The sequence below is a fragment of the Corythoichthys intestinalis genome, chromosome 14, assembly GCF_030265065.1.
Source record: "Corythoichthys intestinalis isolate RoL2023-P3 chromosome 14, ASM3026506v1, whole genome shotgun sequence".
Classification (NCBI taxonomy): Eukaryota; Metazoa; Chordata; class Actinopteri; order Syngnathiformes; family Syngnathidae; genus Corythoichthys; species Corythoichthys intestinalis.
In genome coordinates this window covers 40,430,456-40,491,403 of record NC_080408.1, presented here as the reverse complement: position 1 = coordinate 40,491,403, position 60,948 = coordinate 40,430,456, and the positions used below count along the sequence as shown (strand labels likewise).

The 60,948-nt window shown below is 40.5% G+C and overlaps 3 protein-coding genes across 4 annotated transcripts; 2 read left to right on the top strand and 1 right to left on the bottom strand.

The window, feature by feature from the left end:
• Positions 1-257: 257 nt before the first annotated feature.
• On the top strand, positions 258-4,914 carry iba57 (iron-sulfur cluster assembly factor IBA57). The gene is made up of 3 exons (XM_057857941.1): positions 258-700; positions 2,653-3,002; positions 3,222-4,914. Exons 1-3 carry the CDS (start codon positions 354-356, stop codon positions 3,626-3,628), a joined length of 1,104 nt encoding a protein of 367 aa, XP_057713924.1. The 5' UTR covers positions 258-353; the 3' UTR covers positions 3,629-4,914.
• jmjd4 (jumonji domain containing 4) lies at positions 2,977-14,176 on the bottom strand. 2 transcript variants are annotated; one of them, XR_009067006.1, is made up of 7 exons: positions 13,400-14,176; positions 13,158-13,323; positions 9,186-9,311; positions 8,792-9,059; positions 8,564-8,710; positions 4,364-4,752; positions 2,987-3,590 (listed from the first exon to the last, which is right to left on the bottom strand). XR_009067006.1 is itself a non-coding variant. In XM_057857936.1 (6 exons), the coding sequence occupies exons 1-6, from the start codon at positions 13,650-13,652 to the stop codon at positions 4,417-4,419; spliced, it is 1,296 nt and encodes a 431-aa protein (XP_057713919.1). In that variant the 5' UTR covers positions 13,653-14,176; the 3' UTR covers positions 2,977-4,416. The 2 variants fall into 2 exon arrangements, 1 of the variants encoding a protein (XP_057713919.1); XM_057857936.1 differs by having other exon boundaries at positions 2,977-4,752.
• A 248-nt stretch (positions 14,177-14,424) lies between these two features.
• Positions 14,425-25,068, top strand: snap47 (synaptosome associated protein 47). Its single transcript, XM_057858403.1, has 4 exons — positions 14,425-15,070; positions 15,577-16,064; positions 17,951-18,075; positions 19,606-25,068. The coding sequence occupies exons 1-4, from the start codon at positions 14,565-14,567 to the stop codon at positions 19,750-19,752; spliced, it is 1,266 nt and encodes a 421-aa protein (XP_057714386.1). The 5' UTR covers positions 14,425-14,564; the 3' UTR covers positions 19,753-25,068.
• Positions 25,069-60,948: the final 35,880 nt, after the last annotated feature.

Here is a 60,948-nt window from a genome sequence, read left to right as displayed (position 1 = left end):
ATTCAGCCGTGTTATTCAAATAATTATCACAATGATCGTAATCCACATATTGCATATTATTGCAACAATTGTAGAGCCAAATGAGAATGCACAATGAATTAAAAAAAAAAAAAAAAAAAAAAAAAAAGATGAGTAGTTTTATATTTGTAAAACAACTGAACTACGCCATGACTGTTATCTGAGCACTTTTTGACGTGCAAACGCAGCCCACCCACGTGTCACACTGTTATTATAGAGCAAGGCATTGTGGGCAAAAAACATGGCGGCCTGCATAGTGTCCTGTGTTACAAAGCTGTCATCGACTCTTATTTAAGCAGTGGACATTCGCCTGTTTTAGCACACAGTGAAATATCATGAAGCTGTCCTGTTTCTTGAAACGCGCGCTTACCTCCGGCAGCCACCTCGGTGTCTTTGCTGGCAAACACACCGGCTTCGGTGTCGATGTTTCGGCTCGAACGGGGCTACGGGTGATGCAGTACAGTCAGGCCGCACTTGACGAGTCGACCGCGCCAGGGGAGATGGCTTGTTACCGCCTGGTCCACAGAAAGTTGGTCCGGGTCCAAGGAGTCGAAACTTGCGCCTTCCTTCAGGGGCTAGTTACCAATGATGTACTGCAACTGGAGGAGGCTGCCCGCGGGGCAGCGTACGCGCATATGCTCAACATACAGGGAAGAACGCTTTTTGACGTCATTATGTACAGGTGAGTGGTCCATGCAACTCGGGAATCGTCGGGTTGTTGAAAACCCAGAAATGTTTTCTGTATTTTAGTATACTTTTATTATCATACGTTATTTTGGGGTTGAGGAACCAAACAATGTCATTTTTTGTAAGCAATTGTTATTCACAGTTTATTCTTGTTCAATAACTGGGATCGTTGGTAGTTCACAGATTAGTTGCTCAAGACTTAATCTCAAATGAACACCCCCAAATAACTTGAGTTTCCAAAGATTATTTCGAGACACACCGCAAATGCCAACAAGAAGCAAACTGTAAATAATTAGTTGGTGCATCATGATTGCGTGACAAAGGTGGAGTGTAATAACGCATGTGCAAACCTGCATTGAACATAACCATGAACACACAAAGAAAGCTGTTAGAACTGCACACTTGCACAGTAGGTAGGCTGTGCACAGGTGCCCTTTCATTCATTTTCAGTACCACTTATAATCGGATGGGTTGCAAGGGTGATTGAGTCTATCCCAGCTGACTATGGGTATGGCGCTCCTTGAACTTGGTTGCCAGCCAATTTCGGGGCCAAAAGGAACAAACAACTATGTGTTGCTTTATAAATATATTTTTTGCTTGAAGGGTTAAACTATCGTCTCTTGTCCCAAACCAGTTATGATAGATGTCAGCTTCGCACAACCTAGACATAGACTTCATAATGTATTGAAGGTACACGGGGCAGATAAGTAGGGGGCCTGCATTGTTGGCAATGCCGTCAAAACTGACCGAGTGGAATCATAGACAAAGAGCTTTTTTCGGTGAAAATTTTTGTGAATAAATGCTTTAATCTCTGAATTCTTTATAGATATGGATGTAAAACAGTCTTGAATCTTGGTTAAAAGCAAAAAAAAAAAAAAAAAAAAAAAAAAAAACATGCAGTTAGCAATTATTTTACGTACATATGTCGAAGTACAATGCTAACCTGGTAGTTTGGGTAAAGTTTTCAACGAGCAATAACTGCACCTCGGATAAACCTCATGAATGTAGATAGCGGCCACCTTATGTAAAGAGAGCTTTTCCGGTGAAAATTCTTGTGAATAAATGCTTAAATCCCCAAATTCTTCATAGATATTGATGTAAAACAGTCTCGATTCTTGGTTAAAAGCAAAAAATAAAAACGTGCAGTTAGCATTCTTTTACATAAATATGTCGAAGTACAATGCTTGTCTGTTAGTATAGCTAGCGGCCGCCTGATGTAAACAGAGCTTTTCCGGTGAAAATTCTTATGAATAAATGCTTAAATCTCTGAATTATTCATAGATATGGGCATAAAACAGTTTAGATTCTTGGTTAAAAGCAAAAAAATAAAAACATGCAGTTAGCATTCTTTTACATAAATATGTCGAAGTACAATGCGTGTCTGTTGGTATATGTAGCTAGCGGCCGCCTGATGTAAACAGAGCTTTTCCGTTGAAAATTCCTATGAATAAATGCTTAAATCCCGGAATTCTTCATAGATATGGACGTAAAACAGTTTAGCAAAAGGCAAAAAAAAAAAAAACCAAAACAAAAAATGTACAGTTGGCATTTATTTTACGTAAATATTGCCAACTATGATGCCAATGCAGTAGCAGCTAATTTCTCCCATTGTTTTTTTTCACGTTTCAAAATGCATGCATGATACGAAAAATATAATTACCTTGAATCTTCGAACAAATTACTCCTGAGACAATCCTTCCTGTTTGTATGCGGTACAGCTTTTGTACTTTTTCAACAGAAATCCAGCGTTAGATCGCTGCGTGGGTGTTTGTGAATAGTTCCTTTTGATGTGGGCAGCCCCCTACTTGAATGTGAGGCGCGTTGCATGACCGATCTGACCCGTCAATGCCATTATGAAGTCTATGACCTAGAGCAGTTTCAGCAGGATTGAAAAGAGATGGTGTAAATTGATAATGAATACTTTGCATATGTTGTATTCCTCTTCAGTCATAAAGAAGCGGCAACAGGAAGTGGTGTCCTCCTGGAATGTGACAGCACCATGACAGACTCCCTTGTGAGACACCTGAAAGTTTACAAGATCCGTCGGAAGATCGACATCTATCCATGTCCAGATCTCTTTGCGTGGGCTGTTCTTCCCCTGCAGCGAAAAAATGGCCAACGCTTCAGCAAGCCAAAGCTCCTTTCACCGGAAAAGGCCACGGTGTGGGTGACAGACCCGCGGACGCATTACATGGGCTGGAGGTTGGTTCTAGACAAGCAGGTGGACCCATTAGATGTTGTCGCATCTTGTCAAAAAGGTGAAACAGAGGATTACCACAGGCATCGCTATTCCATAGGTTAGTGTTTCGCAAGTCAGTCATTTTGTATTTGGAAAATCTTACAGCACACCAAACATTACAGAAATAATGATTAAATAATATCTAAATTTATTTGAAAATTTCCTGAATTTCAGGCCTGTTTAATTGAGCACAAAGCTGAATCGTTAATTTTCCCTGCAGAGTGTTGACAGCCGTTTTTTTTTTTTTTCTTTGTTGTCTGTTGTCATTGTTGTCCAGGACTTCCAGAGGGAGTGAAAGACCTTCCTCCAGGAGTGGCATTACCACTCGAGTCCAACCTAGTCTACATGCAAGGCATCAGTTTCAGCAAGGGCTGCTACATTGGCCAGGAGCTGACAGCCAGGACTCATCACACCGGCGTGATCCGCAAGCGCCTCATGCCAGTGCGCTCGTCAGCGTCAATTGAAAGCTTGGAGGAGGGCACCGCCCTACACACACTGTCAGGCAAGCCAGCTGGAAAGCACCTCGCCGGGCTGGGAAATCTGGGCCTGAGTCTGATCCGTCTGGCACACGCCCAGGAGGTGTTGACGGTCAAAGCTGCCAACGAAAGCCAAGTGACGCTGGAGGCCTCCGTGCCTGACTGGTGGCCTGCAAACGAGAAAACCGAGACCGGAGCTTTTATGTGATTTATGTGAATGTTGCTGACACTTTTGAAACACAAGCCTCAAGTGGTTTTTCAATGTCACAACTTGTGACGTGTTTATTTTTAAAGGGCAAACGATGAGATTGACACATGCACTTCACAGTGACAAATCAATCATGTCATGAAGGTCTTGGATTTTAGCAATGTAACAAATGCAATTGTGTATCAAAATAAATATTTAACAGGTTTTAAATTAAAAAAAAAAAAAAGTGCCTTTAGCATTATTTTTTAATCTGTATTCAAAATATTTCCTGAATGTCTACAGAAAATGTCACATGTTGCAGGATTACACAAGATTTTCTTAGAACCTTAAATTGGTTTTACACAAGCAATGCAGTGAGATGTTGGGGTGGGGGGCTTTTTTTTTTTTTTTTTTGCAAATTAACAGGCAAGGTGATGTTGAGGCCTTACTTGGCCATGTTTTTTCATATTGATTCCATTTTAACATTTTGTTTTGTGAGACTAATGGACGAAACCCAAGTAATATTGGACATAATAGCTTTCATACGTATACAGTATATTTCAAGTGTGAAATTAAACAACCTATTAAAGTTGCTGTACACTATTTCTGAAAATGTGAGCTAGTTCTGAATTTTGCCTTAATGTGATGTCAAAATTTAACATATTGAGATACCATCTATTTACTCAACTCGGGTGAAGATATGCAAATTTCAAGACATTTTCATCACCCTCGTGCCAATTTTTGAACTTTTATTACCTTCAGTTTAAGAAAATGCCTCTTTGCCAGCCCTTGTTCCTGACTCATTTAGTTTAGTCTTGATAAAGAAGATGTTGCCCTCTAGTGGTTTGTATGGTGTCCCGAATTTTCTGCAACAGCATTTCAGGCTGAACGGTAGATGCCGAGTGGTCTAGTCGCTTGAAGTCCTCGTCGCACAGCAAGAGCTCCAAAATGTGGGCCACCCTTTGCAAATCAAAGGCAGCGTGGTAGGGTCCCAGGGTGACGAGCGCCTCCGAAGGGTTGCGCGGGAAGTCGTCAGAATCCCCGGAGGGGCGAGCGTTCAAGAAAGTCATTCGGTTGTCCGCCACGATTTTGAGGAATGACGCAAACTCCCCGTAATCAATGCCAGAGCACGCCTTCATTATGACCTGGACATTCAAATAGAAAGCGTCACACCATATGGAAATTATAGTTATTAAATGTTATTGTGAAGTGACTCTCAGCAATGCTTCTCAAGTATTTTCTGTTACGCGCCCATGTAATTGTGTCATTTGTGTTTGAAATTATTATTATACAGTGAAGAAAATAAGCATTTGAACACCCTGCGATTTTGCAAGTTCTACCAACTTAGAGATGATGGGCAGGCTTGAAATTTTCATGGTAGGTGCTTGTACATTGTGAGAGAGAATCTAAAGAAAAATCCAGAAATCACAGTGTATGACTTCAAACAATTTATTTGTATTATTCTGCTGCATATGAGTATTTGAACACCTGTCTATTAGCTAGAATTGTGAGCCTGAAAGACCCGTTATCACCTTGAGGTGGACTTTTTGAGTCTGGCTTTTTGACCTGTTTGAGGCAGTCAGTTGCGTATAAACACCTGTCGACCCCATACAATAAGGAAGACTCCAATTCATAGCATGGTCAAGACCAAAGACCTGACCAAAGACACCAGAGACAGAATTGTAGACCTTTAAAAGGCTGGACACGGTTACGGGGCAATTGCCAAGCAGCTTGGTGATATAAGATTCACCGTTGGAGCAATTAGTAGAAAATGGAAGAAGCTAAACATGAATGTCAATCTCCCTCAGACTGGGGCTCCATGCAAGATCTACCTTGTAGGGTCTCAATGATCCTAGGAATGGATGAGGAATCAGCCAAGAACTACACAGGAGGAGCTGGTCAATGACCTGAAAGAAGCCGGGACCACCATTTCCAAGGTTGCTGTTGGTTTAAAATCATGCCTGGCACGCAAGGTTGCCCTGCTTAAACCAGCACATGTCCAGGCCCGTTTTAAGTTTGCCAATGACCATTTGGATGATCCAGGGGAGTCATGGGATAAAGTCATGTGGTCATATAAGATCAAAATGGAACTTTTTGGTCTTAATTCCACTCATAGTGTTTGGAGGAAGAAAAATGATGAGAACCATCCCAAGAACACCATCCCTAACATGAAGCATGGGATTGGGAGCATCATGCTTTGGGGGTATTTTTCTGCTCACGGGACTGGGCGACTGCACTGTATTCAGGAGAGGATGACCAGGGCCATATATTGTGAGATTTTGGGGAATAACCTCCTTCCCTCAGTTAGAGCATTGAGAATGGGTCGTGACTGGCTCTTCCAACATGAAAATGGCCCGAAGCAGACAGCCAGTATAACCAAGCAGTGGCTTCATGAAAAGCATATCAAGGTTCTGAAGGGGCCGAGCCAGTCTCCAGACCTAAACCCAATAGAAAATATTTGGAGGAAGCTCAAACTCTGTTTTTCTCAGTGACAGTCCAGAAACCTGATTGATCTAGAGAAGATCTGTGTGGAGCTGTGGCGCAAAATCCCCTGCTGCAGTCTGTGCAAACCTGGTGAAAAACTACAGGAAACGTTTGACCTTTGTAATGGTAATGAAAGGCTACCGTACCATATATTAACATTGATTTTTTTCAGGTATCCAAATACTTATTTACAGCAGTATAATACAAATAAATTGTTAAAAAAAATCATACACTGTGATTTCTGGATTTTTTTTCCCTTTAGGGCCCACAGAAAATACGTAAAGTGCATCAATTTGCCTGAATTAAAAAAAAATAACAACAATAAAGTCGCATCCAAACTAAAAATACACTCAAGATACATTTTTTGACCATTTGATGTTGAAAAATATAATTTAATCAAATCTATAAACACTAATAAATTCAGATTGATGGCAACATTACCTAGGAAGTCAATGTGCCAAACAATTTGACCGTAAAACCAAAAAAATAACAGATCAAAAACTACAGTGTCATTAGATGGGGACAGCTTTTATTTTTGCTGCAGGCAGTATCAGCTGCTTTGCTATGGTGTGGGGTGGGGTTATTTTGCACTGAGCAACTTAGTATGCCACCTTATACCAGGGGTCCCCAACCTTTTTTGCACCACGGACCGGTGTGATTTGGGTCTTTTTTTCACGGACCGGTGTTCTGTCAAATTTTGCACACTTATAAAATTTTGCTCCCAAAGCTTTTGTGGCAGTGAAAAAAGGCCTCTTTTATATTCAGTTGGACTCGCAATGTTATCCAATGGTGCTAAAAAACTATTTACATCATAAACATACATGCGCAACACGGAAATGGCGTAAATTAATGCTTAACGACACGGCAAAGTCGTTAAGTGAGAGGGCTACGTGCAGTTGTTGTGTGCACCTAACATGGCAAACGTAAGTTAATATTCCTTTAGTTAAAGAAAGTTTGTAGTGTGTACTTTGGAATAGCTGCATTCGCAGTCCTTTTTAACGTTACGCGCATGCCAACTTTGTCAGGACACCGGCAATGTGCGGCAGAAAAATACAGGAAATATAAAATAGTATTTGTTTTTAGCCCCGTCGTGTTAAGTGCAGGGAAAAAATACAACTCTCCGCTGAATCAGTGCGAAGTCTGAGTTTGTTTCGTTGAGACGAGATGGTCCCAAGATGGGAGAGTGAGAGAAGCTAGCATCACAAATACACGATGTTGGAAATTGTAGCACAGTTTTCAGCGCGCTCCTAGCGATGTCAGGTTATTCAGAAATGACTTTAATCCAGAACTACGGCAGAGTTGTTGTCTCAAATGTACGTTTAAGGTCGCCGTGATTTGCGATCTCTACAAGCTGATATTCCTGTTGTACAGACATGCACGAATCACTTGGTTTATTCACATAGGAGTCACAAATTCACTCCTTCGCAGTTCGTGGGTCTTTAGTGATTGGGAAGTAGCATAAATGTTGTTTTCTCCGAGGTTGTAGGCACATCTTCTGGCTCGTCAGGTTCCCTTTTCCCCGTAAAAAGTCTGTCCAAAGACGTCTGTTATTCAGTCATTTTAGTGTGGGGGCTAATTATTTCCGGGAAGAAATGTGATTGGCGACGACCTACGTCATACCTTATTATCGAGTCCAAGCGCGCATAGATATAAAAAAACGAGATTTAGTGCTAACAGTCCAATCAATGCATTTCTATGACGACCTCCTATCCTGTAGTTGTATATCTAGAGTAGACAGGGATATTGGTGTGTTAAGCGGCACAGGTCAAAGTCAATCGGCCAGAATGCAGTTGTTAATAAATTATTTATTATTTCTGCGCGGCCCGGTACCGGTCCGCGGCCCGGTCGTTGGGGACCCCTGCCTTATACGATGCAAACAGTGTTCACTGGTTTACTGATGTAACAATGACAAAGCGGGATGATTGTTGGCATTATTCGACACGTTTTCGAAAAAAAAAAAAAAAAAAATATATATATATATATATATATATATATATATATTAATGATAATCAAGCGGCTTATCAATGTGATTGGGGTCTAACTTCTTGACATCTAAATTAATTTGGCTTCCAGATGTCCGTTGCAAACATTTTTAGACACACTAAACAGACTGGTCTTTTATTGTCTCCTACTGTATTACAGTCAAAGCCAAACGCAACATATACTTCGTCATATTTCCTTGTCTTAGCTCTTCATATCGCCAGTACTCTTTGCTGTGTGCTCTTGTTTGGTTCAAAAATACTGTGCACACAGTGAAAATGAGAGTGCCACTGCCACCCACTAAATGGATGTGCAATTCCACTTTATTCTAGTACGGCAAAATAGTATGTTCCCCAAGGTCATATGCGCCACTCCCAGCATCGCTCTCCGACACCCCTTGGGGGGCGGGGCGCACCCCACTATTTGAGAAGTGCTGTATTACAGTAAAGAATGTTAAAATGTCTTGAAACATACTGAATTTCACTTTGTACCTGACAGTGCTGATGCCATGAATCCATGGTGTTTCTCCACTCATCGATCTCTTTCTGGACTGACGACAGCTCGGTCTGAAGGAACTGCCACATGATGTCCACGTTGCAGCCGTTTAACCAGTTGTGATTGATGGAGATGGTGTCCTCCTACAAGAAAATGGCCGGACAACTAACTTTCACATTAAGAGCCTCAGATCCTTTTCTCTTAGAGCCATAAAAGAAACCTACCAGATTATAAACCTGATGGTGCCAACCGCTTGGTACAAAAATGATCTCCCCTGCTTCCTGAATGATCTCGAGTGGCTGGCAGGCCTCCAGGAAACGCGGGAAAAGACTCCGGTCACGAAGCTCGGCTGAGGTGACATCATAGGGGAGGTTGCCATGGGTGTCTCTTAGGAACTCCTCCTGGCCCGGAGGATACAGTAGCCACTTCTTCCTGCCACAGATGTTTGCCGACCAACTGTATGAGCGGAAGACATCGGCATGGAACGGCGTCCTATAGGAAAGTTCACCCAGAAATTATGGCCTTACATATGGAATGGGCTGTTTTAACTTTGAACAATCACTCCTGCATTGAAAGGGTAATTAAATCTACAGTCTCTTTCACAGTTAAAATTCATACCATGATCCTTTGGGCCCCATGTAAACAAAGCGGTAGTCATCCACTTCAAGTGCATCCCAGTATTCATTCAGCCAATCAGAGGTAAAGACAATAGGAGTGGTGTAAACTTGATGCTCCGGAAAGTCCCTGTGGTAATAAAAACATAACAGTGTATCACAAAAGTGAGTACACCCCTCACATTTCTGCAGATATTCAAGTATATCTTTTCATGGGACAACACTGACAAAAGGACACTTTGACACAATGAAATGTAGTCTGTGTGTGTGCAGCTTATATGATAGAGTTCATTTATTTTCCCCTCAAAATATAGCCATTAATATCTAAACCCCTGGTCACAAAAGTGAGTACATCCCTTAGTGAAAGTTGTCAATATTAACACACAACATGTCAACTGTCAATATTTTGTGTGGCTACTACTATTATCCAGAACTGTCTTTACTCTCCTGGGCATGGAGTTGACCAGAGCTTCACAGGTTGCCACTGGAATGCTCTTCCACTCTTCCATGACGACGCTGCGGAGCTGCCGGATATTTGAAACTTTGCGCACCTCCACCTTCCGCTTGAGGATCCCCCAAAGATGTTCTATTGGGTTCAAGTCGGGAGACATGCTTGGCCAGTCCATCAGCTTTACCCTCAGCCTCTTTAGTAAAGCAGTGGCCATCTTGGAGGTGTGTTTGGGGTCATTGTCATGCTGGAACACTGCCCTGCAACCCAGTTTTTAGAAGGAGGGGATCATGCTCTGCTGCAGTATTTCACAGTACATGATGGAGTTCATGTTTCTCCCAATGGAATGTAACTCTCCAACACCTGTAGCACTCATGCAGCCCCAGACCACGATATTCCCACCACCATGCTAGACTGTGGGCATGACACTTATCTTTGTAGTCTTCACCTGGTCGCCGCCACACATGCTTGACACCATCGGAACCAAACAAATTAATCTTCGTCTCATCAGACCATAGGACATAGTTCCAGTAATCCATGTGATTTGTTGAAATGTCTTCAGCAAACTGTTTGCGGGCTTTCTTGTGTACCGTCTTCAGAAGAGGCTTCCTCCTGGGGTGACAGCCATTCACACCAATTTGATGTAGAGTGAGGCGTATGGTCTGAGCACTAACAGGCTGACCCCCCACCTCTTCAATCTCTGCCGCAATGCTGACAGCACTCCTGCGACAATCTTTCAAAGAAAGCATTTGGATGTGACGCTCAGCACGTACGCTCAGCTTCTTTGGACGACCAACCCAAAGCCTGTTTTAGGTGGACCCTGCTCTTTTAAAATGCTGGATGATCTTAGCCACTGTGCTCTTCATGTAGCGCAACAATACGTCTTTTAAGATCATCAGAGAGTTCTTTGCCATGTGGTGCCATGTCGGAACTTTCAGTGACCAGTATGAGAGAGTGTGAGAGCTGCACTACAAATTTGAACACACCTGCTCCCTATGCACACCTGGACCTAGTAACACTAACGAGTCACATGACATTTTGGAGGGAAAATGACAAGCAGTACTCAATTTGGACATTTAGGGATGTAGTTTCTAAGGGGTGTACTCACTTTTTTGCCAGGGGTTTAGATATTAATGGCTAAATTTTGAGTTATTTTGAGGGGAAAATAAATTAACTGTATTATATAAGCTGCACACAGACTACTTTTCATTGTGTCAAAGTGTCATTTTGTCAGTGTTGTACCATGAAGATATACTTAAATATCTGCAGAAATGTGAGGGGTGTACTCACTTTGTGATACACTGTACATGATGACTGTTTTTTCTCCACTTCTGATTTTTTTTTTCCCTCAAATGTTTTTTTTTTTTTTTTTCAAACACTCCTCAATTATAGTTTTTTTCCCAAACACTTTAAACTGCATGTGACACGAAAAAGCATGTTTATTTCATAATACACGCGGTATTTTATGCTCCTGAATGACCGCTTGGATGTGTGCGGAAGCGATCGCTACATTTATTTAGTTTTTTGAATCCTGCGCCATTAAAGTGAGTGACTTCCGGCTTCGGTCTTGCATTGAGGAGGAGGGCGCTGTGACGTGTACGGGTGAAGGCGTCCTCTTCACTAAACAGCGGTACTGTTGTGTATGAGGACTAAGGATTCAGCTGATTTTGCAGATTAATACGTTTATTTTTCACATCACGCCAGCCAAACGGCTGCAGAAAAATCTTGCTTTATGAGGGAGAGGTGTGTGCGCCTTTTTGAGTTTCAAAAGGTTCCCATTCACCGTGGATATATACCAAAACAAGCCCTACTACTGTGGGACCATTGGACTTACGAGGAAGTGAGTAAACCTCTTGTTTTGCATTATGTCAAAAACGAATACAGCGATTACAAAGTAAACACTACAAACTTCCTTTAAATAAAGGACTACTTACGTTTGATCATTGATAGGCATATAAAAAGCTCTCCTCGTGCACATTAGCTGCTTGTTAGCTGCACAACAACTGCAGCCGCCCTCCTCCGGGGAACGAACTGTAAATTGCTCTCCGCCGGGCGGTTTGCTGATCCGCGAAGACAATCGACAACCCAATCGTCATGTCAAATAATCCAGGCTAGTTATGTGTGATTTTCCGCTTCGAAGACTATGAAACATCACTAGGTTCGGGTTAGCATGTCGGCTAGCTGTCACGCCTCTTGGTTTGTTTACATTCTCCGAAGCCTGGGAAGGGAAATGACATATGTCCGATTTAGGTGTCATAAAATATCGTTCGGGAGGTGCGACAGTAAAGGTGAAGTCGACAGTTTTGACCATTATGGAGTAATTTTGCCATGTCTTCCTGAATAAGTGCATTTTTATTATTTCATATTCTATTTAGCTCAAGACTGTTATTTGTCATGACCATGCCATTTATTTAGCAATTGGGGAAATAAATAATAAAAAGAAGGATAAAAGAATATAAAAGGATAAAAAGAATATCCTGTAAACATATTGAAGTAAAGAGACAGAAACAATGACATTTTGCAGCTCTCTTCGTCGCGTTTTCCTCGTTGTGAATAGTTCCCCCTCGACGGGCTGACTTGTCCTTCTCAAGCCATTAATTTAGCTATTGGGGAAACATACTTGGATAAAAAGAATATCCTGTAAAAATATTGGAGTAGAGAGACTGAAACAATGACATTTTGCGGCTCTCTTCGTCGCGTTTTCCTCGTTCTGAATAATTCCCCCTCAATGGGCTGAAAAGTAAAACCGATGAGCCCATTCACCTGCTGACGTCATCCACCTGTTGGGGATGCTAGAGCCATATAATGGTATGCATGGCTAAACGGCAGATTAAAAGACTAATTTCTTGAAAGACTAATTTCTCGTCATCTGCGCTTTACTAAATTGTTGTATATAGTCGAATCGTCTCAAAATATTATTCTAATTCACATAATAATGCTATTTAAGACTTTTTTTTTCTCCTGTCGTATGCTCTTTAAAGTTTGGCTTATTTAAACAATAAATTATATATTTCCTTAACATACATGTTATCATTTGTTGTCTTTTGTTTGCAAACAACTTTTATTAAAACAAAAACGAATCCATTTCTGCAATTGTTATATGACATCCTATTTTGGGATGATTTTTTTTTCATTTTTAAAAGAGGGCCATCAACTCTGTGCTTATTAAGATGGTTATTTTGGCTACGTCGTAGTAGTACGGTGAGGTTGTGCTCACAGGAAAATCATTTAACTCCCTGTGTAGAGTTTACATGACCATCGTGTAGTTGCATGGGTATTTCTACAGGACTAAAATCGACTTTCTCCCATATTCCACAAACAAATCTTTATATCAGTAAAAATCTAAATTGTCACATTGTGTGAGTGTTAATGCCATCTGGCTCGCTGTACGTTTTAGGTGATTGACTGAAGACCGGTCCAAGAGGCATACCACCGCTTTCAAAGTCAGGTGGAAAGGCTGCAGCTAGGAAATTGATGAATGTATAGTGTGCCAACACATGCGGCTTTTGCATTTGAATCGTATTGTACCTGGACATATGCCAGTCTTTAAGATAGAGGCATCCTTTAGGGGACGAGTGTCCATTCTGTATGTGCTCCTTCCAGTACTGGATGAACTCCTTGAAAGGAATCACTTGTTTGGGGTTTGCATTGTATTCCTTTGCATTACAGTTGGCAACAGGTACAGGAGTCTCTCCTGAGAGGAAGGACAAATAGGAACATTTAATGGTGTGTCATGTTTGCAAAGGGTGGTAGATTTTTTTTATTTTTACCAAATTCTTGCAGCAACTTCTGGAAGTGTGGCTTGCCATCCTCGGTCACCCACTGTTTCCTACACTTCCACTCCTCGGTGAATCGTTTGGAAAAGACACAAGGATGATTGGGAAGGAGGTACTTTTTAAAAAATTTGGAGTAAGACAGATCCTTGTCGATGTAGTCTACGAAATGTGATGAACAGAACTGATCATAAGACTGTCGAGGGATTTTTACCAGACTGCAACAGTTGCGGTAAGCATCCCTGTCCATGATGATACAAACATGGGCTGAGCTCAGAAAATATGCAAGTAAATATTTCAAACTCGTTTAATTAAAACGTTTCAATGAAATGCTCCCAGATATCTTCCATGAAGATGACATCATTCCAGAGATGTCATTATTTAGGTCCACTACTAAAATCATACCCATCCTGCTGTTCTTCATATAGTAAACTGTGACGAATCTTCTTACAATGTCGGTCATTCTCAAACAATAATTTAAAAATAACGTAACCCATGTTCTTTCGGCTACAGACTGTAAAGAAATGCAGTCACATTACAAACAACAGGTAATAATTGTCCCAAGCCATTTTCAACCGCTGGACCTTCCAGTGAACAAGTAAACAGTGTAACGCCATCGGCCATGACGTCACATCCGAGTTGCCAACCAAGAAAATGAATTTTACAGAAACGAGGTAAATATGTGTGACTAAACGGCGACATGGTCAAAGATTTTAATGGCTGAAAGCATTGTCGCAGTCTACAGTAGCCGCGTCCAATGATTGAATTTCAAATCGGACAAACATCTTAAGAAAACACCAAATACGTCACTTCCTTTACATCCATTAAGAAACAGAACGATAAACAGACGATACATTACTTTGCAAAGCCGTTTAACAGGCAATAATATATTTTTTAAATGCTTGAATTTCATTTGAGTATTACATTTGACATTAATCGAACGAGAAAATTCTCAAAGGGTAAAAGAAAAAATATCTATTAAATGAGTTTCACATCGGACACTAAACAGCGATACTCCACTCATGACGTCACATCCGAGATAAACATACGCAGTGAAACCTTTGGCTGTGCTTTTGTATAGTATAACGAGCAGGTTAAAGGACAGCGTCTTGCGCATGTATCAAGTAAGACCAAAAGCCAAAGCTCTACCAATAGCTCCAAAATGAGCCGCGACGCCACCATCCACAGCTGGCCCGGCTCCTACTATCTGACCTGGGGCAAGAGGTGGGAGAACGGCACGCTGTCCCTCAGCAGAACCTCGGTGCGTTTCGTTTCGAACACAACCGGGGAGACCCTCGCCAGTTTCCGCCTCTCCCGCATCAGTGAGCTCAAAATGGAATCGTCGAGCTTCATCTTCAGTACCCTGACTGTGCTGGAGGAGGGCAACGTAAAGCACTGGTTCGGCTCCCTCAAACCCAACCGAGTGGTGGTCTACAACGTAATGGAGCATTTCTGGAGAGAGCGCCTGCTGTCCCCCACCAGCTCGGAAGCCGGGGGTGCGGTCCCTGGGAGTGAGCCCTCCAAGGGCCGGGAGCTCATCAACCTCGTTGCAGGAGCCCAGAGACGACTGGAGGACACCGGGAGGGTCCTCAGCCATCAAGGAGAGCAATTTGACAGCATGATGCAAGGCCTGGAGAAAATGGACTCGGACCTGGGAGTGGCTGATAAGTAGGTTATTTTTCTCTTATAATCGTGGGAGCAAGTAAAATACCTTCACACTACTCCTTTGAATGAAATTAATGTTGAAATACGTTTTTCTACTTTGCATATCTACATTTCAGTAATGTAACTAACCTGAATTAAGTGCATTGGACTTGTGTTTGGATTTATTTTCAAACACATTGATATATTTATAACTAATGCATTTTTTTTAACCGTTTGTATTGGGTTATTAGAAAAGCAATATTATCCTCCAGTCTTTTGACTACGTGAGCAGCGAATGTTTCATTTTTGCTCAAATTAAGCCAGATGTGGTTTTGCAACTCTGGTATAGTAAATGGGGTGTGGATCATTAAACAATGATGTTTTGCACTGTTATTTCCCAAGTAATCCCTTAAAAAACAAATGTCTCAATAAGCTCAGCATCGGCAACTGCTTGCTTGATGACCTTATAGACTGCAGTATACTTTACTCATTCAGGGGTCTGTACAATTTCTCCTCTGTTTTTGTTGCAGACTTTTGTCTGAGCTGGAGTCTCCTTCCTGGTGGCCTTTCAGTAAACTCCCATGGAAGATTCAGCAGGAAGCCAAGGCGGCAGATGCAGCTCGGGCGGCCGCCGCATCCAAAGCATCTGCTCGGAGCAAAGTGATTGCCAGCATCCCGGCCGTGGTGTCAAAAGACGGCGACTGTGAGCTGAAACCCGGCTGCTTACTGGTGCTGCCGTCTTCTCTGGAGGTGCGCGACGCCGCTTGCCACCTGCTGCACCGCTTTGAGCGTGGCGAGGTGGACGAAATCCGCGTGCACAGCCCATACGAGATCACAGTGGGGCAGCGCTTCATCGGCAGGCCCGACATCCGCTGTCGGCTTTTGTCGGCCAAGATGCCGGAGGCGCTGGCTGTGCTGGAGATCCAATACAAGAAAAAGGTGGAGTTTTCCGCAGAGTACGCCGCCTTTAGGACCACACCCACTTCATCACCGTGTGACACGGAGGCCATACACGACAGTAAGTTATGTAAAACTGATACACAAGTCTGAGTGGAAAGGAGCGTCATACCACCGAATTGCTTATACTGGTACTGCGTCATCATCCTTGGGCCAATTTAGACCTCTGCCATGATAGTCATGAATACATCTTGTAAAAAAAAAAAAAAAAAAAAAAAGATTTGAATATTTGTCTTTTTTCAATAGTTTCGCATACTTCTCAAAACAAACAGGTATGCAGTATATATATACTTACAGGTATATAAATATTATTTTCTTATGTTTTTTTATGATTGTCTTACTGGCCGAATTAGGTTTCCATGCTAAAACAACCAGTCCCTTATTAAAATCGAGTAAAAAATGTTGGCAAACGCATGCTTTTCATTCTATAGTTTGTCCACAACGTGGCAGTGTTTGTCTGTCAGGAAAACACACCACAAATCTGGTGGGCTTTTAAACAGACCTATCTCTGATGTGTTTTATATATATTTGGCGGAAAACAAAGACAAGACTGAAAAAGCATTTTCTGCTCTTGCAACCCTCTATAGAATAAACTGCTGTATTTTAAGGCAAGGCAAGGCAAAATGCCCCGCTGTTCAAATTTTTTCTTCCCCCAGAAAATTGAGATTTTAAGCTTTCCAATGATGTATGACACATGCATATAGGACAATTTTAAAATTTGGCCAAACTGGGGGTATACATATATATATATATATATATATATATATATATATATATATATATATATATATATATATATATATATATATATATATATATATATATATATATATTAGGGCTGTCAAACGATTAAAAATTTTAATCGAGTTAATTACAGCTTAAAAATTAATTAATCGTAATTAATCGCAATTAATAGCAATTCAAACCATCTATAAAATATGCCATATTTTTCTGTAAATTATATATATATTTTGTAAAATAAATTGTTGGAATGGAAAGATAAGACACAAGATGGATATATATACATTCAACATACGGTACATAAGGACTGTAGTGGGCATTTCACTCTACTGTCATTTAAATCTGTCTATGCTGTCCTCACTCCGAAGCGTCTACTTTTTCCAAAGCTAGACAGCTAGTGAACGACGCCTTAATAATTAGACTTCTTCCTTTTTCATCTGATTCATTAATAAAATGGCCTCAAACCATTGTCCTCTTTAGACCGTCGTAAAACTACAAAAAAAAAGTACACAAGCATTGCATTAGCAACAACGTTAGCTTAGCATGCTATACAGGTTCACTAAACATAAACAAAAAGCGTCTCATACAAAAAATATAACATTTCGCTTACTAACATAATATGTACATTCTTTACAACAACCATACTTATGGACAAATCTTGTCCAAGGATCATATAAGCACAACATTATCAGCCTGAGACGTCGTGCAGCCATAATGAACTGGCAAGAAAACAATAAACCATGTCGCAAAGCGACCACAAGAGTTCGCTGTTAGACAGCACAAAAAGCCTTGCTGTTAAACTTACCAAAAGGCAGAGTACTTTCTGAGCGGGACATGTGCGTTAATTGCGTCAAATATTTTAACGTGATTAATTTAAAAAATTAATAACCGCGCGTTAACGCGATATTTTTGACAGCCCTAGTTTATATATAAATATATATATATATATATATATATATATATATATATATATATATATATATATATATGCACAGTACTGTATATTTTTATTATTATTATGTATATACAGGATATACTGTATGTATATATTTTCCCCAAGTGGAAGCTTCCATGATCCTACTACATTTAATAATATATATATTATATATGTTTATATATACATACATATTATATATGTTTATATATACATACATATATACAGTATACCACAAAGGCATGTCTAACTCTCCACGTGCCCCACCTCAGCTTTGATGCTCGGGTGCCAGGAGACAGAGGTTCCCATGGAGGTCCCAGCGGGGGAGCTGTCCCAGCTGCAGGTGCACGTCGTCCAGCCCACTATGACCCAGGCCGAAGCGCAGGAGCTCAAGCAGGTGACAAGCTTGTTGATTCCTTATGCCATAACCAATGTTTGTGATGTTATCAGTTAAGACTGCAGCTGATGAATACCTGTCAGGTCTAAGCTACTCTGGGGGATGGTTTTTGTTACTTGCAAGGAGAACTGAGTGGAACCTGTTGCATTTATAAACTCCACACCAATTTTGCCAAGCACTTCTGTTTTCTCTTTTATTTCCTTAAGGTGGTCTGTAGTTACACAATGATGTTGCAACACTAAAGGAAGTTGGGGCACACCAATTGCAACATCTCTTTGATTTTTTTCTGTAGTTTATGAATGGATTTAAACCAACAGTTTACCACAAACATGTCGTGTCGCCCTGTACTTATCTTTCGTAGTATGAACACTTTCAGCTTAGCCAAAATATAAGGCAGGGTTTATTTGTGTGAGTATGTTTGGCAATCATCACAGTTTACCAAAGCTAATTCAATCAAGTTCTTTGGCTATTTTATAGATAATTCTGTATGTCATTTGTGTACTAAGCATACAAGCAAAATTTTAAATAGCATAAATAACTCGCATGAGTGTAAAGAAACGTTAATCAATGGGTGTGCAAACTGGGGTGGGTTATATGACATTTAAAAAAAAACAACGGAAAAAAAATACTTTGATGGCTAAATTTTATTGTATTTAGTACTCCTTTTGTATGTGGTCCGCTTTCCATAGTCTTTCTACTCCAGAGTTAAAAGCTGGAATGAAATCGACTGAATGAAAGAATGAATGCAATGGAACCTGAAAAAAAATAACTATTCAGACATGTCAGTGAAGGGACACAAAAATGTCCACAGAGTGGCACTGTCGCCTGGTCCTGTTTCATAGTTTGTTTATTCATCTTCTGTTCTGCTTATCCTCAGTAGTGTTGCGGGTGTACTGGAGCCTATGCCAGCTAAATGTGGGCAGCAGGCGGGGTACACTCTGAATTGGTTGCCGGCCACTCACGGGGCACAAGGAGGCAAACAACCCGTCACATATACACAATTTTTACCCAGGGACAAGTGGTCAGTGTTGAAGTGGTCAGTCACCCTAGCATGAATGTTTCTGGGATGTGGTAGGAAAGCGAAGTACCCGGAGAAAACCCATGCAGGCATGGGGAGAACATGCAAACTCCACACAAGGAAGGCCAGAGCCCAGGAACTAACCCTTGATCTCATAACTATGTTGTGGACGTGCTAACCACTCATTTACGGTGACGCAACTGTTTTACAGTTGTAATTGAAATTCCAAAGTGTCTATATATATATATCGCAGGAAGTTCTATTTCCTATTCATTGGCATTCGCTATGCTTTTTCTCTTTCCTAGCAGTGCACTAAATTCCAAAGAAACTTGTCGGGCTAATAATTTAATTTTCATTTAGCTGGAGTGTCACAAAATATTCGCGATACATCTACACATATACTGTATTTGTAGGCTTCATTGTTAAATGTGTCTGTTCATGTGTGTGCTGTGCCTGGCTTGACTGCAGGGTTTGTAATGACTTAAGCAAACGTACTGTTTGTGTGGTTGCAGATGCTGCTCCAACTGAAGAGCCTGGCCCTTGAGGCCGAGACAGAGTTGGAACGTCAGGACGAGGCGCTCAATGTCCTGACTAAGTCAGCCGATCAAGCCTCCATGACCATTGGGAAACAAACCTGCCGCATGAAGAGACTGCTGTAGAAGATGCAGAGTCCGGACAGACAGACAGCTTGACGGTTAGATGGACAGACATTGTTTGAAGGTTCAGCGGGGCACTTCTTGAGACATGTAAGAGTGAGGAGAACCCATTTTGAATGACTTCGCATTTGTTTACATTTATGAATGCAACTTTTTTTAATTTATTGATCATGATCATTTAAAGATTTACATTGTTTTAGTGACGATAATCTGGCCATTGTATAAGTATTATTACACGCAAAATATTAAATTATTATTCGGTTAAAATTAATAACTAAAAACAGGTAGTCCCCGGGTTACAAACGAGTTCCGTTCCCAGGCTGGCGATGTAACCTGAATTTCCGTGTAAGTCGGAATTAACCCTTTGAGTATCCCAAGTTACCCCCTGAACTTAAAAATACCTGTCCAAAAACATGTATTATACGTCATATTAAAAAGATAAAGTAAAAAATAAGATACTGTGAGGTACGTTGTGTTAAATGCTGTTATATTCAATGACTATTCAGGCTTTAAAAAAAAAAAAATCGGACTTGACGAGTGAGCCGCCTTGCTGAGAGAAAAGGGCGCTGTGGAAAGAGTAGCGAGGCGAGAGAATAGGAATATTATGGCCACTCAGGTCACCAGCATCCCCTCTCTTAACGCGAGCCCCCCTTCCAAACTAAAAAAAAAAACGGCTTGAGACTGGCAAGAGGAGTTTGCGCTGGGAGAAAGCAGCAGCAGAACCCCTTCCACCAGGCACGATGACGCGAGACCCCGCTTTGACGCTGACCATCTGGTATGGGTGGACGTCCGCGCTTGACCTGCCGGATGTTTCCCAGCCCACTGCCATAGGCTGGATGCCCTCATCTCTCGTTGCTCAACATTACCAACAACAGCAGCAGCATGAGAACAAGGAAGTGGGAGCTGACGCCGTCAGGAACTGAAGGACTGTGGCAACGGTGCTGGGGGAGGATGCGATCTTGACATGGCAAGCGAAAAAAAAAAAAAAAGGAATGGAGACTCAGGTGTCGTAAATTTGAAATCGCCTAAATCGGGTACATCGTAACCCGGGAACTAACTGTAATTCTAATGAAAAAAAAATAGTTGCAATATCTGTATGTTATTTATTAATTCTCTATACACTGCTCAAAATAATGAGAGGAACACTTTGAATACACATCAGATCTAAACGGGGAAAAAAATTATCTTGAATATCTTTCTTAACAAGTAGGTCATGTATTAGTAACAAACTGACGCCACATAATTTGACAGGAATGAAAATGATCACCCAATAATTAAAGACACCCCTAAAATGAAAGTGAAAAATAATGCAGCAGACTGGCCCATTTTTCCAAAATGTAATTGTAGGAACTCAAAAGGATAGTTTGTGTGGCCACCACACACTTGTATACATCTCTGACAATGTCGGGACCTTCTCGCGGATCTCCGCCCAGATCTGGACCAAGGCATCCCTGAGGTCCTAGTCAGTCTGAGGAGCAACTTGGTGTCGCTGGATAAACCTAAACCTAATGTCCCAGAGGTGTTCTATTGGGTTTAGATCAGGTGAACACGGGGGGCCAGTCAATGGTATCAATTCATTCATCCTCCAGGAACTGACTGCGTACCGTATTTTTGGATTATAAGTCGCAGTTTTTGTTATAGTTTGGCTGGGGGTGCGACTTATACTCAGGAGCGATTTATGTGCGAAATTATTAACACATTATTATATCATTTCACATGTTATTTTAGTGTTTTAGAGTGACACTGATGGTTTGGTAAACTTGTTAGCATGTTCTTTATGCTATAGTTATCTGAATAACTCTTAATAACTATGTTATGTTAACATACCGGCCACGTTCACATTTCATTGTTAATGCATCATTTAACAATAATCATACTGTACACTTATTCAGCATGTTGTACTATATTGTATTTTTTATTTTAAATTGCCTTTCAAGATGACATATCTGTTCGATGTGTTAGATTTTATCAAGTAAATTTCCCCCGAAAATGCGACTTATACCCCGGTGCGACTTATATATGTTTTTTTCTTCTTCGTTGGGCATTTTATGGCTGGTGCGACTTATACTCAGGTGCGACTTATAGTCCAAAAAATACGGTAATCTAGTCGTATGAGGTCGGGCATTGTCATGGACCAGGAGGAACCCAGATCCCACTGCACCAGCGTAGGTTCTTACAATGGGTCCAAGGATTTCACCCCAATACCTAATATGAGTCAGGGTGCCATTATGTAGAGGTCTGTGGGCCCTCCCGATGATATGCCTCCCGAGACAATCGTTGACCCACCACAAAACCTGTCGTGCTAAATGACGTTGCAGGCAGCATGATGTTCTCCACAGCATCTCCAGACCTTTTCATGTCTGTCGCATATACTCCGTTTGAACCTGCTCTCATCAGTGAAGACAAAGGGCGCCAGTGGCGTAGTTGCCAATTCTGGTGGTCTATGGCAAATACCAATCGAGCTCTACTGTGCTGGGCAGTGAGTACAGGGCCCACTACAGGACATCGGGCCCTCAGGCCACCCTCATGGACTCTGTTTCAGATTGCTTGGTAAGAAATATTCACACCAGTGGCCTGATGGAGATCATTTTGTTGGGCTCGGCATCCTGTACCTCCTTCTACAAAGGAGCAGATACCGTTCCTGCTTTAAAGACCTTCTACGGCCCTGTCCAGCTGTCCTAGAGTAACTACCTGTCTCCTGGAATGTCCTCCATGCTTGTGAGACTGTGCTGGGAGACACAGCAGACCTTGTTGCAATGGCATGTATTGATGTGCAATCTTGGAGAGGTTGAACTACTTTTGCAACCTCTGTAGCATCCAGGTACTGTACAGTGCTATCAATAGAGATGCTGATCCTAGCCAGACAAAAAAGTACAACAGTAGAAAGTAGGTCAGTAAAATATCAGCCGAAAGAGATGAGGAGGGGAAAAACAAGAATCAGTTGCCTCAACCTGAAAACCAATGCACCTGATGTTTATTTAATTGACAACAAAGATGCTGAACGTTATTAGCAACCCCATCTGCTACTTAATTGGCCGGATCAATATGCCAGAAGTTTGACTAATAGGTTGCTGTACGCTGCTCTGATTAAAAAGTGTTCCTCTGATTTGTTTTTGGAGAAGTCTGTTATTATTTTTACTACTTTCATTGCTAGTAATCTTATAGTGGATAATTACAATTATTTTTTTACTCTCAGTTTTTAAAAGGATATTTGTATTTACTTTAGCTTTAGGATTATTGTTATCAGGATGATAATAGTCCTAATACATTGAAATAAAAATACAGAAAATATAAATAATTCATAATAGATATCACTACTATCATTATTTCTATTTTAATCATTTTGGTATCGGGCCCATTCTGTCTTGAATGCACTTTAGCAGATAGTAGATGTATTTTCTATAAATCTAAATAACTAAATAACTGTGGGATATTTAGCTTTTGTGTTTTATTTAGCTTTTGTGTTTAAATATTATTTATTAATTATTTATTTTTGAACTCTGGATTACGTTTTACAGTTTATCCCTTAAAGGGTCGATGCTTTTTGAGGTACCCACTTTAATGAGGATCACTTACGGGGTCCATTTGGGAAGTGCACTTCCTACTGAAATATTGCAAAGTTAGCATTGCTCATTGTATAAAACAGGGTTTGGAACGAGTATGGGGTAAGGCCCAAACATCTGATTGGACCACATACGCTCATGATGTTTATTTTTGATGCACAAAGCACACTGATGCTCCGAGACAATGTGCATGTTTCACTTAAATTAATATCTCTGCTCCTTTTCATTCAGTGTAAAGGTCTTCAGCATGTCCGCGTCTATGTGTCATGTCAACTATGTGTTCCATGTCTTGCTGTAAATAGAATACTATTTCCTCATTAACACCAAAAGCTGTGAAATGTGTGAAAGACTGAAACATTCATAGTAATTAGGCATGTGCCGGTATGAGATTCTGACAGTATGATAACCTTAAGCAAAAATATCACTGTTTCACAGTATCACAGAATTGTAATTACAGCTCTAAAATGTGTTATTTTGAGATGTCTGGGTGTGGAAAAAAAACCTTTTTCCATTGAACAGGATTTTTATTTTTCAAAACAATATTAACAAATTGGAACATAAGTATAATGGTAAACTGAAAAAAATACAAGTGTTAAAATAAATATAACTGAACAAAAAAGAACTGAAATATTTTAGATAAAAAAATGCAGTCCTTTAGGTGAGCCTAAACCTTCAGCCGCAGCTCAACATTATTATAGTTAGAAAATATTTGAATTATTTTCCTTAAAAAACCATGTGTATATGACTCGTATCATGTTTACATTTTACACACACTCTCTCAACAATAATAATGAAAATACAGCACATGCTGTATTATGAAAATGTTGTTTTGAACAGATGTTTACAATTGCGGAAGGCTTAAACAAAAGTAGGCTAATGCTAGAGAGGAAACTAGTTAGCCGTCTTGGCATGCTAATTACCCACTTTATCTGCCTCGTTAACAAGCTTACATTATACTATGTTTTACCACCGCTAGACACACTAAACACACTGGAGTTAACTCCTGTAGCTGGTGGGAAACGTTCACGACAGCGTTTACTAACCTTTCATTTGTATAAAGCCACAGGTGATCTCCTCTGGCAGCCACCCTTCGCAAACATATTGGTTGGCCCTCCTCCTCTAACCCGGGGTCGTCTGTAGCTCTGTAGCCGGCTGTAACTTTTCTGTAGCTGACGTATTTCCATACCAGCAACTTCGTTTTCCTCAATTGGGGAAAAAGTTCAGGTTTTTCACCTCCTCCAGCCATCGTGTAACACAGCTGACTCACTGAGCAACAACAGGACGGGGAGGGGTGAGCCCTGCAGCTTCAAGCGAGGAATTTCCTTGCATTTTTGGGACATAAAAATTGCAAATACCGTAGGAACAGTATGACGGAAAATTTTTGTGGTTTTAAACCGTGACGTTTTCATAGCACGGTATACCTTGAAACCGGTAACCGGCACATGTCTAATGTCTAGTAATAATGCTTTGAGTGTCTGTTTCATGTCCCAAGAAATGACTGCACGAACAGACATTGTGTCTATAATCACTACTGTTAAAAGTATGTATCATGCATATTGTGACAAAGAAATAAAGCCTCACCATCATCAGTCTTAATTTTTAAAAATTGTATTAAAAACTTGGAAGGCCTTCCAGAATGTGGAGCCATATTATTACTATGAACTAGCATCTTTTTTCGTCAAGTGTTTAAAAAATACATTTTTTAAGAACTGCTCGTAGTTTTACTCCAGGAGTGCAGAGGAGAAAAATATCCAAGCCTGTTTTAAATTGGGGGGGGAAATGCATAATTGTAATCTTCAAAGCGCTAAATACTACATCATCATTTAGTCGGTGAAACAATAGTGCAGGCCTCCACCATTCTTTTTTCTTTGGTTTAAAGTAAACAAGGTGACGCCCTTCATCATCGTCTCCTAAGTGACAAATGTGAAAACACTGGCAAACTGCAAACGGATGCAATTACTGTTCCAGCAACCCCAGCTTTACACAACTGAGGGCTGCTGGGAGTCAGTCAGTCAACGGAGATGCTCAGTTTTGACATTTTGAAGTGGCGCAGGGCAAAGGAGCACACCGCATTCTCGTGTGAACTCCACACAAACACATTCTTAGACACACAACCTGGCACTGTTCGCGAGCAGCCTTGCAACACGAGGAAGCAGTGGCGGTGGCGGAGGCCTCGTCTTCACCGCAGACACACGAGAGCGGGCTTTCCCTTGACGGACGGTGTGGATTCTCAGGGGATTGGGCCGGCCTTGACGCCTTGTTTGTGGGCTGTGCGTGACAGCACCGGTGACTGCTCAGTCAACAAAGAATAAGGCGATTGTAGGCTGCAAAGGCACTCATGTGGGCTGCCTGGCGTTCCACAATGTGAAGGCATGTGATTTTGAAGACCAGCACTTGAGAGGGAATCATCCTCGGGAATGTTATTCGCTCTTCATCCATTGGCTTTTGCTCCTTTTGTGAGAAGCTGATCTAAATAAGTAGTCATTTTTTAGAAATGAACAAATAGCAGGATTTTCTGGCAAAGTCTCGCTGTAGCCTACACATGAACACTGTACCGTGCATTGTGTTCTAATATCTGGAGACTATATGTGTGACTGGGTGATATTAGCGAACTGGTACTTTTACTAACTGGTACTTTTACTAACTTTGGAAGAGCTGAAGGAGTTTTTGGCAAGTACAGGGTGAGTCCAACATGAGCCACAAATCTACTTGTGAAACAAGTGTGACTGTGAAATACTGACATACAGTAATATAATACATGATTGCTCCTGATTTTGGAGAAGCTGCAGCTGTTCAGGGATGCTCCTTTTACATCCAGTCATGACACTCAGATGTTTACAATTAATCCATACACATGTGGAATGTTCCAAACAGGTATTTTTTTGGAAAAAACAGACAAACCTTTCCAGTCATTTATTGTCTGTGTCTCTGTGTCTTTTTTAAAAAAATTTTTAATTAGGTTGTTCGCATCAAATTAAGAATGAGAAAATAACATTTGTCAGTTTTTTACCCCGGCTAATACACATGTATTTTACAAATAAAATGCCTCAATGAACCATTTTTTTTCTTATGAAAGGTTTTAAAAGGCTTTATTGATGAAATTTGTCAAGTTAAAGCAACACGCAGAGATCAAATTAATTGCAAATTATTTTGAAAAATGACCGGATCTACCGTATTTTTACAAGAGTGACTTTCGGTCTGCCCGATTCTACCTTGTTCAATTGACGCCGGAGGGTCGCGTCTCGCATCAAATAATAAACTGCCATTCCTTTCGAGTGCACAATGTTGAACCGCTTCTAGGACGGTCTAGAGGTCCAGGACCAAGCTCTTGCTTGACTTTAACGGCTGCGTTTCACTGCGTTGACCCGGCGGCAATGCTGATGCGCCGTTGACGTGCCTGGTGTATTACCAGGGTTAATGTCACGTCTATAGAAACTGTTTACGCATCCTCCAATTGTTACAAATTTCACCAAATATTTTTTATATACAAAGAAAAAGCAAGTTTGAATCTGCTAATGGTTCCACCATGTCCAGCTGAGTTTTTGGCCTACCCTCACGAGCGCAGGGGTTGTCAGGCATTCCATTTGCTAAAGGAGTTTCTGGTTTCAGGAAATATGAAGACAATAGCCTGGTAGTTTAATGCCAGAACTGGGGTAGAAAATCTTCCTTCTTTTACTTCCGGTTGTTGTTTGTTTCAGTCCGATGTGACTTATATGTGTGTTTTTCCCCATAAAAAAAGGATTTGTTCTCACATTTGTGCTCTATAGAAACTCACTGATGGTGTAGTGGTATTTCACCTGACTTCGTTGCAGTATTGTGGGTTCACTTCTCAGTTAACGGTATTCACACACCATTGGTGCTGCTGCCATGCAAGACACTGCCAACCCATTGGGGGCAAATTAGGGTTCCGTGCCTTTCCCAAGGGCATTTTGACGGTGGGCAGTCATAGCTGGGAACTGAACCGCTGACCCTTCAGTCCTAGGACAACTTGAGCTACCAACTGTGTTGAGTTCAGGGTGTGATTTGCCTTTTGCTGAAAGTCAGATGGGATAGTATATGAGAGTGTTGAAAGAAATAGTCTAATTGACGGTAAAGTATCCTATTCTATGGTATAATATAATATAATATAGTCCAGTGTAGCTGTAACAATCGTTAGGAAGTCCTTGCTCATAAGGATTATCAGGACCAAAAAGTGTGAGAACTCTCAAAGTTAAGTCATGTATGTGGAAGACATAAATATCTATTCTTAACTTTCAAGTTTAAAAATGTGACATAAGTATTTCAAGTCTCCATTAAATGTCAAGCAAATCAAGTTGTTCATATGTAATACAACATCACCTTAACATTGAAAGCACCTTTGCAATCATTATTTGTACTTACGTTAGCTACTAACACATTTTTTATGGTTTCAAATGCAGTGTGTGGGTAGGTTACAAAAAAACAAAGCAAATAACTTCTTTTTAAACAAATGTGGAAATATGTTGAAATTGTAGATTTTCAAACGTAAGCATATCAAGACATGCTTTTGAGTTACATGAATACTAAGGCAAATCAAGTTTTAGCCAAGCAGGCAAGAAATCAGAAAATTTCAATCTGGCTCTGGTCAAGTTACACATAAGTGAAGGCAACATTCATGGTCCAAAAAATACATAATACATGTAGTAAATCTTAATTGTAGTCTTAATATATTCATTAAAATCCTCTCTATTTTATGCAGTCAGATAAACAGCCAGCCTTTGCAGTGACTGCATTAGTTATTTTACATGCAGGGCCCCCCAGGAATGTCTTTTTAGTGGCTGTCGTCACAAATGGAAACACTTAACTTCATCCATCTATCCATTTTCTATACCACCCATCCTCTTTAAGGTCGCTTGTGAGCTAGGGTGTTAACTCAGTTGAGTTGCGGCAAAAGGTGGATGATCGAGACAGACGATTAGTGGGAAGTCAACCCACGCTGCCTGTACTAGAGTCAGGTGAGTGTACTGCCACCCCATCAGTAACTGAAAACGCTTAATTCCCACAATAAATTCCCCTCCCAACCAGTGCAGCAATACAAGCCCCGGCCAGCTACTAACGGGACAAATTTGGGAGTTATATGCCAAAACCTCCCGGAATTTGTGATTCTAATGACTTTGGACTGTGTGAACTCTCAGAGTAGGACAACGGCAATCATATTGGGGTTGTTGCTCCAGCGTCCGGTTTGATTCAAATTAAAGATGTGCCTTCTCAACCCGCCCACCTCACCAGATAAAAATAGTCCTTCTCAGTTAGTGTGTAAAATAAATGTGCAGGCCACTGAGCCAGAGGATAGTGATTCTTTGAGGTCATTAAAAACAGATAACAGAGGAATAGCGTTTCCCGCATGGGCCACATGAAACACACACTCCAGTTGGGTCACACATAATTAACTTTTACATACTCTTTGTTCCATACACCAGTCACATGTACTGAGTCAGTTTTAGCCAGGGCTAGGAATATTCTCACAAAAAACGTCTATTCCGTGTTCTCTCAAATTATGAGGAACAGATCTCTTACAACTGCATTAACAGCCTGTCCAGCAGTAGTATTTCCTACTTCATTTTTTTTTTTTTACAAAGTAAAGCTCCCCACAATGCAGGCCCATATTTTGTTCTGTGACAATAAAAGCATTTAACTGATCATACAAGAATATAGATTTCTATCTTTTTGCCTTGACAATCGTCAGTTTCTGATATAAAAATACATACATTAAAAAAAAAAAAAAAAAAATACATTTATGGCAGTTTCAACATTTACAGCATAAACCTACCACCATTTTTCTTGTGCGAATACAAGGTGGTGAATCTAAAATCTATTTTCAGTCTAAGCCAACTTTTTAGTACCTATACAAAAGAATGACATACTAGTATAAAAATATTCATAATATTTTAATATAGTATTATTCTGTGGATCACTTAAGAAATAACGATCCAATTTTGTCACGAAATACTGATACCATTTATATTTTTTAATTTTCATATTCATGGTGATAATGTGTCATAATTGGGTGAAAGTCAATGATGTCAACTTTCGTGAAGGGTGAAGTGATCACCGACTCCCTCGAAGGAAGCTGTGTTGAAATAATGCAGATTATTTTAAGTTAAATATCGCTCTGCTGCTATGATGTGACACCATCGTGTTTTTGCCGAAATTCTAGAAGCATAATAAACACAGCCTTTTACATGGTGGTGGGACTGCAAGGGTTTTGAGGTGGAAAATATGAGCTGCGACAATAGGGAATCGTGTCTTTTTTTTTTTCTTTTTCCTTTTTTCAGGGCCACTGTGTGCATTAATCTCTTTAAGAAAGTAGAAATACAGTGGTACCTCTACTTACAAATTCAATTCGTTTCAGAACCTGGTTTGTAAATTGAAATGGTCATATGTCAAGTAGGATTTTCCCATTAGAATTAGAATACATTATAATTCGATTAATTCGTCCCGCAGCACAAAAACCTGCGCTAAATCCTTAATAAATACTGCTTTTACAATTACAATAGCAATTACACATAACAAAACAAATACATTATAAATACAAGTTATAATAATATAATAATAATAACGTAACGAGTCGAGTTCCAACGTGGCGGTTGTGTTTTACATGCTGTTCCTGAACGCACCATGTGACTGACAAGAGAGAGAAAAGTGCGGTAGAGAGTGGGAAGTACTTACTTTTTTTTATGTTGTTGTTGGCGTCGGCTACGGCGGACAGTAGCCATGTTGTGTTGCACAAGTTCTGAAGTAAATAATTAAAAGCCTGACGAATCTGGCAACTTCCTTGCCGATGTTACAATGATAATAATCTTAATAATAAATCGCAAATAAAAAAGCGTTTTTACTGTCACCTTAACTCATAGAGACTGGCCAATGGAGGTCAGAGGAGTCCGGCCATATTGACGAGTCAATTCCCTCTCGTGCACCCCACTCTCAGATTTTTCTATCATTTCCTTCTTTATATCAATGGTAAGCGTCACCTTTTCTCACCACCTGCACTAACCTTTTGGGGATCCATGTTGATTTCTTTCAAGAAAATCCGCCGTGTGTCCGTCTTGTGGGAATACAATGAAATTGTGACACTGTCATAAATCTTCGTATTTCGAGGTCTTCATATGTCGTCATATGTCGAGACGAATGAAAAGTCAAATTTTATGTTGGATTTTGAAAGGATCGTATGTCGAGGTACCACTGTACAGTTTTACAGAAAACAGATCAAGAAAAAGGACAGAAAAATGACAAGAGAGCAAGCTTGAAAAAGACATCATCAATACACACAAATGTAAATATGAAGTGGTAAAAGTGGATTTTGCCAGTAGAGTCTTAGCTGCTACTTTCAACTGTTGAAAAAGAAAAGTAACAAAGGAGACATGCTCACTCAATGAATAGCACGTTTCATTATTTCGAGCATAAAAATCCCTTTCCATAATTTCAAGGTTTTTTAGTGGACAACACCTATTTTGTGGAAACTCCTTCCGCAATCCCAGATGCTTTGCAACTACGGGGGATGCCGCCAGAAACTCAGTAACTTGAGAAGATGGAATGGAGTACACGCACGTACACAGAGAAATGGAACGTAGCCTGGTGAGGTATGAAACAACATAGATTACCAGATGTTTACCCAGCCTGACCATATGCGGCCTGGTTGCTCGAGGTCTGCGTTGAACCTTTGACCATGCGACCACATAGGCCGATAAACAACGAAGGGTCCCTGCAAACAGGAAGGACAATGTCTCTCAATCAGGAATCCTCTTTTTAGTGTCGGAAGCAGTGCCTGGTTCCAATTAAAGCATTGAATATCAAAGATGATCGCTTCCATTTTAATGTGCATTCTTTACGCGTTTCCCTGGTTTATTTGGACAGCAAATTTGTGGGTGGAGCCCTCGACTAATTGGTATGGGAAACTTGCACCTGTGGTCGACCGATGTTTTGAGAGTCCGAAGCGTCGAAATATTTGGAAGCGGCAGCCCGGCTTTTTGTGTGAAAAACAATTCCAGACGGCATGTGATGTGGAAGAATTTCTGGAACAATACGGCGACGCGGTGGTTAGGAGTTTTCCGAGATTTGATTTCAAAGCGAGGCCCATATAATTTGTCATTCATCGTGAAGGCTTTGAACTACCTACTTGCTCTCACACAACTGGCCTTAAAGACTTCATGGTGGTTCCACCAGTTTCTGCAATACATTCATGTCTGCTCCACAATGCATGATGTCATGCTTTCTTAAAACCCAACATTTCTGTTCACTCTTTTCTTCATTTGAACTCATGAAAGTTCATCGTAGTGCTTTTCTCATTAGAGTTGCTGACGAGCCCAATCACAGTTCCACATATTGACAATTCTGGGCCTTCGCTAAACCTAACATGGATGTTTTGTATAAGTGAAAAAAATTGCCCGATTGTTATGGCTGTACCCTTTGGCTCTCGATAAAGCTATGTGTGTGGTTGTCCACGTTGTCATTTGAATAGCTCCAAAATGAAAAGTATGCCTGTACTCCAAGGTGGACAATATTGTACTCTGTTATAAGTATGAGAGTGCTGTTGTTACCTCAAAATGCTAATGTGAGGTCCAGTATTATCGTCGATGCTAAGCAACGTGGTCCTGTTTGCAGTGTTTGTAGTGGATTCAACATGTGTGCTTGACTGACTTAGCAACAGTAACTTGTTTTTTCCCCTTTTAGCCACAAAGTGTATGAATAATTAAGATTATTATGAAGCTGCACATAATCCAGACTATTGTTACTTTGAATATTATTCTAGATACTTTTTGTGCCAAATTCTGAGGTCATTAATTGGAATTGAATCCAGAGATTGAATTATATAAGTACATACAGTACATACAGTGGGGCAAATAAGTATTTAGTCAACCACTAATTGTGCAAGCTCTCCCACTCGAAAATATTAGAGAGGCCTGTAATTGTCAACATGGGTAAACCTCAACCATGAGAGACAGGGGAAAAAAAAAACCCTGAAAATCACATTGCTTGATTTTTCAATAATTTATTTGCAAATAATGGTGGAAAATAAGTATACTAAATAGTTCATCTCAATACTTTGTTATGTACCCTTTGTTGGCAATATCGGAGGCCAAACCTTTTCTGTAACTCTTCACAAGCTTTTCACACACTGTTGCTGGTATTTTGGCCCATTCCTCCATGCAGATCTCCTCTAGAGCAGTGATGTTTTGCGGCTGTCGTTGGGCAACACGGACTTTCAACTCCCTCCACAGATTTTCTATGGGGTTGAGATCTGGAGACTGGTTAGGCCACTCCAGAACCTTGAAATGCTTCTTACGAAGCCACTCCTTTGTTGCCCTGGCTGTGTGTATGGGATCGTTGTCATGCTGAAAGACCCAGCCACGTCTCATCTTCAATGCCCTTGCTGATGGAAGGAGATTTTCCCTCAAAATCTCTCGATACATCGCCCCATTCATTCTTTCCTTTACACAGATCAGTCGTCCTGGTCCCTTAGCGGAAAAACAGCCCCAAAGCATGATTTCCACCCCCATGCTTCACAGTGGGTATGGTGCAATTCAGTATTCTTTTTCCTCCAAACAAGTGAATCTGTGTTTCTACCAAAAATTTCTATTTTGGTTTCACCTGACCATAAGACATTCTCCCAGTCCTCTTCTGGATCATCCAAATGCTCTCTAGCGAACCGCAGACGGGCCTGGACGTGTACTTTCTTCAGCAGGGGGACACATCTGGCAGTGCAGGATTTGAGTCCCTGGCGGCGCATTGTGTTACTGATAGTAGCCTTTGTTACTGTGGTCCCAGCTCTCTGTAGGTCATTCACTAGGTCCCCCCGTGTGGTTCTGGGATTTTTGCTCACCGTTCTTGTTATCATTTTGACGCCACGGGATGAGATCTGGAGATCTGGAGCCCCAGATCGAGGGAGATTATCAGTGTTCTTGCATGTCTTCCATTTTCTAATAATTGCTCCCGCAGTTGATTTCTTTACACCAAGTGTTTACCTATTGCAGATTCAGTCTTCCCAGCCTGGTGCAGGCCTATACAATTTTGTCTCTGGTGTCCTTCGACAGCTCTATGCTCTTGGCCATAGTAGCATTTGGAGTGTGACTGACTGAGGTTTTGAACAGCTGTCTTTTATACCGATAATGAGTTAAAACAGGTGCAACAAGGTAACGAGTTAAAACAAGTGCAACAAGGTAACGAGTGGAGCCTCGTTACACCTCATTAGAAAAAGTTAGACCTCTTTGACAGCCAGTGCTTGTTTGTAGGTGACCAAATACTTATGTTCCACTCTAATTTGGAAAGAATTCATTCATTCATTTTCCGTGCCGCTTTTCCTCACGAGGGTTGCCGAGGTGCTGGACCCTATCCCAGCTAACTACGGGCAGTAGGCAAATTCTTTAAAAATCAAACAATGTGATTTTCTGTTGTTTTTCCCCATTCTGTCTGTCATGGTTGAGGTTTACCCATGTTACAGGCCTCTCTAATCTTTTCAAGTAGGAGAACTTGCACAATTGGTGGTTGACTAAATACTTATTTGGCCCACTGTAAGTCGCACCGGAGTATAAGTCGCATGGGGGTACATTTACTTGATAAAATCCAATACATAGAACAGATGTCATCTTGAAAGGCAATTTAAAATAAAAAAAATATAATAGAAAACATGCTGAATAAGTGTACAATAAGATAATATTTAATAATGCATGAACAATTAAATTGCGAACGTGGCCGGTATGTTAACGTAACATAGCTATTAAGAGTTATTCATATAACTATAGCACAAAGAACATGCTAACAAATTTACCAAACCATCAGTGTCACTCCAAAACACCAAAATAACATGTGAAATGATATAATAATGTGTTAATAATTTTATACATATGTTGCTCCAGAGTATAAGTCACACCCCCAGCCAAACTATGACAAAACTGCGACTTATAGTCCGAAAAATACGGTATAGACGTTGGCTTCTTTCATCTGTAGGACGCTTGGGGAAAAAAGGTAATCTATTTCTTATCTCAAGGAGGCCTTGAGAATTCTTTCATCTTGCAGCCTCCTCATTGTTCCCACTGCGTTACCACAGCCTTGTCTTTACTCCCAGTCATGCAGCTGCACAACTCCCTGCCAAATAAACTTTGTAAGTACTTAGTTTTTGCTTTCATCGCTTTACTTGACACACGAAAAGTTTATCAGCTTGTATGTCTTTGTAACGTGTGGCTTTATCTTGAAGTTTTGAATTGAACTATGTTAAGGCTTCAAGCGCTTCACACTGGCAGTTAACTATGGTTTGAATTGTAATATTCCCCATGCATTGTCCTCACATAAAATGCTGCTGACTAGATTTACGGCAGAGTACCAGTATACAGTACAGTATTACTGTATCGAGCCATTCATATTTTATTATTCACGTCTTTTTCAGTCCATTGCTGATATCTAGTTTTGTCAATGTCACTTTTAACCTATTTTATCAACACATACTGTACATATTTTACTCTACAAACAGTACTGCAGCATAACAGCGTTACCTCCTTAATGACGATAGCAGTCATTGGATGGCTGAGCAAACGTGTATATGTACATAGCCTCGTGCGTCACTTACGGCCTCTGTGGTTTTTGGTGGACGAGGGGCAGATCTCAAAGTGATTGCACAGTTCTATCATTAGTGGCGGGCTTTGAACGTCAAATTACAGGCCTCAATCATTAGGCACTGCTCACATCTGCAGTCAGCAGTGTGCCATGATGTCCCCCTTTCACTATACTGCCCATTGCTCACTCAATTCCATTTTTGGGAGCAGATGACACCAAAGCAGAGTACGGTCAACTCATTATATTATCATGAAAATTGGTTACTATTACAGATATAAATATGAGACCAACAACGTTCTTTTTGTCAGCGCAAAATTCCTATGTAATGGAGCCCTACAGTATATAATTGAAAAAATGGGGGAATTAATTTTATTTTGGTACTCTTTAGAGCAAGAACGTACAACGGTGGCCGAGAAGTGTAAGGCAAAATGCAAAGTCCAAACACTTTGCAAAAAGAAAAAAGAACGAGCCCCAACTGCAATCGCTTTGCAAAAGAAATAAAGCACGAATGCAAGCTGGCACAACATGATCCACAATTCATAAAAGCGCGATTACAAATTGGGAAAAGTTTCCGAGGTACTTCCGCTTTACTTCCGCATGTCTGCACGCAAATTCCGTTTTAGAATTTTTCCATCCAAACAACAGTGGAGCTGGAGTAACATTACTCATCAAAATACCTTAAAAAGACAATTTGGAAGTACCGCATCCAACTGCCATCATCACGACAGGGGAGGACAAATGTTCATGAAGGCAGATGTGGAACCAAGCTCATGCCACCACAAAGACCGGGAGTTTTTATAGCCATGTTGCTGCTGTGTTATGAAAGGTATGTTCTTCCAATCCCTGCATTTTCATGTGGCCGGTGCTCAAAAAAATACCAAAGCTAAACTCTTGCACATTAAAGGACTTGTTACCTTTGATATTGTTGCTACAATGATGATTGTAATTATGATGATCTTTAATATTATTTACTTACTTACTGTATGTTGATGGACATACATCGAGACTATGTGTGTTCTACTTTGATGATAGAAGCCTTGACTTATGCTCCACCTCCTTTAATATTTGTCTAATAATTGTATAAATTGTGATTTATTGACCTGTTTTGCACATGCACCAATCGTTTTGAATAAAACAAGAAATGGAATTATGTTGTCCAAATGTTTTATTGCGATCAATATCTGCAATAAAAACGAATGACACACTATTTTTGTACATGGACATACCTTGTAGTATTTCCTTGTAATAGCAAAATCCGTGTCAGCCCTTCTGCATTTGGTAATGTAATATATGTAATATTATTTGTAATTTCACCTCATTTTGGTCACTCAAGTGGCGTATCAATCTATACCTCACATCAACAGAGGCTGACAGGTTGTTATAAGTTTGTCCACGAATGATCAACGAAGTGATAAAAATCATACAATCTTTTAGGTCTATCCTTAGGTTGAAATCACATCCCTAACTTCTTGTCTGGAGCTTGTTTCGATTTAAACCTTATGGCGAAGTAGATCCACACTGGTGCTTTGAAGCTGGTTGCTGATCAAAACATTCCACTTATATATGGCGCTTCCAGGAGTTGATGCACAGCACAGAAAGTCTTGGAGTGTCGTCTACGTCGTGCTGAATCCATTTTTGGAGATTCCGTGGGTTCCTCTGGCTTGATTTTGCAGTTTTAACTTTGTCAACACACTGCCTACTTCAGCTGCAATTCATGTTGTTCTTTCTAAACCGGAAGTTTGGAGCAGACATTTTCCAAGATGGCGCCCCCCATGTTTCGCTCAGGAAACATGTCTATATGTGCTTTGCGTCCATCTCTACAGACCTTCGTGAAGTTGGTCCCTCCATCAAACGCAAATTTACATAAAAATGTCAAATTTTACGTTGGATGTCGAAATGAAGTATTTGGTCACCTACAAACAAGCAAGATTTCTGCCTGTCAAAGAGGTCTAACTTCTTCTAACGAGGCTCCACTCGTTACCTGTATTAATGGCACCTGTTTTAACTCATTATAGGTATAAAAGACACCGGTCCATCTCAGTCAGTCACACTCCAAACTCCACTATTGCCAAGACCTGCGAAGGACACCAGAGACAAAATTGTAGACCTGGACCAGGCTGGGAAGACTGAATCTGCAATAGTAGCTCTGGGAGCAATTTAAAGAAAATGAAAGACATACAAGACCACTGATAATCTCCCTCGATCTGCGGCTCCTTGCAAGATCTCACTCCGTGGCGTCAAAATGATAGCAACAACGATGAGCAAAAATCCCAGAACCACACGGGGGGACCTAGTGAATGACTGACAGAGAGCTGGGACCACAGTAACAAAGACTACTATCAATAACACATTGCGCCGCCAGAGACTCAAATCCTGCACTGCCAGATGTGTCCCCCTGCTGAAGAAAGTACACATCCAGGCCCATCTACGGCTCGCTAGAGAGCATTTGGATGATCTAGAAGAGGACTGGGAGAATGTGTTATGGTCAGATGAAACCAAAAAAGAAATTTTTGTAAGAAACACAGGTTCTCGTGTTTGGAGGAGAAAGAATACTGAATTGCATCCGAAGAACACCATACCCACTGTGCAGCATGGGGGTGGAAACATGCTTTGGGGCTCTTTTTCTGCAAAGGGACCAGGACGACTGATCTGTGTAAAGGAAATAATGAATGGGGCCATGTATCGAGAAATTTTGAGTGAAAATCTCCTTCCATCAGCAAGGGCATTGAAGATGAGACGTGGCTGGGTCTTTCAGCATGACAATGATCCCAAACACACAGCCAGGGCAACAAAGGAGTGGCTTCGTAAGAAGCATTTCAAGGTCCTGGAGTGGCCTAGCCAGTCTCCAGGTCTCAACCCCATAGAAAATCTGCGGAGGGAGTTGAACGTCCGTGTTGCCCAACGACAACCCCAAAACATCACTGCTTTAGAGGAGATCTGCATGGAGGAATGGGCCAAAATACCAGCAACAGTGTGTGAAAAGCTTGTGAAGAGTTACAGAAAATGTTTGGCCTCCGTTATTGCCAACAAAGGGTACATAACAAAGTATTGAGATGAACTTTTGGTATTGACCAAATACTTATTTTCCACCATGATTTGCAAATAAATTCTTTAAAAATCAAACAATGTGATTTTCTGTTTTTTTTCCCCACATTCTGTCTTTCATGGTTGTGTTTTACCCATGTTGACAATTACGGGCCTCTCTAATATTTTCAAGTGGGAGAACTTTCACAATTAGTGGTTGACTAAATACTTATTTGCCCCACCGTATATTCCAATAATGTAAGCAATGCAAAATGTGCTTTCCTTGTCTACACAAAATCACTGCCCCCCTAGTCGGTCAGCAGCTGGCGCATTTACTTACTTGAATGGGATTGAGAAATATTTGAAACAAAAACTCCTGCTTAACTTCACAACGAATATGTGTTTGTTCATAGTGAACAAAATACTGGATTAAGTAGAACTAGTTCACAAGTAGCCTTTGTTGCTGTGGTCCCAGCTCTCTGTAGGTCATTCACTAGGTCCCTCTGTGTGGTTCTCGGATTTTTGCTCACCGTTCTTGTTATCATTTTGACGCCACGGGGTGAGGAGGCAGTCGAAAGTCCGTGTTGCCCAATGACAGCCCCAAAACATCACTGCTCTAGAGGAGATCTGCATGGAGGAATGGGCCAAAATACCAGCAACAGTGTGTGAAAAGCTTGTGAAGAGTTACAGAAAATGTTTGGCCTCCGTTATTGCCAACAAAGGGTACATAACAAAGTAATGAGATGAACTTTTGGTATTGATCAAATACTTATTTTCCACCATGATTTGCAAATAAATTCTTTGACAATTACAGGCCTCTCTAATATTTTCAAGTGGGAGAACTTGCACAATTAGTGGTTGACTAAATACTTATTTGTCCCACTATATGTATTTGGATTGAAGTGGATTGTAGGACTGGCTGTAATAAATCAATGATTATTGTTCATGGGAAGAAATACATAAAAGAGTGAAAACCATACATTCTCCTATACTGAACCTTCATGACACATAACAGTTATAGAATGAACTTTTCTGCCATTAACTTATTCTGATGACTTCCACTGAATGCACTGAATTGTTTCTTCCCCTTTCTCTGTCACAGGAGTGAGGGACAGTCAAGTTTGAATGTGATGCATGTGTTGTGTACGTGTAACAATGAGATCTGACTTGCAGTATGATTGTCAATCAAAGCGAAGGAAGGCCGAGCGGCTCTGCTTGACTAACATGAGTGGATGATTTGCAATTTAAACTTAATTTCCAATCAGGCTAAACTTCACCAGTGACCGCAGGTGGGTCAGGCACATCAGCGCCCTGTAAAATTGTCATTTCATTGTTTTTTTTTCTTTCTTTTTTTTTTTTGTGGCCAAGCCACTTTAGACTGCAGGCCATCGGGAAATGTTCCGAATCTCCCAATAGCCAGTCCGGGCCTGCAGTTAAATTTGACCGGCATGGATGAGTTAAAATGAGGAAATGTTCGCTCCCAGCATGCTACCGTCAGACACAGTGGGGGAACGGAGCGCGGTAACTTGTTATTTTAATGATGTCCTCCTGCGTTCATGTGATGGATGTGGGCCACACAAGTGGATTTACACTATCTGCAGCTCCACATCAGCCAACATCAGCTTTGCTTTGCTCGTGATTTTTCACCTGCATGGATAATATGAGCACTCTACTATATATTCACCTTTTAAAATATATAAAACAAACTGTATCTGGCACTTTTTTGCAAATTGTTTCAATCCTTCAAAGGAAAATGGAAAGTCAAGTAAGTCTAAAAAATGCTTTTTGCGGCTTTATGTGTGTGATTCCACCACAGATGGGTACGTGACCGAAAAGGAAGGAAATGTGTAAAACATAGAACCTGAAACAGGAAAATGTTTGGCAGCTCAGTACAAATATGAGTGATACTTCATAATTAAATGTAATTATAAAGATAAATAGATTTCACCAAGTAATACCTACTAATGTAGGCAACACGGTGCTAGTGATTGTGATAGAAGTTCAGTGGATTTGGAATCAGAGGGCTGGCAATGAAATATCATGGTTCAGTGCCATTGACAAAGGCTGGCAGTGATCATTCTTTGGATGTCTTTCCCCATCAATGGGAGCCAATGAGTTAGTAAAGGATTTTTGATCGCAGCACTTTTAACTTTGACTGAGTTATTTGTCTTTGCATTTTTCTCCGTGGGGAAACATTTTGAACTTAGACGTCTAACAGCGTCACGTAATAGACTCTGTTCACCGTGTACTTCATGGCTTTAAATTTTGATTAACCGCCTCTTGGCTACAGGTTATAAAGCCAATTTGTTATCCTGCGAAAATGTGTAAGCACGTCTCTGGTGGCGACTCTCATAACTTTATAGAGTACAGATGTTTCTGTCTTTTGTAATCAACTGATTTGACATGTTGACCTCTTGAGCACTTTAGTTGATATTTAGCTCATAAGGAGACTTCATTATGTGTTGGAAAGTAAATACGGGCCATTTTGATTGCCGCGCTCAATTGACGTCAGGGCTAACGTAGCGTGTACGCTCATTAATATTAGTTTACACTCTGCAGACTTTCTTCTGCTTTTGACATTTAGCTTCATCTTTCCATCACACAAAACAATCAATGCCCCCCCCCCCCCTCCTCCCCCTTGTAATTAGATTCTCTGCAGGGACTTCTGGGGTTATGGAACACACATACAAGAGCAGACATGACATGCCTTGGACAAAGATACGCCCGGATGTCGATGACACCATGACTCCAAGCCCTTAAAAGTAAATCCAGGAGAAAATAAGTGGCGGGTAATTTCCTTTGAGATGTGTAAATGATTAAAATGTGTGATGCGCCCTTGAATCTTGGCTTCTCATTCAGCGTGACAAGCAAATCATTCCTGTAAAAAGACGGTAAGTCATGTTTCCAGTGTCTCTGGCTGACACTCTGCAGAGCTGCATACGTGGTTAATTGGTCACGCAGCAGAGGAACGACCTTAAGTTTACATGCAGGCGCTTAGGAGACCTTGGAAAACGACTGAGACCTTAAGATGATCAGGGCTGTTCCTGACCAATTTGGTACCAAAGGCAATATATTTGCTGGTGCCACCCCTCGCAACAATAGGTATTTTCACCACAAATATTTACACACACTGTACTTTATTCTCCTTTGGCAGTTTGTGAGTTGGAATGTACTGGACTTGGCGGGCTTGGACTTGGTGCTGATATGGATAAGGAGGCTGTAAAAGATGGCCTGGGATGTACAGAGGTGGGAGGAAAATATGTCAGAAGTGCATCTACAAAGAGAACAAAGTGGGATGTTACATGAAATTAGTCAAATAGCTGATGATTGTGAAACAATGACATAACCAAAATAGTGCCTAACTTTGGCAGATTACTGTACCTGGCTCAATGAGGTGTTCGGATCCGGCCACTAACTTTGACAGGCGAGGTTGAAAAATAAAATAAATTCATGAAACACTGCAACGACCATAATGACCATAATGAAATCAATAAGGTATGATAATAAAAAATTAAAATGAATATTTTTTTACATGAACAGAATTGGCGTTTTAATTAATTAATTACACATTTGATAACAAATGTTTTCATTGAAATCCATGGCACTTTTAGTCCCCCATACCACAGAACTAGGAAATTATTAATTGCATATTTAATGGTTTTATTTAATTAAACTTGGCACTTTTAGGCAAGGCAAATTTATTTGTATAGCACAATTTAACACAAGGTAAAAGTGTTTCACATCTCATGAAAATCAGCAAGACACAATTTTAGTCCCCCATACACTTTGTCCAACTTTCTCTAAAATGGCAGAGGGACTAAATTTAACTGACACTAATCCACACCTGGCTGAATATCGAAAATATTTCTAAAACAACAGGCCTTTAGCAGTATGTCTTATAAACTATATGTAAATAACCACTAGCTTGCAATTTCGCTAAGTATACGGGTTTATGCAATTAAAAGAAGTTTTTTTTCCACAACAAACCCTTGTCTTTTTCACGTTTATGCTCCTCTTCTTTCTTCTTCTTACTAAAATGCGACCCGGAGGGCTTTTGTATTTACATGACGTCGATCAATTGCGGAGGATTGCATGAAAGAACACCTTCAGGTAGCTCTCTGGTCTGTGGGGGTGAGTTTAGAGACTGTGGTGAAATGATCACATCACAGAAAACAGTGAAACAGGCAGAAGGTGCATTAGAAAAATAATAATTATTATTATTTAAAGACTTACTGTATTACTATATGTATTGTTTTGCTTTGATTTATTGTCCCGTATAATCTTCTGAATACTGGTATCATCAAAAAAAATATTTGAAATTTTTTCTTGACGCCCTTTAGGACGCTACGACGACCCTAGCATTTGCCTAGCTCGCCCTATGGACCGCATGGGTCTACACATGATTGGACTCTCACACTTCATGATGATTCCTCATTGTTTTTGGGAGTCATATATGACCACTTTCTCCAGTATGAATCGTTCGAGTGAAGCTTTTGCGGTGTTCACATTTACATATATCAAATATTATCAATGATAAGGTTCAATCATACCTGAACTTCATTGGTCACCAGAAATCCGAAACACTACCTTTGGTTTCCATATGAAGAAGATTTATATACAAATCACAAGTCGGTTTTATCTTCCTCTCATCTTGAAACCATAGGTAGGACAGTACCCGTAATTTTTGGACTATAAGCGACTACTTTTTTCCTTCATTTTGAATTCTGCGGCTTATAGTCCTGTGCGGCTTATTTGTTGATTTATTTGGGTTGATAGGTAACTTTTTATTTGACAGCGGCATCATAACACTGTCATAAGACCATCATAATTATGACATGACACTATCATGGGCATTACTGAATGCTTGTGTCATTAAGTGTCATCCGGCAAATTATGTCACTAACTCCATTTATGCCCAACTTGAATCTTTTACATCCATTCAAAAGTGAGATAATTTGCCGGATAACACTAAAGGACATCTGTTATAAGCATTCAGTGTCATGTCATAATTATGATTGTCTAATGACAGTGATATGATGCCACTGTCAAATAAAGTGTTACCAAATACCATAACTAGCAATTAATAAAACAACTGGAACAGTAACTGAAGAAATAATTAGCACAGAACATTAATTTTGATTGTTATTTACATGTGTAGCGCTGGAATGCATGCTTGGAGGCATGTTGGACAACAACCATTATTTTCTGAAATTTCTAGGTTCGCGGTGAATCAGTAACAAACACACTTTTGCTTAATAGACGATGTTTATTGATTAGAAAATGCAGAATAAATGAGATTTATTGATTAAAATCCCACAAAAGCAAGCAAACAGATATCAAAAACAGGCAAAGAAATGGTAACGTGATGCTAGATTTGAGTTTGTCAATCTCAGAATCCCCGCGTTACATTACAGCACAACTAGTTGTCCCTTGGAAATGAAAATCGCTTACCGTGACAAACGAGTGGGAAGCCAACAACACCAGTAACCAGTAAAGCGGCAAAGGGACAAAGCCAGGCGATCAGTACGTGACCCGCTGGCGGACCTCACGGGTCGCACGGAAATGTCCGGTTTTGTAAGGACGCACCCCTCGAGGCGGAGAGGCCAACTTCCGCCCCCGAGCGGCGCGGCCCTGTCCAATCACAAACATTTAAGCTACTTTTGGTTCAGCCCCCTTGACAAAGAGCCTTTCACATGAGACAAATGAGCTGTGTTGCAACAGATGCCAACAAATTGTAAATATTGTGGGTTCAAAACAAGTTATCTCTATGGGACCCAGGCGTGTAACTATGGAACCCAGGCGTGTAGTAAAACAATACTATGGTGCAAAACAAGTTATCTCGTGAGATTCTCAAGCGCGTCTCCTAACTATGGGAACAAGGTGAAAAACAATAGAAGTTGTTACAATCTATGTCACAGAAGCAATCTTACATAACAAAAGCATAATGTAATATTTTCCCACATCAACCATGGTGACAGCAGGTGGCAGCAGAGGTTGATTGTCTCTCCCAAAGGAGCAGTGATGGCCAAATGAAGTTTCTTGAAGCAATGAAGCTTTGCGGGCAATTGGTTCAAAGCTTCATGGTGGTTATGATGCCGCTGTTAAATAAAGTGTTACCTGTTCATATCTTTTGTGTAAATATCCTATAATGCAGTGAGGACAGCTGCTGCTTATAGTCCAGTGCGGCTATCTATGAACAAATGCTGTTTTCGTGCCAAATTTGGTAGGTAGCGCCTACAGTCAGGTGCGCCTAATAGTTCGAAAATTACGATACTGTAAACCTGAGCTGAGAGTGTTATTATTTTATTCGGGTTTAATACTTCTAATTAGACTTTTGGCTTGTTTATTTAGATACCATAAATGTAGTAAATGATAGGTACAGTATTATGTTATGGTTGGATTATGGGTTTATGGTTAGGTTTTAGTTTATGGTCAATGTGGGTTATGTTTATGGTTAACCAGTGAGAAGAGTTTACTGATAGGATAAGTTGGTTGACAAGAGACAAATTCTTCCACCAGACTCAGGTTAGGAGCTGGAACTCTGAGAAGAATGAAAAAATTTAAGTTAGCCATTTACCATGGCAAATTGAATTTGAACAATATGGTTCCTCAACCTTAACAGATGTATCCTCCTACTTATGACTCTAACAACGTATAGCCATGTGTAGCGGAGGCAAGAGCATGGAGAGCTCCCAATCGACCATTAGTGGAGGGGAATCCAGCCAGCCGAGAGGGAAGCCGTGTTGCGCGTGATGAGGTCACGCTCCATCTGCAGCGGGTTCTAATTACGACAGAACAAGTCGACAATGTCTGACTGCCTTTTGGCAATGGGATGGGCCAACATAAGCCATTCCTCACTCGCCGTCGTCAGGGCCTAGAGAATGCCTTCACACTGCCTGGACTCCCTCATCAACATTCTCTAACTACAGCTTCATCTTGCATTAAATTCATAAGTGCTCTGGGAAGTTGGATTTTACAATTCATCAGTCATGTGTGCGTACAGAAAGCTGGCATGTCTTGTGTAGACCTTTTAACCCAGGGTGGACGAAGTATGATGTTATGTTGTTTTTATAAAGTAGTGACAATTTCTATAAGTGCAAAATAATATTGGTATCATGGGCACAGTTACGAAATGAACACCCTGCCACTGAATTTTCATTGGATTAAATTATTTTGGCATGCTACAACTCAAATAGTGTACTAAGACTTGCACATTCATCAAATTTGTATTTATTTTATAAATTACTTGAATAGATAATAATCAAATTACTCTGGTGGTCCGAACAGGCAGAAAAGGAAAAGGGCCAGAGTTGAAAGTTCAGGAATGCTTTATGAGCTCATCAACCGCGGCGATTTCCATTTTGAGGGGAATAATGAAGGATCCTATCCTTCGCTTAAAACAACTGCCTGAGGAACCACATATTAGCTGTAATGTTCCAGCTTGCACTCATCTCTCATCCGCACCCACCTTGAAGGCTTCCCTCGTAAAGAAATGGAAAAACCTTCTTTATTTTCATAATTGGACTGATATTTCCTCCCCGGTGACAAAATTAAAGGGTCTCGTAATGGAGGCAGTAACGGGGGTAAAATTGCACTTTCGGAGCGGAACCTCTGATTTTTGAGGAAGCAGTAAACCCAAAGTTGACAGTGATTAACGCGAAAAACACGCGTTGCTGAGGCAACCAATCAGCGTGGCGCCAAATGTCGAAATGTCAGTGTTACGTTTTGGTCATAACTTGAAATTACAGTGGGGCAAATAAGTATTTAGTCAACCACCAATTGTGCAAGTTCTCCTACTTGAAAAGATTAGAGAGGCTGGTAATTGTCAACATGGGTAAACCTCAACCATGAGAGACAGAATGTGGAAAAAAAAAAAACAGAAAATCACATTGCTTGTTTTTTAAAGAATTTATTTCCAAATTAGAGTGGAAAATAAGTATTTGGTCACATAAGTATTTGGTCACCTACAAACAAGCAAGATTTCTGCCTGTCAAAGAAGTCTAACTTCTTCTAACGAGGCTCCACTCGTTACTTGTATTAATGGCACCTGTTTTAACTCATTATCGGTATAAAAGACAGTTGTTCAAAACCTCAGTCAGTCACACTCCAAACTCCACTATGGCCAAGACCAAAGAGCTGTCGAAGGACACCAGAGACAAAATTGTAGACCTGCACCAGGCTGGGAAGACTGAATCAGCAATAGGTAAAATGCTTGGTGTAAAGAAATCAACTGTGGGAGCAATTATTAGAAAATGGAAGACATACAAGACCACTAGTAATCTCCCTCGATCTGGGGCTCCATGCAAGATCTCACCCCGTGGCGTCAAAATGATAACAAGAACGGTGAGCAAAAATCCCAGAACCACACGGAGGGACCTAGTGAATGACCTACAGAGAGCTGGGACCACAGTATCAAAGGCTACTATCAGTAACAAAATGCGCCGCCTGGGACTCAAATCCTGGACTGCCAGACGTGTCCCCCTGCTGAAGAAAGTACACGTCCAGGCCCGTCTGCAGTTCGCTAGAGAGCATTTGTATGATCCAGAAGAGGACTGGGAGAATGTGTTATGGTCAGATGAAACCAAAATAGAACTTTTTGGTAGAAACACAGGTTCTCGTGTTTGGAGGAGAAAGAATACTGAATTGCATCCGAAGAACACCATACCTACTGTGAAGCATGGGGGTGGAAACATCATGCTTTGGGGCTGTTTTTCTGCAACGGGACCAGAACGACTGATCTGTGTAAAGGAAAGAATGAATGGGGCCATGTATCGAGAGATTTTGAGTGAAAATCTCCTTCCATCAGCAAGGGCATTGAAGATGAGACATGGCTGGGTCTTTCAGCATGACAATGATCCCAAACACATAGCCAGGGCAACAAAGGAGTGGCTTTGTAAGAAGCATTTCAAGGTCCTGGAGTGGCCTAACCAGTCTCCAGATCTCAACCCCATAGAAAATCTGTGGAGGGAGTTGAAAGTCCGTGTTGCCCAACAACAGCCCCAAAACATCACTGCTGTAGAGGAGATCTGCATGGAGGAATGGGCCAAAATACCAGCAACAGTGTGTGACAAGCTTGTGAAGAGTTACAGAAAACGTTTGGCTTCCATTATTGCCAACAAAGGGTACATAACAAAGTATTGAGATTAACTTTTGGTATTGACCAAATACTTACTTTCCACCATGATTTGCAAATAAATTCTTTAAAAATCAAACAATGTGATTTTCTTTTTTTTTTTTTTTTTTCACATTCTGTCTCTCAAGGTTGAGGTTTACCCATGCTGACAATTACAGGCCTCTCTAATATTTTCAAGTGGGAGAACTTGCACAATTAATGGTTGACTAAATACTTATTTGCCCCACTGTATGTTAATTGTTTACTTCATGCTTTGTGAATAACTATAATTCCATTTTAAACACAGACTGCAGACGGGCCGAAGATTTTCAGTAAACGTTGCAGAAGTCAAGTTAAAAATAGTGGTTTCAATTTGAATAGAAATACACATTCAAGTGGACATATAACGAAAATGGATATTTAAATCACTTGTATACAAATATAAGTGAGTCATGTTAACATTAGTGATTGGTAAGAAGTGCATTAACGTGACTTGATTCTTTGTTCTAGGTGTATACTCTGCGAAAGATGTGTTAGATGCATTAATCCACAAGCTTTGTGGGTAAGAGCAGCCTCCATGAGTAAAACTACAATTCACTTTTACTTTCTTTTGGCTGTCGCCTCAAGTGCTTGTGTGCTTTTGTAGGAGGGCAGCAATAAATTATTCGCATGAGACAGGCACTAAAAACAGACCAATCAGAGGAGGGTGTAAACTGTGTTAGAATTCTTCATCCTTGGGCTATTTAGGTAAAAGCATGTCAAATACTTGTGAAGACACCTGGGGAACTGTCAAGTTAACATATTTCCTTCATGAGCAAAAATACATGGGAAAATAGGTAGGTACAGTGTATCACAAAAGTGAGTACACCCCTTGTATTTCTGCAGATATTTAAGTATATCTTTTCATGGGTCAAATTGGTGTGCATGGCTGTCACCATAAGAAAAAAGGGCTATGCTATAGTGTGAAGTTAACGTTACTGATAATGTAGGCAGACAATTCCAATCATCATTCCCTGTGCCACAAAACTCAACAAAAACCCCTCCGTAGTCAAAGTGGCAACAGTTTAATGCACACCACACCCTTGCCAACAGACATGAAAAGCACCTCTGCCCCAAGCTGTTGTCCTCCTCTGGCCTGCGTGGTAATTTCAGGCTGCTTGCCGTACAAGTGAATGAAATCCCCGTAAAACAACGATGCGACACGTGCATGACTGCGGATGGAAATTCCGCGGCCCACCACTGCTGACAAGGCTCCTAATGTCAACATTTACCTTCCATTTATTTATGTTAATCAGTCACAAGCGGAGTCTCTCCTGACAGAAAAAAAGGAGGTGGAATTCAATATCGAAATGATTGAAAGCTGGACGGACACATATACTGTAATTTTATCACGCACTGGGAATTCCCTTCCCTCCTGTAACGAGGCGCTCATTCCATTGTAATGAATTCTCCTCCTTTCCGTCCATTTTCAAGGTTTTTCCAAATAACAAGACGCAGAGGGTGAAGAAGTAATTATACACTTTAAGCAGCAATACTTGTGCAAACACATCCTCCATTAAAAGTACAGTCCAGGTAAAAGTATACAGAATGGTTTTCCCTTTTCACTGGACGGTCTTGTTGTAAGATGAATTCTGACAGGATGATAAAGATAAATCTGACAACAGCTCCCATGCTGAATTAGAATGAAAACTGAAAAATACATTTAATGTCTCAGATTTTCGTTCTCGGGCTTGGGCAAGTTAATGCAGAAAAAAAACATTAATTGCATTTGGGGGGGGGGGCTTTATTTTATCAGAGACCAAAAAGAAATATTACGCATCATAGCAATAATAATTTAGGACAAGAGGCTAAACAGGCATCTGTTAAATAACATCTTAAAGGGATCCTCGATTTTAAAGACATGTAATTCTTAAAAGATAAATGTTAGTATGCGTTATAATAATTTGATATTAAAACCCCTCTTAATGTTTTTTGTTTTAATCAAATTTGTAAAACTATTTTAACTGATAGGTCGCCATTCTTGTTGACGTCGCAGTGCAGTGACGTCACATGGCCCGCTGCTGAACTCCCAGCGTGTCACTCGTTAGCTACCCCAACATTTCGTTGGTTTTGCCCTTCCAATTTGACCAGAGCGGAAAAGTGAAGAGCGGGACAGCACTGTCCGTCGTTCACAAGACGAGCAGCAAAGGTGAGCTTTTATGTGATCAAACTTATTCCAATATAATTATGTAGACTGTTAGCATCCAGTGCTGTCGTGTGCTTTACGTACAGTACAGGCCAAAAGTTTGAACACACCTTGTCAGTAGTGCATTTTTATTTTCATGACTATTAACATTATAAACTCTCACTGAAGGTAATAAAACTATGAATGCACATGTGTGACATTCAGGATCGGAATTGTGTCGTGGCTGACTGTCCTCATTAAATTCGTCATCTGACGGGAACAAATCATGGGAGAGTGTCCTCCATGTCTTGTACATCCAACTCATGTTTAGCTACGTAAGGGTGGTCCATATCAAGTGCTCGGCATGCATCAGCTGGCCACTGTACCGCTGCATCGGACGTGTCTTGATCAGTTTGAGTGGCAGCATCACTCATATTAGGTGAATACTGAACAGACACACTTACTACCTGATGAACTGACAGTAGAGGTGAATTATTAGCTTCCTCTGTGACTAGCGGTACGCAGTAGCGACAGGAGCGGCATGCCTGCTTAAGAGAGCGGCCAGAGTTTCTTGTTTTGGCGCTTTATTGTGCGTATTTCACTTGCTATCCGAGCCCGATGAGGCTTCCTGTGAGGGAAAATAGTTGGAACAGCAATTGATTTTAGTCTCCGCTTATATCCAGTGAGCTCTTTCATAAGTTGTCGTCGTCTAAAAGCCTCGAACGCGGTAGGAGAAAAATGGCGAGAACAAAGCCTTCAGGAAGTTTTGTCAGACTACAGGCATTTTCCCAAAACTTTCACCTCTTCTTGTCAATAGAAAATCTGTGGAGACTCACATCACTCCCCTTGTTTCCATTTGACTGGAAATTGCATCCAAAAGCAGCACATCGTGGCATTTTACTTACCGAGTTTAGGTAGCAATACACAATTATTGTACACAATTGGAAACGTCCCATTTACATCATCACTCCTAGCCCGCAAAACATGGCGCCAACTATCGGCCAAAATATGTACTAAATATTAGTACATATCACCATTGATTTAACATTTTATGTGTTTCTAACAACATTTTTAGTACAAGAGAACAATTGCGTTTTTTTAGAGCTTACATGTCTTTAACATCGAGGATCCCTTTAACATATATTCTGATATGTAACTATAGCCTAAACAACACAACTTGTTTACCAAACTCTATATCCCACACCAAATTACGAATTGATTAAATAACTACAAATTCCATTCCAGTCATGATGTTCAGTATCACATCTGAACAACTCTTTCAAATCTAAAATTAGAGGGCATGCCTAGAGTGCCCTTTTCACAGCTAGCTGCATGAAAAAACATACAGAATAAATCGCACCTGAGGAGAATCACAGGCCCAGCCAAACTATGAAAAAACGTATTTATAGTCTGGAAAATACAGTATTTGTACTTTGTTACAGACAAGATAAGACTCGCTGCCCATATGAAGAATTGCAACCAGTAGACATTTTGTCCTCGGGACACTCTGCTGAAATGCAAGCCCATGTGGCCCTGACATTGTGTTTAAGCATGAAACAGTCCAGATGGAAGATCCCACACACGGCGCTGTCCTAATGAGCGCGCCGATATCCCCGCTAAACTGCCATGATGTGACAGGAAGAAGGAAAGCCTCCATTCATTAGGCTAATGATACTCCGTAGGCGAGCGGGTCGGTGGGGGTGACGACACAGGGTGGCGTAGCGAGCGGATGCTTACTTACTGTTTTGACCTCCGCGGCCCACAATAAACACGCAGCGGCAGCCAAGTGAGTCAGTGATTTGTTTGAGGGAACACGTAACTGTTTTGTGTCATTAATATGACAGGCAGCGGAAACAACAGTGCTCACTTAACTTTGTCATGTGCGCACAAGCACACGTCAGCCTGAAATGAGATAAGGGCGTATTTCAAATGAACATTTTCCCCTTTTTTCCAACATGTCACAACATAAAAAGACTCTTGAAGTACTCAAAACTGCCAATTACTGACTCAAAACATAGACAGTCTGATTGGCAATGTATAATATCTGATATTTTTGTTCTGGCCAACTTTTTCCCAACATTCAATCGCCTCAGTATCAGAGTGAGAATGATTGATTTTTATTGTTAGGATGAATAATTCATCGGTATGTTTTGTCCTTATAGGTGTAGTGGGTGAGATGAAGGACATCACAGATTAGGCAAGGAAAGGCAAGGCAAATATTAAATATATATAATATTTCAATAGCACAATTCTGCAAGATGTAATTCAATGTGCTTTACATCACATTAATATTAGTAGGAAACAATTAAAACCGAAAACTATAATTTCAGAAATAGAAATAAAACCGTATATAAACTGATATACGTGTTATACATAAGTTATTTAAATGCAATTAAAAACATAAACAATTAAAACAGGAAACAACAGAAGTGATGCATTGCAGATTTGAACAGCAAGGGCAGGATAATTCTATCGTAAACAATAGTGTTTTTAGCCCTTTCAAGGACCTCACCGTTTGACCACAACTCAAATCTTCAGGTAAGTTGTTCCACGGTTGTGGAGCATAATTACAGGGGCCGTTTACATGGTGACTCTCTGACAAGATGAAAAATTTAATGTTTGCATCTATATGGTTCCGTCTCCATTCGACCGTAATTCCCCATCAAAACGCTGTAGTATTCATGCCATGCCCTAGGGGGCAGTGCAGTTTTACAAGGCAACAGCGAATGATGCACTTTGACCCCAACAACCTCCTCAGCCCGGATGACAACATGCCCGCCCACCCCAAGCAATGGCATTTTCCTTTTGCTCCAAAAGGCACAAAAATGGAAACATTCAACATATTTAAATTAAAAAATATTATTAAAACAGTAAATTGAAGCCGACGTTCCGCAATTTGCTGTTTTTAATGTTTAGAATCTCCACTGCGCACGCCCAATGTGACGTGTGCGAGTGATGACGTTATTGGCGCGGGAGCGTGCCATTGATATGGATGCAAAGCAAGCCCCGCCAAACCCTTGCAATCGAATCCTTCCACTTTGGAGGCAGGATTCCAAGTTTTGCATCTTTGCCTCCCGTCTTCGCCGACGCATATGAACGCGAGGCGACTCCGCAACACAGGGGCCGTTTACATGGTGACTCTCCAAGAAGACGAAAAATTTCATGTTTGCATCTACAGTATATGGTTCCGTCGCCATTCGACCAATGTCGCAATTCCGCATCAAAACGATGACATTCATGCCAGGCCCTAGGGGGCAGTGCAGATTTATAAGGCGACACCGAATGATGCACTTTGACCCCAACAACGTCTTCAGCCCGGAAGACAACATGCCCGCCGACTTCAACCAATGGCATTTGTCTTTTGCTCCAAAAGGCATAAAAATGGAAACATTCAACATATTTAAATTAAAAATATTATTAAAACAGTAAATTGAAGCCGACGTTCCACCATTTGCTGTTTCTGTCCCAAGTTTTGCATCTTTGCATTCCGTCTTCGCCCACACTACTAGTATATGAACGCGAGGCCGCTATGCAACACAGTCATTGCGTCTTAGTGTCATAGAGTCGCCATGTAAACTGCCCCTAAGGTGCCTGGGTGCTTCAAAAAGATCAAGCAAATCCAGCATAAATCAAATCAATGTATTGTGGTCCAAGGTCATTAAGTGTTTTATAGTAAGATTTTATAGTCTTTTTTTGGCAGCAGCTTTCTGGGTTAGCTATAGCATCCTTGTTGATTTTTTGTTAAGACCTGTAAATACGCCATTTCAATCATCCATTCTGCTAATGAATACATGTATAAGAGATAAGAGTTCTCCTTGGATCGCCACCTTGTCTCGATGGAGAACCTTGCGTGTTCCAATGATCCCGAGAGCAATGCTGTCTGGGGCCAAAAGGCCCCTGGTAGGGTCACCGATGGCGGTAAGGTGGAGGGTAAGGTCCAATACTAAGAGCGAGCCAAAGATGCAACGGCGGAAGTGTTGGAGGATGACACCATGTGTCACAACGTCACTGAAGGCGGATGAAGGCTGCAACAGAGAGTGGTCTCCAGTCTTTTCCACTGGACCCAGATCCCTCTCTGCCAAAGACCTTAAGGTGACTGCAGGCACATCAGTCTCCCCACAATAAATAGATGTCACACGCAGGCGTCTTCCCGAACGGTACACGATAACGCAGACTCTGATGGAGAGAGCGACCACCAAACAGGACCAACCCAAACCCACCACGACTACTTTACCATGCCCACACTGCAGCAGAATAATTGGGTTCGGAATTGCCCTCTATGTCCACCTGATGACCCACAAGGACCAAGAGGGAGGACAGTCATACTCGACTACGAGTGACCGCCGATGATGACATGAATAAGTTTTTCCATATCCTGTTTTGACAGCAAATCTGTAATTCTGGATACATTTTTAGGTAGTACAGTAAAAGGCTTATTTACTGACAATCTTTAGATGGCAGTTGAACTTTTGCCGGTAGATGATGGTGAGACTTTGATAGTTTTGGGGTTCTGTGCTAACTTGATTTAAAAAAAAAATCTCACTTACTCTACAATTACGGTGTAATTTCCTACAAGGAAGGACTCACACGATCCTAATTTGAGAACTCCTGAACATGTGGCTGTAGTTAAAAAAGTGGACCTGATGGAGCCAAAACAATGTGATACTTGGATTACACACATCAAAATAGTCCTAAATCCAAGGAGTATCTCAGACAATAAATTTAATGTTGAGCAGGGTAGTAGTTAAAATTACTCAAACATGGTCTCTTCAAGCCAAATTGCTGCCTTCCACTTCCACTAGGTGAGGCAGTAGGGCAGAATTTTCAATAAACAAACCAATTCCAAGATGTCATTCAGTCCTTTGCCATGTCACTTTCTAAAAACAAGGAGTGGTTGAAATATTGTTCCAGGGCATTTGTAGCCCTGAGGCCATACAAGAGATAGAAGGCTCTGAGAAGGGAAGCCCTGTGTTGATATACGTGGAGGCGGTGAGGGAAAAAAAGGCCTGTGTGAACTGTCAGCACCAGATAGACACAACCTTGTGCCACTCGGACCCTCGCTGACCCACTTCCTCCATATGCACACCAATAGAGGATGTGGAGGAGGATCCTGAGGGAACACCCTTTACTGAAAGTAGTGATGTAACGATGTGCACCAAGCCTTCGAAGTGTGTGTCGAGTAATGAATGGACGTTTCTGCGAAATGCATACCGAGGCTCGTTTCATTTGGGGGGGGGGGTGCCGACAATAATGACGTCCGAAGCAATGCTGCCCAGCTGTACCATGTGATTGCGTCAGGAGGTGGTTTAGATTTTGGTGCACCGTTTGACAGCTAGCTACAGTATATAAACACCTCAGGCTGTATTCAAAATGTGGGTGTTTGAAGGAGAGTTGCGATCAGGTGAGAGTTTGGAAAGTTTGGAGAGAAAGGTTTAGGAATGAGGAGAGAAGGAGTAGTACACTAGTTGATAAGATGGAGCCAACAAGAAAGACGATTTCCCCTGTGTGGACAAACTTTTGTTTTGAAATGCCGAATGAACCCCCCCCCCCCCACACACACACACACACCCCCCTACATCTTGTAGCTATATCAATGTCCAAGTTAAACTAGCTAAATATGTGCCCCTTTTCATGTTACACAAGCCATTTTCTGTCCTCTGCCCTATTACACTCATCCCACTTTCTGAAAAAACATTGCACAACCTGCCATATTATGACGATACTAGTGATGTCAATGAAAAACAACATTATTGTGCTGGCTAGAGTCTCCAGTGTTAAGAGCCAGTTGACATTTTACAGTAGGTTACTGCCACCTTGTAGCTATAATAATTCATTGCATCCATCGTGTGATGCAGTTTGGAACACAGGCTCATTCACTTAGACAGTACACAACCTGTCGGTCGCATTAGTGCTGTTGGGTGCTTTCTGTTACATTTCTGTTTTGGAAACTATATGACTATAAGTATTTTACATCTATGCCAACCTGTTAATATGCAGTATATGTGTGTTTATGGGGAAAAGCTATATGAAGGAAATTTGTTAATAAGTCCAGCTGTATGGAAGCTAACCTATACTTATAGCTTGTAGCTCAAGTGAAGTCTGGTGTCTACATGGTACTTGTATAGCAGCGTGTATTGTGCACTTGTGTTAAATAAATGCATGTTTCTTTGTTTCAGTTTCTCAAACTTAAACAAATTACTTCATATAAAAAAACAGAAAAGACCAATCCTTGTGTTTTATTGAAGAATGTTCAATGTTAGCTGGCTGTCGGGCAGTGCACCAAGCAACCCACTGTTTTCGGCACTACACTTATATATTTTTTAAAGGCTAAAAAGTAACAAAATAATCCAGAAATACAATGGCATTGCCAAAAGAAACAAAAATATGTATGTTTTATACTCCACAATACTTCTGGAAAAAGGATGAGGAAGTACTGTAAACAGTATAGTACGGTGACATGTTTGGAACTGTTTATTTTTTATTTTTTAATAAAAGAGTTTTTTTCGGTATCCGATCGGGACTCAGTATTGGCAGATTCTCAATATCAGGTGACCCGCATTCTGACTCGGGGGCAAAAATATGCGATCGGGATATTCTAGATAATGCTATTTAGGGAATAATTTTCACACACACTCTACATTAAAATATAAAATCATTATTTTAGATAGATATATTTATATATAAATATACATTATACCATATATTACATTTTATATTATATATCATATCTTCTTTTCATTTCAGCTTTTCCCTTCAGGGGTCACCACGTATTATTAATTTCAATATGTGATAATCTATGTACATAGATGATTTGGTCAGACAATATCGTGTAAATTAATTCCTTCCCAACAGACACACACACAACAAATATCAACAATTCACACTATATCTGTAATTATACACTTAGCCAGTAGGTGGTACCGTGCACACATGAAGCTTCGAGAAATGAACCCTTTCTCGTACGAATTGGTTCAAGTGGTTCTATGTCTTATGAGGCTTCATCTCAACATCACTAGCTCAAAGTGTAGATAGCCTATTTCTGCAAATAATAAACTGGAGCATTTTTTTCATTTGCAAATTGGGTGTGCGTGTGGTAATGTGTCATTCATCCATCGTTCGTACTATACTTTGTTAAGTATACATAGTATATAGATAGAGTCCATGAAACTTTATTGCGAAAGGAAAAAGGAGAAACATCTATTTCAGGGAGGCGCTTATTTGTATCAGTGGACAATAGTGTGTATTTCTCCAGCGCCAGTGCAGACACCTTCTGGGCCAGGCAATGGGAAATGTCTTGCCCACAACGCAAAGCCATAACAACACGAGAACTAAACGGTGCTATCTCACTTGGCCGACTTGAGGAGGTGTTGACACGCAACTTGCGTTCTAATTAAAAGCACTCCTGTTCAAACAATGGAAAAATGTCTGCTTTAATGAACCAATCCAGGCTGAATGAGGAGAGCAAATAGACGATTTGTTTGCTCAGTGAGTAAGAAATAGAGATGGATGGACCAAGCCCGATGATATCATTCCTTCACTGTAAAGCTCCTGCATGAGCCTCGTCATGATTCATTAACTGTGAACACTGCCTGTCTTTGCATCAGCTGTGTACATTTCTTTCGATGGCTGTTTAATGCAGGGAAAGTGTTATGATCCGCGAATGCAGAAGCAAGGTTGGAACCCAAAGCAAATAACAAGAACCAAGGGATTGCGTACAAGGGTTTATTAAGCACACACAAAAACAGCACGCGATCGCGAATAGGTAGATAATAAAATGGGCAGGTTGAAGGGGATCAAATAAAACTAACCGAGGTAAACTGAAGTGAGAGGTGAAGCGCCACAAAAGCAGGTTGAAAAACAAATAATGCACTCAAATACCTGCCTAAGGTAGAGAATTCTAAAACGAGGGTGGCAGCCGAACAAAAACCAAGGCAAGGGTATAACGAGCTAAAATACAACGATGGGCTCGAGAATACTCAATGTCAAATACTGATGAGCTGGAATTATGGATGCAGGTGTGATGTCGGGAACTCCTTCCACACCAACACACTGCACTCATAACTCATACTAATATAACAATTGTACCAGTAGCAGAATGTGACAGAAAGGATGCCAAAGTTCTCACAACAAAACAACATGCCGAATTTGGAACATCAATTGTTGTTTAAAAAAAAAAAAAAAACTCTTAAAAAAAAAAAATGGTGTTCTCAACACATAGTAAAACTGTAATAACATTGGACAATAATGAACCCATTAAAAACAACTGCCAATGCTATTACCATCTCCTAGAGGACTGGTTTCAAGTGATATGTTTTTTTTTTTTTTTTTTAGTCCAATGCTTCTCAAACATTTTACATCAAGTACAGTACCAAGTACTTTCAGTACTAAATGAGTCTTTGCAAATGTATTTTACGTAAAGATAACAACTGAACTGCAATTTACATGTGCAACATATTGTATTGTAAAAAAAAAAAACAAAAAAAAAAACAAGACGGAGCCTTTGTACAACCAGTGGTACTTGTGCCCAATGGCACCCTATGGGGTAGGGAAATGAACCCTGCAGTACAGGTGATTTCCACTGGAGACTGGCTTCAAAACAGAGTAATCTCTCAGAGACCCCATTCTAAAACGCCTGATTTCACCACCCGAAATAAACCTGATTTTTTTTCGTACCATAATGGTTAAGTTCTAGTATCTCTCTAAAAAATCATTTAATAAAGGGGCTAGGCCACGGTCACATGCATTTCCGGATTCATTTGCGCCACCTTCTGCCCTTTTTTGCACTGGCAGACAGCCCATGAGCATACCCAAGATCAGTTCTAATCTTGAATTCGTGTCAAAAACTGAAAGAAATATTATTTGTTGTTCAGTTAAAGTGCGTATGACAGGATTAAAAAAAAGTCTTAATAGAATTATTATGTGAATTAGAATCACATTTTGAGACGATTCGACTATATACAACAATTTGGCAAAGCGAAGACGACTAGAAATTAGTCTTTTAATCCGCCGTTTAGCCACACCTACCAATATAGGGCTCTAGCATCCCCAATAGGAGGATGACGTCGGCAGGGTCATGGTTTCATATGATTTAGAATTCAATCCATTGAGGGGGAATAATTCAGAACGAGGGAAATGCGATGAAGACAGCCGCAAAATGTCATTGTTTCAGTCTCTATACTCCAATATTTTTACAGGATATTCTTTTTATCGAAGTATTTTTCCCTAATTGCTAAATAAATGGTATGGTCATGACAAATAACAGTCTTGTATTAAATGGGTTATGAAATAATAAAAATGCATTTATTCAGTAGTCCTACGGCATGGCAAAATTACTCCATAATGATCAAAACCGTCGACTTCGTCTTTACTGTCGCACCCCCCGAACGATATTTTATGCCACCGTAGTTAGTCAGGCTTTTGTCAGTTCCCTGCCACGGCTTTCGGAGAATGTAAACAAACCAAGAGGTGTGACAGCTAGCCGACATGCTAACCGAACAGAGTGATGTTTCAAAGTCTATTCTCGGCTTTCGAAGTTCACTCAGAACTACCCGGGATCATGTGTTTTTCACTAATTCTGTTTCAAGTGTGGATTTTTCGAACAATATTGTCGATCCAGAGGAAGCCTGTGACACACAACCATATACATTTAAGTCATTTGGAGGAGGAGGAGGATCAGAAGGAGAAAAGGGCGACAGACAAAAAACCTAAGGATTTCTTCCTGTATGACCACAGCAGACTGTGCAACACAAAAGTCATTTTTTAATCTCTCTACTCCAATATTATTAAAAGATATTACATTGTACAAGATAATACATTATATTGGAAGGGAGGATGATGACTAATCTTCTGAAGCGGATACAGCAGACGCGAGCCTCCATAGCACCCCAGGCCTTCCCTCCCTTCACCTACTTGGACATCAACTGATACAATGCACTCACTCAAATTGACAGTATGTGAAAATCCATGGCAATCAATGACTTTTGAACGAAATGTGTAAGATTTATGACTGGACTGATACACAATATGCTGTTTGTGCGTCCCGGGCTGATGGGGGACGGGTTTCGATAAGCATCTGCTTTTCCCGTCTTTCCTTGTCTGTCTTCGTCTTTCCTTCGGGTAAAATTCCACACTCTGAAACTGTCAATGATTTTGATGATGATGACAATGACAATAATATCATTCATTCATTCATTCATTCATTCATTCATTCATTCATTCAAGAGTGAGAGTGGAGGGGAAAAAAGAAACTAGAGCATCAGTTGAGACTAGGGCTGCAGCTATTGATTCTTTAAGTAATTGATTATTATCTGAACTCGTTAATTCTAATAATCGAGTAATCGAATTAGGAACATTTCATGCGTTGCAGAATAAATTTTAGGCTATGTAAAACAAAGGCTTGGTCATATTGCACTTTCAAAAGAGCATTAAATACGAATACAAAATAAAATTCCCGAGTGTTATATCAAACTATGCAAATTTGCACTTTGATTTCACAAGAGCAATAAATACATTTAAAAATAAATTAAAATACCTGAGCTTACCCTCAAACAGTATGAAAATATAACTAATGAGCAGAGGTTGCGCTAGACTTTTTCGTTGTCTGTCATTTTGACTGACAGGGTCAAAGAAATCCGATCATAATCTATTTTTACCCTTCACTTAAATTTTTAAAATGATGATAATGACATTGTGGTGACCCTTTGTTTGGCATAATTCACCTTCCGTACTTGTGTGTCCATTTGGCCGAGTGCGTTAGCGGCTACGACACAGTCACGTGACAGAGACACTTAAGAGCCACGCGCGTTCCGGCTTGAATAGAGAGTTCACAGAGAGCAGCAGAGCTACAACGGCTGGACACAGCAATTCGAGCTAACAAGACTCTTCACATTGCGTACCGCTTCAACATATTCAATAGCATTTAGTTTCCATTCATTTTAAATTAATATTCTGTCCGAACAAGCTTAACAGAGAATCCACACCGTGCCATCATCACACATCAAGCAGATGAGGTTTCATATGGAACAATGAAATTAACAGTTCACCTGCTGTGGCCTGAAGGGAGTCTTACACCTTCCTCCTGGTGCGCATGGACTTGAATTGCGCGCCCGCTTGTGCAGTCCCTGTTATTTCACCTCTTTAATCAACACAATCGTCGTTTTGGGGCTTTTTGAAGAAACTTCGGACACAGTTGCCTTGACATGTTTCGGAGTTAGGCCAACGACGTCATGCATCAAGTGAGACAATCGCTAATTAATATGCTCACTCGCCACCCTGTGGTCTGGGGTGTGAATTGCAACCTGTCAAAATGACAGATGGACTTCAGTTTTTTCCGTCACCGTTTTAAAAAATCGGTCAACGATGGAAAATATTCGGTTAACGCGACCCCTGCTAATGAGAATCGATGCTATGAAATGCTCACGTTTTTTTTTTTCAATTTTTTTTTTTTTACAATGCTCTTAACAAATTGTTCAAACAAATATTCCCCCTCAAAAATTCTTTAAATATACTTCTAAACTAAATTACGAATACATAAACGAACATATTAGCTCAAACAACAACTTACAACCTTGTGTTGGTCTTAACAGGGAGCAGCTGGATCAAGCCATGTTGGATGAGTTATACCATATTCACTTTTGCCACTGGAGGGCATTGTATCCACGCAAACAATAAAACTAAATGCAAACACTTTCGAAACAAACCATTACAATGCCACGCTAATCAAACAAATCCTGGAAGCAGCAAAATGGGATTAGAAGATTTTTTTCTAATCA

Bases quoted from the DNA above. Each gene is read 5' to 3' on its own strand.
- iba57 (XM_057857941.1), top strand. From the start codon at position 354: ATGAAGCTGTCCTGTTTCTTGAAACGCGCGCTTACCTCCGGCAGCCAC. The intron at 701-2,652 runs GTGAGTGGTCCA...ATTCCTCTTCAG, and splicing joins TTTGACGTCATTATGTACAG to TCATAAAGAAGCGGCAACAG. The intron at 3,003-3,221 runs GTTAGTGTTTCG...ATTGTTGTCCAG, and splicing joins CAGGCATCGCTATTCCATAG to GACTTCCAGAGGGAGTGAAA.
- snap47 (XM_057858403.1), top strand. From the start codon at position 14,565: ATGAGCCGCGACGCCACCATCCACAGCTGGCCCGGCTCCTACTATCTG. The intron at 16,065-17,950 runs GTAAGTTATGTA...GCCCCACCTCAG, and splicing joins CACGGAGGCCATACACGACA to CTTTGATGCTCGGGTGCCAG. The intron at 18,076-19,605 runs GTGACAAGCTTG...GTGTGGTTGCAG, and splicing joins AAGCGCAGGAGCTCAAGCAG to ATGCTGCTCCAACTGAAGAG.
- jmjd4 (XM_057857936.1), bottom strand. From the start codon at position 13,652: ATGGACAGGGATGCTTACCGCAACTGTTGCAGTCTGGTAAAAATCCCT. The intron at 13,324-13,399 runs GTAAAAATAAAA...CCTTCCTCTCAG, and splicing joins GAAGTTGCTGCAAGAATTTG to GAGAGACTCCTGTACCTGTT. The intron at 8,711-8,791 runs GTAGGTTTCTTT...ATTTTCTTGTAG, and splicing joins ACCATCAGGTTTATAATCTG to GAGGACACCATCTCCATCAA.